This window comes from Dromaius novaehollandiae, chromosome 3 (genome assembly GCF_036370855.1).
Source record: "Dromaius novaehollandiae isolate bDroNov1 chromosome 3, bDroNov1.hap1, whole genome shotgun sequence".
In the NCBI taxonomy this organism is placed as follows: Eukaryota; Metazoa; Chordata; class Aves; order Casuariiformes; family Dromaiidae; genus Dromaius; species Dromaius novaehollandiae.
In genome coordinates this window covers 95,558,360-95,629,498 of record NC_088100.1, presented here as the reverse complement: position 1 = coordinate 95,629,498, position 71,139 = coordinate 95,558,360, and the positions used below count along the sequence as shown (strand labels likewise).

Here is a 71,139-nt window from a genome sequence, read left to right as displayed (position 1 = left end):
CCTAGAGATCTTTAGGTCACCAAAGAAATATTACCTTAGCTAGAAGAAGTAATAGGAATTTTTTTAAGTGCCTATCATTCCAATGGCTTCTGCAATCAGGAAAAGTCAACTGACCTCATAAATATGCTGGGAAAGACAGGATAACTCTGAAGAATTGAACAGAGATCACTACTGCCCCCACCACACTGCTTCCAAACATACTTGCACCAGTTAAATGAAATGTTACCATCAAAAGTTACCAGAGCTGTTCAGTGGCCAATGGGCTGGTTATCAAGTCCTATTTCTACTCTGCCAAAGAAGTTATGCAGCCCCTTTCCACAGACATAGCACTTTAACTGACAGATTTTGCATGCTTCCTTGCAAGTATTAAGTGACAGTATCAATAAGGAGAGCAATAGCTGAACGGGCCTGGGAACCGAATGCTTCTAGGGCCAGTTTGACAAGAGAACTAAAACATACCTAATAAAATGAGAGAGACAGTCTGCTTCCAGTACTGGTTATGGTCATTGAAGCCCCTCAGAAAGCTATATTCCTCCAAAGCTATATTACATACAGTCTGAAGACAAGGCTCTCCTCTACAAAGCTCTGACAGACACCACTGCTTTTTGGATGAGGCAAAGTCAGCTCCCTGCAGCATCCAGTGCTATCTCCAGTGCAGAGCATAGTTAGCTTTATTTCTTCGTGATGCAGAAAGAGAGGTGAGTTCCTGCTGGGTCCTCCTGAGGAAACCCTTAGTGCAGGTTTCAGCTATGACTAGACTCTGCACAAAAGGGGGAACACTTTTTATTAGACACTTTTTATTTAAATAAAGCTCTCCAGAGCAGAACTAATACTATCATTCAAATTGGATACTGAAGACAATCATTACAATCTTTGAGAAGAGATACATGAGCAAATTCACTACAAGAAAACATAAGCAGGATTCAAAGGAAGAGTTTGTCTGGTTATCTGGTAGATAGGTTCATGGACTGAACCATTTGTCCTGTATTTACAGCACAATTTGTCTGCATCAGCTTCAATAAAGTAATCTGACAGTCTCCCCTTACCTGCTCATTCACAAGTCATTGTGCTATGAGGCAAAAATCATCTTGCAAAAACTAAGGAGAGAGAATGCAAAAAGCCACACTGAGTAACTATTATCATCCATTCCAGACTTAAAAAATCTATGAAACTGTAAGGTCAGAGGTTCTGCCTCTTTCTCTGCAGGTGAAAATCAATAAACATTGATCACTCATTTCACAAGGACAGAGCTGCAGTAAAAACCAGCACTCTCCTTCCTTAGCAGTAAAGGGCATCAAGCCCTTTTGTTGCTAACTTCTCTGTGTTTTCACTTCAGAAAGCACTCTCTAGCTCTGATTTAGCCACCCTTTTCTTTTGCTCCTATGAGATCAGGTGTTCAGGGTCAAATGAAATCCCGAACAGGGAACACCTGAATTAACAGGGTCTCCATTTATCAGAGCCACCAGTTGCTCTTCATATCCCTCTAGGAGCAGTAACAGTCTTTACAAAGCAGTTTACAGGAGGACAATAGTGTATTTTTTTCCATAGTACTGGGGGGGTGAGAGGTTCTAGGAACAGGTGAGTCTTGATGTGCTTTTCTTGGCTTGAGCTAAGATGTTACTACAGCAGTTATGAAAGGATGTGCACCTTTAGCTGAAAGGTAGTAGGCTTGTAGGGCCAAAGGCCCTACTTGTGGTTCTTGCTGATGATTCTACTTACAGGTGGACATCTCCTGTATGGTACTGCTACTCAAGCACAAAGCTGCTGCTGTTGCCTTGTAGGCAGGAAATGGATTAAGTATTGAAAATGTGAGATCCCTTGAGATCCTATAAGAGGTGAGTGAGTAACTTAGAAGAAAAGAAACTGAAGGGAGCACAGTAGCAAACTGGAGGAAAAAGTTGGGGGTGGGAGAAAGGCTGAAAACAGCTTGGTGTGAGTCCCTGAGTGAGTATGAGGAAATGGAGCTTATCCAGTCTCTGTGTGACAAGTGTAAGGCCTTAGTTTAGCAAGCTTTTCAGTGCATTCAAATTCAGGACTGAAGGACTCTTTATGAAACAGGTAACATCTGTGCATCCAAAGCAACTTCTAAATCAGCTAATCACTCTGTCAAGTCCAATTTCAATATATCACATCTCAAAGGGACGGTACATTCTGAGTCATGCTGAAAAAAACAAGTCTTCAGGTCACCATGCTGCTTACACCTCTTATGCTCAGAAAGGTCAGACTTTGAGAAGAATGCAGGTGGATGGATGTATAATGTATAAACTCACAAACATAAGCCTAATTATAGTGGCTATGCAACTATACTGTGCCTGATTCTTTGAGCTTCTTCTATTGCCTCTGTTAGGTAATTCTGACAACCCTTTGCTGGTGACTTACTTATGGCATTCCCTAGAAAAGGGAAATCCCTGAAGCTGCCAGTGAGGGCAAATATATTCTAACACCACAACAAAGCAAAGAGGTGGAGAGGTGATGCCTTAAAATTTTGCACATGTAAGCCTGTCTCCACATCCTTTGTGCAACAGGAAACAAAGGTGCTTCCTGTTATATGATTACATTTGTAAAGGAACAACTGTTCAGTTGAGAGCAGTTTTACCTATTTTCAGAAGGGTTTTTGCTGTACTGGGGATCCCCCAAGCTGTTTCAGAGAGCTCTTCAGAGACCCCAGAGAATAAAGTGAGGTGATCCTTCAGAAAATGCGCTAATATAGCAGGATCATGAAGCACTGAAAGTGGAAAACTAGGAGTCTGGATAGCTCTGCTATTTTTCCACTTCTACTACTAATTTCCTGAGTAGCTTTGAGCAATGGAATTGATCTTTGCAAGGTCCGCTTTCTAAAAAACAGTACTCCTGGTACTTCCTTACTATGTGAAGAATGTTGAAATGCTTGGAGAGAAGGGCCCATGCTATGAAAGAGCATCTCCCCTCATTAAACAGAGTGCCCAGGTCAAGTCAAGGGAAGTTGGAGAAGTTCTGTCACTTTACACTAGTTCAGACAGAGCCCTGTAACCTGAGATGCAGATGCATACAACAAATATATATCAAACATTTTTAAGTGTCTTAAGAAATATTTGAAGTTTAAGCTTTACCTCACTAAAATCTACACCAAGGTGCCCATTGAGTAGATCTAGGATGAGTTCATACTTCAAAGTAGCAGACATATAACTCAGTGATGTTACAGCTGCAGCACAATCATGTTCTATGCTAAGCACTGATCATCTAGATTAGGTACATGTGAGTTAAAGCAAGCTCTGTCCTTTCTGTCCATGCACACTGCTTCCCGCAGTGGCAAGAAAGGCATGAGCAGAGCCTCAGGAGGTTGATGTATGCTTTGGAGCAAGGCTTAGGTTCATCTGCACATGACTAGAACCTGGGCCTTGATGGGTTGCTCCCGGGCTCTGCACAGCCGTGGAAACCACCAAAGCAGCTCACACTTTTGCAAGGCAGAGCCCTTTCACACATCAGTGCTACTGTGTGCTGAAAACCTTGGCCGTGCCAAAGCAAAGCATTTATGCATATGCTTAAGTGCTAGGATGCTCCTGCTGTAGTCAGCAAGGGTCTTCATGCAGGAGATTAAAGGCTATCACATACTTAAGAGCTTTGCTGCCTCAGGGACAACAGGTGCCATGCCTTGAGTGCTGGAGGTGTGATCACATGCACAAGTCTAGTACTCATATGGCCATATTCTGCTCTCATTTACACTGATGTAAACCTAGAATAACTTCACTGAAATTAGTGGCATTACTTTAGCTTATATCAGTGTGCAATAGCACCAGAACTTAACTCAGACTGTATTAACTGTCTCTTATTGTGCTCTGCGCTTCTGAGGATGCCTTTGCCAGAATTGCTAAATTTCTGCAGAACTGTCTATTATTTGGGACAACTGAGAGATTTCCATCTCTGTAATATTAATTTATTTGCTTTTATCAGCATTGCCCTGAGGAACCATCTTTCATCCTTGCAATAGAGATATTGATAGGTTCCCTACCATGTATACTGGTTTCCTTTCACTATTTGAACAGAAAACATTTATAGAGCAGATATTACTTTAATCTGGAAAATACACCCCACCAGCCAAGACGCTATTGTTTTCATGGCTTAGCTGAGATGCTCTTGCTCGCTTTTCCCTAGTAACAGTTTTGGCTGTTGAAAGAAACATTGAACCAAAGAGATCTCAGGGCATCTAGTGGTTCACAGGGAAAACTACATCTTCACGCCAGCGGTCTGTGGATGAACTGTCTGCATTAACAAATGGGGAGAAGAGTGTCACCTATTCCAGCCCTGGTTAGCAGCAAGTCTCTGGCTTCAGTCACAAGAGTTCAGCCTCTTAAAAGGCACGTATTAAAAATGAAGTGTTGTGATACGGAAATGCTGCTTACTCCCACAAGAACTGTCCTTCTGAGGATGGAAGTACAGGAGATCAAGTATAGCTGCCATAGTCACGTAGGTACCATTCAAACCCTTATTCATGTCCAACTACTTGCAAATAGCTTGGCTAACAGCGCTGGTTTTGCAGACTATTAAGAACTTCTTGAAGATATTGACTATATGGCCTAAAGCTATACTGCTAGGGGCTTCTTTCTAAGCTCTGCATCTTGCATGCAATTGTTATAATCTCAGTATCCAGAGGCTCCAGCTGAGGCCAGGGCTTTGTTGTGCCAAGCACTGAACAAATATATCATAAAGGAGAGCCCCAGGTCCAAATTAACAGTCTGAAAGAAACTGAGGTGAAAGGAATAGCAATTCATGTGTAGAAACAGACATTTTAGTACAAGGAAATAACACAGGATAGAGATGAGCAGGCAAACAGAAGTGATAATTAGTTTCCATTTATTTATGTCCATCACTTCCCCCAAACGCCTGTCTAGAGTTCCCCATGCTTGAACTGTTACCCTTTGTTTCTCGTTGTACAAGATAAAGTGCAGGTGCTCTGATTTAAATGCTGTGGCTGGGCAAGCAACAAGTACACTTCCTTCTTGATTATAAATTAGATCCATACACACTATAAGAAGTGAAAAGCATTTTATTAAGCTTGCAACTTTGCAGTGTAGCAAAGTTAGAAAGTGGTAGAATGATGGTAGTACACAGAATTTCAGTTCAATTCTCTTGTGTCTCTATTACGGCACACTTCAGTTCCATGATTGCATGCTATTTTTCTCAGCAGCCCCCTGACATATATTGCAGACCTGGGCTGAACTGATCATCAAAATTATGCATGGCAACTAGCAGGGAAGCTGTCAGCTACTGCCAAGATCTACTCTGAATTCAGTAATGCTAGCAAAAATGAGGGGCCTGCAGTTTACCTGACCAAAGTTAGACTTACAGATCAGTGTATATGTACTGTTTTCCAAAAGAGCATTTGTGCGCCAGAATCGCTCTGAATGTAACAGGGAAGGCATATGCCAAATACCTGATCAGCATGCTTATCGGACAGCAGATAGTCTAATACATGAACTTTTTCTGCAGCCCCTTTGCAAATACATCATGCAATGACAGAACATACGTTCCTGTATAAAGCAAGTCAAGGCTAGTATACTTTGGATGCTAGCCACTGGATGAAATGCAGTCAGTTGCTGTTGGCACGGGAATATACTAATGCTGTGCTGTTTGGTGTCTGCCACTGCTAAAGTAAAGAAACCTAAATGATGGTTCTGCTACTAAGTCAAGGATTGGCAAGGAAAATCAAAGATGAATGGGCTGAAAAAGACAGGCACACGTTGGAGTAAAAGTGAGTAGTGATGAGTAGAATTACCCAAGCTGCTTTATTACTAGCAATTAGTAGAACTTCTTCTCTTCAAAGGCCATTTGTTCTTGGAGCAGAGAGATTAGAGAGGTGTTTCTGCTCTGGGGTAATATACAGCAAGGTATCCATGAATTCCCAACCGATCATGGATTTGCATTTCCAGCAGGTAATTTTATCAAATGTTATTCCATTTAAATGGCACTACCAGTAGATTATTCTTCACCATGTTAAAAAAGCAGCATGAGATGTGAGTGACGGAATATAGCTATTTTATTGAGATGACTGAGTCCAGGTTGATGGCAAATGATGATACCACTGATAGCAAATACCTCAGAGAGACAGCAGCACAGAGCAAACCAGAGTGCTTGAATTCATTTCAGAGTGAAAGTATTCTGGTTAGTAGGGATATTTAAAAGGACTGAGAGACATACATCATGACATAGGCCTAAAGCAAAAATGACTGCAACCATGCAGCCTGTACTGATTTGATCACTGGAATTCTACTTGAGGAAGAAAAATAGACTTAAGATAATGTTAGATATTATAAAGAAATACGATTATTCAGAGTTGTTATAACAAATAATATTATTAAGAGGTGCATTTTAATGGTGGATGCACCTGTTAAGATGCCCCTGTTAAGAGTCTGGGTTCCTGCTCCAGGATAGCTAGTGAAAAAAGGCACTGCTCATATTACTAAACAAGGATATGTTCCACGCATACCTGTCCATTCTTATTCAGGGGTTCTCTAATGGAGGGTTGTGCATATACGTAATACAGCAATATTGCCCTCTCCCTGTAACTCCAGCTTGAGGTCTCTGCCAATCGATTTCCAGTAAGTTCAAACAAGAAGCAGCTTCTTTTTATCCGTCAAAGTTGCGCAAAGGAAAAAAGGTCTTCACAATCGTTCAGACAGATTCTCTTTAGAGTCATTTCTTGCTCTCTGCTGGGGATTTTGTTTGTGTGCATGTAGCTTTCTGTTATGAAAACAAATATCTGAAAAAGAAACCCTAAAATGGATCCTTTAGGAGAGGATAATCAACAGTCATTTCTCCATCAAAACTGTTTTCTTGTAAAAGCATAAACTGCATTATGCGTGGCCTTCTGATACTTTCTGCTTCCTCTACAATATATGAAACTGCTCATAATAGCATGAAGAGAATGGGATTGTAAGAGTGAGATCATAAGGTTATTTTACAACTGTACCAGAAAAGATTGTTTAATAAGTCCCCTGCAGCAGAGCCTAGATGGATGCCAGCATTTCTTGTTGTCAGGATAACAGTACTTGATGAAAGGTGAATGTACTGGCTCCAAACTTACCTGCTCCTTGCTCCAGCAGAAGTAAGGCACTCCTATGTCATCCTCTAGAGAAATCAGGGGACCTACCGATAGGTCCCCAAACCGCTCCTTCTCCACAGGCATGCATAGCTTTGGCTCTGGGGCCGATCTTGCTCTTGGGAGGCAACGACGACCATCGACACTGACCATTTTTCACGCCGACGGGCCTTGAGGAGTATCCATGTCCCTACCTATCGCGAGGGCATCACATCCATAGCTATCGATCCCTCACACTACGCAGTCATCCCTCTTGATCTCGAGAGGCTGCGAGGCCGTGCATTTCCATACCTACTTACAGTCATCCATCGCACTAGGTGCCAATAGTCATCGGTAACTGTCGACAGCCATCCCTGCCGAGAGCCATTGATAGCTCTCGCTCGCGACAGCCAGCTGCGCCTTTTGCTCTGGGGCCGCTTTTGCACTTGGGAGCCATCAAAGGGCATCCATATCCATCACGCTCCAGATCGAGCAGCATGGATGCCTGTCCAATTCCAGGCCTATTGATAGGGTCTGTCCTTTTTGCTGCACCTTAATGACATTCAGGAGAGCATCGATGCATAGATTCTGTCCAGTTCTTGTACTGTATAACCTGTCATGCCAAAATCTAACCAGTTCATCCTCTTACTAAAACTTTCCCTCCTTTCCTTCCTTTTTTTAAGACACACAAATTATTGAAAATACAGAAAGGAAGAGGCCTTTGCAGCAGGGCTGAGCATCAGAACTCCTCTGTTTTCTTCTCCGGTTGTGCACTGATTTGCTGTGTTACCTTACAAATAAGGCAATAATCTTTCTATGCCTTGCTTGCTTCTGGTCTGTAAAATGGAGGTCATTAAAAATACCTACCTCATGGGAATGCCTTACACTGTGATACTTAATGGATTAACATTTGTAAAGCTCTTTGAAAGCCTTAGATGTGAGTCTCTATAGAAATTCAAATTACTGTTATCTTGCAGGATAAACAGGCATTTCTCAAGACCAATCCTTCCTCACTCTTGATATATGAAAGAAGATAAAATGTGGGGATTGATACATCAGTATAACTCAGACAACAAAAGGAAGTCTGCTTACTTGATTGTACTTCTAATAATATCATTCTGTTTTCAACATCATCTGCTTATATCTTAGCCTGAGACTAAAAGTCCCAGTGCATATAAGCATAATGTTACCTAGGACCTGACAACACAAATGCATTTATTTTGAAACTCCATGACACGTATTGGAGAAAAGGCGTATTCCAATTAGAATGCAGAACAAATATGCCTTTTTCCTTCATGCAGTGGACAGACTTCATCAGACCTTCTCCCCATGACTACTGAATGATGCTATCTTTCTGAACACAAGTGATGTCCCTTCCGAGCCCCCGATGAATAATACATATGGATTCATTTTTAACTGTGGCTGTTAAGAGTTATACTTTAGCTCTGCCAGTAAGGGCTTGTAGACTTTAAAGATAAGAGATGACAGTTCTAATCCTGTTTTTCTATAAATAAGTAGTTTATGTAACAGCTTTATCTGCTGTACTGTGAATAGGAGTACTCTGACACTATCTGTCCTCAAGCACATACCTGAAACCTCTTAACAGGTCAAATATGCAAACAGTAAAGCCAAAGTCCTCAACGTACATCAGATCAGACAACTCCAAAAAGAGGTAGATACCCCATTGTCAGACCATGCACCAACTTACGCGTTTCTGCTACTTTGGTAATGGTGGGAGGGAAAACCACCCAAACTAAAATTTGGTTGTCCTATATATGTGCCTTGCGGCTCTTGGCAAGAGCACAATTTTGGAATGCAGCTTTTAAGTACAGGAAATTTTTTCATCCTTGTTCTAATTCTTCTGCTACCTTCTTCCCTCCTTACAAAACCAATGCATTTCTGTTCCTAATCCTGCCTAATACAGACAGATGAAGTGAGCCAGATCCTTTTGTTGTTTAAAACAAACATGAGATTCAGCTAAAATGTTATAAGTAATCACAAAACTACTGATAATCTTAAGACAAATAAGATAGTTGTGCTGAAGAGCCTAAAGGAGGCAAAACAGAACAACCTGGGGCTGAGAAAACAACTATGACAAAATCTTCAAAGATTTGGATTTGTTTTCATCATAAAAAAGTGTAAGAGAGCTTTCTAATGAATAAAAGATCTTCCATATATACTGAGGGAAATTGAGAAAAATTGACTTCATTTTTAGCAAAGAGATTTATGTTGAATATAAGGAGGCATGTTCTAGCAGGTAGAACAGAGGGACACTGGACCAGGCTGTCTAGAAGTATGGAATCTCATTCATCAGTAACTTAAAGGAGAGGCTAAACAACCTGAGAATAGTTTCAAGCTTGCTGGTCTTGCATGAGCATTGGAGGTTGGAGTGTACTCTCTCTTAGCCTCCCTTCCAATCCCATAATCCTATTATTTAATGTGCATGCACAGTATTTCCAGTTGTAGTGCATATCTTACTCTCAGCTTGGTTTTTGCCAAGTTTTCACCAAAGAGTTTGTTTTACTAAGCAGGTGAGAATCAATATTGTTACAAGTGAAGGCATGAAACAAACAGACTTTGCTGAGGTCAGTCAACAGTCCATTTTGAGATGTATATATGTGGAACTAAACCATTCTCCTCAAGCCCTCCCTTACCTCTATTACACTATTTTATAGCTTGATCATCTTTTTCCTTGCTTTAACTATTCACTTGCATTTTCTTTACTTATTCAAATATTCATGTGCATTTGCATGTGACTTTATTTTAAAAGCCTTCTATTCTTTTGGAAGATTTCTTGGTTTTGCCTTATTCCATGTTATTTTTGGAAGATATTTCACTACCATGTCAAAGTTGGTGGCTGTTTTCTCAGTTCACTAGTGTGATTTCAGTCATCAATAGAATGATGTTCACAAAAATGCAGGCAGCAAGTATCCCATTTACCAGAGGAAAGTTGCCACCAGGGACAGAATCTAGCCTACTTTGATGATGGCTTCAGAAAGGTCAGTAAGTGTCATGTTTTTGTTTTGTTTGCTTTTCAGAAAGAGCAAATCATCTAGAAGTGTGAAGAAGCTTTCCACTATAGCTTCCCTTCACCATGTAGTATGCTAAAATGAATCATATGGGTTCTTTTCTACTACATTGAGTTGCACAACCTTATGTAGGAGGTGAGACAAGGATACATGTAGTTCAAGATGCCAACAGAGATGCAAGAAACTTCAAGACATACTTAAATTCTTATTTAAATCATTGAAATAGCATACAAATAAAGGACAGTGTTCTTTGAGATTGTCTTTGGGTTTGCTTCAGGATAGATGAGCACTGTCAATGGTGGTTTGGGGATTTTGTGGGGGAGTGTTCTTTTTTTTTTTTTTTTTTTTTTTGAATGATATGCCATGAAATATTTAGCTGTGATCTTGACTTCACTACTGAGGGGGAAAGAACATGCATTCAAGTGTTTTACTAAATAAGGTGCTCTTGTTAATTTATCATACACAAGCAGACTCAAGAGTACAGTGCAAAAAGCAAAATAACTGTATTTTATTGTGGGTGAAATAGACCTGATCTGGAAATATCCTTAAGCATGTGTATAATTTTAAGTGCTCTGGAAAACCCATTGGATTCAGCATTGCAACTTGCATCTTAAAGTTCATTAAATGTCTTCCTGAATCAGTGCCTATAATGGCAAATCTAAGAGATGCTTTCTTTCCTTTTTGCAAATGAGTTCTGTGAATTTTTATGATTCAAATGTATGGGCACATTGAAACCTTTGCAAAACTGTCTTTGAACTTTGCACAATGGTCTCTAACTCACAGTTTTGCAAATAGCTGTGTATTATTTGATAAGCATGCCTATCCTACCATTACAATTTGTGCTAAATCCTACCGATGTCACTGGTGTTACAATGGAGAAGAATCTGGCCCAGGAGGTCAACAAATAGTAGTGCAATGTACTCTGGGCCTCTGATCTGATGAGGAAATGTTAAGTTAATACTCTGGGGTCTTGCTCTGGTTGCATGCTGGTTTTGCACAGGAGTCATTGCATCAGCTTCTTTGAATATGCACCTGATTGACAACAGTTGTACAGTATGTGAAATCAGAATCAACCTTGTTCTTTCTTATTGCGTATTTGGATAAAAAAATAAATGTTTATTGTAAAGAGAAAACGTTGTTAAATTTCAGTCACTTTTAAACAGCAGGATTCAACGACTAACACAAGCCAGATCCTGGTCAAACAGGGCATAAAGCAGCATGAGTTTAACAACACAGTGTTAAAAATGAGTCACGTAATTAACAGAGGCACAGAGCGATTAGTACAAACCAGAATAAATGATACTCAGATAAAAATACTTTATTTCATTCCTTCAACTTATTTTTTCTTTTTAAATTACATGGATTAGGGACACCAGGCTAACAAGTTTCCTCATACAGCCAGTGCTGACCTGAATACTGTGGTGATGGACAACAGCTACATCAAGTATGCAGAGAATGACTCTACAGATACTCATTTAGAGTTGTGCTAGTAGGTAGGAATGCATTTTGGCAGGGAAATTTTCAGTCAGCTGATAGTAATTCCTAGAAAACTCAGAAGTGAAATATATTCTCTACTGTGTACCTTTCTAAGTGTCAGACATTTATCTGAAGGCAAACAATACAGAAATTAGGTAGGCTAGAACAGAAATAAAGAAATACTCCTAACTTACAAATTTCTGCAAGAAACTATAATATGGTGACTTTTCTATTCTACATGAGGGAAGGTAAAACAGCCTATGGATTGCTTTAGTCAGATAACAAGAGTTACAAAATGTACCACAGATGGAACAGAAGAACACAAACCATAACTGTCTACTATGGTGAACAACCACAGAAGAGACTCCAGGACTCAAATAATATTAAGTGCTGCAAGACAAAGATGGAAGATGTGGTGTAGGGTAACGTGCAAACCTCCCGCTGCTGTATGAGTCTAAAGCCATACTGATCAGCCCCCCTGTTTAAGAACAAAATGCCATCAGTAAATGAATGATAATAGGAACACAAACAACTGCTTCTGATAAGCTTATTACAGTCTCCTATGTACCCACAGGAGAATTACAGCAGCAGAGACTGTGACTAGAGGCAGCTGCCAAAATTGGAGGGTAGCAGGAAACAAAACTTCAGAGTTCCATAGGAAATGAGATGAAATGAATTGAACTAGCCCAGCTGAGATAATATAACGGTATATGCATTTGCCACACTTATAAATAAAACATTGACTTATTATTGCACTTCCATAGTGTGCAGATCTTAGGGAATTTAATATAACATGATGCACACGTGGGGGCAGAAGGGAAGGTCATATACAGAAATATGATGCTGGAAATGGCTTTCATGTGGTCTTTAAGGGGGAAAAAAACAAAACCAAGGAGTATTCAAAAACAGATTAATGTTTTTCTCCTTAAAACAAAATTCTAATCAGGGCTTGGGCATATGAAATATGTTGGACTTATAGCACAGTCATTCAAATGATAGTGGATAAAAACATCACTTCATTTATTACTGTTTTTGAAAGATTTCTATGTCTTTTTCAATTTTTATCACCAACTCAATTCATTGGAGCTTGATGTTGTTTTCATTTCGAAATGATGCAAATCTTCCTGATAAACAGAAGAAACCATCCAAATAATGTGAAGTGTCTTGTTTAAAACCCATAAAGGTTTGGGCTGTAAAAGCAAGTTCTCTTTCTTTAACTCCTGCTGTTTTGAAAGGAAAGAGAAACTCAATAGTGTATGTACCAAATGGAGTGGGCGAGTATTTGATGAATAAACAGAATACAATACAGAGTTATCCTGTGGAGTGTCTTTGATGTAAATGGGATCTCAAAGGGCTTTATGAATTTAAACTGGGTGGAAGGATAGGGAAATTAAAAGCCAGGCAAGGAAATTAGGAATTTTTTTCAGCTGACGAGAAGGAAAGATACAGACAAGTTGTCAGCTCTCTGAAAATAGTAGAGAAAGGTCTTGCACTTAGATAGTGGGGAGAAAGCTGAAATGAATAATATACATATAGTCAGAATTTCCTTCCATATATATATATATTTATATATATGTGCACACACACATACACATATATGTATGTATGCATGTGCATATATGTACATGGGTGTCTGTTTACAAAAATGTGTGTAAAGTTCCCAAAAGGTTTCACACAGTTCACCAGAAACCCAGGGTTGTAGCGAAAGGGCAAATACAGAAGATCTGTTTAAGGGACATCACTTCGTAGCCTTTTCGAAGGTGCCAGAGAGGAAGAAGAACAATTGCCACTGCCCTGGAAAACTTCAGAGGAGGCAGGAAAACTGACTGCCATGCAGATTATAAATTATTATCACTTCTTATCCACCCTATCATGCAAGCAACTTCCAGTCATTGGTAGCAGCATGTTTTCGTTGAGGCTACATAGCTTTAAATGCTATATTTGATTTGGTTGGTTTGCGCATCCTACTTCAGAAAGTAACTGCCTTTTGTAGACTTCTATTGGTCTTTTGAAGGACTATCAACACACTAGTGATTCATCTAGGTCTACCTCCTTACCAATCATTCTCTAAAAGTTATTCATTATTTCAGTTGCAAACTAGCAACAAACAGACTGCATTCTTTTCAGGCCCTTATAGCATTGCTTTAGCCAACCCCACAACCAGTAGATGAGGAAAACATTCTGTGTATAAGGAATTAAATGGAATCGAGAACCAAATTCAAGTGTTCTATATGATACTGTTAATCAGTATATCCTTGCTCCAACAACTGTCTGTCCTGGACTTCATGGAAAAACTGGGGTTCTTCTGTCATAGTAGCATTAGCTTGCAGGCATCACCACTAAACTCATCCTATTGCTTCCACCCTCCCTCCATTACTGCTGATTTCAAATATTTGTTGCTGTAGATGAGGGAGGACATGTCAGGCATGACATCATGTGCCATATCCAGATGCTGCCTATTCTTACTGTATTCTTGCATCCAGTAATGCAGTCCGTGGGTTTTTTTCCCTTCCTTTCCTTTGTTTACCTTTTTGTAACAGTTTCTTGGTCATCTTGACAGCTGCCTCTGTGTTGCCAGTAGATAAGATGTGATTCTGTTTATGTTGCAAATTGTACAGTATTCCCACATGATGGATGGACCAAGGCTAGCTACATATGTCGTATGGTGAAGCTTTCACAGTGGGGAAAACAAATCTCTGCCATTTAGTGATATGGTCTGCTCTTGTTTTATTTAAGGGAACTATTTGCCAATTAATGTTTAGATTATTAACTAAAACAATGGTGTATCCCACTTCCTTGTTATGCATCCATCTGTTAGCTCTGAAGCCTTTCTAATACTTGCAGCTATCCCACCCATTTGCCCTGCAGCAAGGAATTGAGTATTGCCTACTCCTATGTTAAAATGCCTCGATGCATGTGGCCAGCTCCACTACAAATGAATAAAAACTCTCCCATGCAATATCAAGCGAAGAGCAGCAAGGAAGTCATTAACTTGGCACATAGCCAGCAAATTCCCCTGATCCTTAAAATGCAACTATAATGTGTGTATGTGTATGTATATCTATAGATGTATACGTATGTGTATGTGCATGTGCATGTGTATACATATATAAAAAAACATAATAACCCCCACAGTCCATTCATTCTTGAGCACCTTGAACTGACCTACTTTGTACTGACAGCTCTACTCTTCCAAACAAATGACTGTGCAAGCCCTGCATTCAATAAAAGACCAGGCATAACCAATGATCCAACCATGTGACTCAACAGCTGGCTGTATGATGATAGTAAAAAAAAAACAGTTCTGCTGAACACCAGAACATCATCCTCTGATGAGTAACAGTGGCTACATTGATACCACAGTGACAAGAGAGGTTTCAAGAGGCTTGGTACTTGCTCTGTTTGCCCTTTCATCAGTCCTGCCAACTCAAAGATGGACACTTGAATAAGTAGGCCTGCAGGAAGCTAGCATACTTCTGAAGAGTGTGCTTAAGGCCATCTTTATGTAGTTACTACAGGAAAGAGAGGCAAGGCAGCCTTAGAGTGGCCTGTAACAGCCAGAAGATGCACATCTAGTGGTACTGCGACATGTGAAGGTCTCTGCTATCACATTCCTTTTCTACACAGACTGAGCAAAAACCATTGGATTTGGCTTTCACCGAATAGCAGCAAGAAGAGGCCACAAGGTACCAAATAATTACACATACCTTGCAAGCGTGATTAGGAGAAGCACTAATAGAAACCTTCCTCTTTCCTATCTTCAGCCTGTCTGCCTCAAGTTCTTTGTGAAAAGGATAATGGAGTTTCTAATGGCATTAGTCATTCTTTTATGTTCAAGGAGTTTTGACTGGTAGAGGCATAAAAATAAACAAGGCACAGCACAGATAAGCAGTAGGTAACAATTTTCCATACAATTGCTCTGTACACATTTTCACTGCAAATGTCACTATAAGAAAGAACTATATAATCAAGGCACAAATAAGGAAAGAGCACAGCATAAACACAACAGCCCTCTTACCGTAAGATTTACAACTTGTACTTATTGAAGTGTAAAGAATGCACTGAACACTAAGCGATGGATCACCTGTGGTAAGATAAATTACATTTCTTCTGATGATACGGTTCAATGGGATGGGGTGACTCAAGAGTAGGGAGGAAGGGAAAAAGTGGAGGGAGAAAGAAGGAACACAGCTCTCAGTCACACAGGAAGAATGAAACACACAAACCAGAGGAATGACAATCTAGCTGAGAAGCTCAGTCACGAGACACTTCTAATGAGGGAAAAGTTCCAGATTTTAATCCCTTCAATGATTTCAGGCCCCTTGAGGAATGTTTTGAACTGAGGGCTCCCACTGCCCTTATGAATACTTTGTTGTTGTGCTTCAACTACTGTGGCTAAAACTTGTCTGTCTTTCAACCTCCCCTATAACTGATCGCTATGTTCTCTGCTGAATTCAATTCTGATCGTGCCTGGTGTGGTCAGGGCATGCCTCAATGAGTTTCAGCACCTCTCCTGTTCCTATCTGAGCTGTTGTGGAGTTTCAGCACAGTGTAGGTACCCACCTGCTCTGCCAGGAAATATGCACAGGAATTTAAGCTTAGACACTAAGGATCCTTCTTGTGACCCAAAATACAGGTGGCATTTTCAGGCAGTATTTGAAGGCACCTGATCTCAATAGCTCCTTAAGACTTCTGGCACTTAATTTCTGGGAAGTTTCCAGTTAGGTGGAAGTCCACTCCGAGTCTGTTAATGCATAACTTGCAAAGGTACTGTGACTACATGAGCTATATAGTAAGCTCTAGAACAACAGAGAAAATGAAACGGACTTCTAGAGAGGTACATGTGGTATCTGGGAAAAGAGACAAGAGAATTAAATTTGAGTTGTATAAGATGTACATACAGCCAGCGCTGTTCTGTTATTTATGATCTATAAAATGCTGTGCCTGTCTTAAAAATGGTGTGATCACCAGAAAGCTAGGTAATCTGGAAACAATGTGATTAATTAAATCATACAACAGAAACACAAACTCAGAGACAGGCAAGGGCCCACCTACTACACCAACATTATGTTTCCAAGGGAACAGGGGAGGACAGAGATGCACCTCATCACAGCCATATTTAATCTAAATCCTAAAGCTGCATTCCTTTGAATGAAAGAACCATGAACAGAGACATTTCATCCAGGGTAGAAAGGGAGAGAGTTATTGAATAGTTGTAAGAGGAGAGACTGAGTCTTCCTCTGGGGGTACCCTCTTTCCTCAGTAAATACAGAGAGAAATTAGGTGTCCAGCCAAAATTGGCCTTCCAGCTTCTGGCTGGCTAAAATGAAATGAGATGAACCGTATCACATAATTCAACCGACCTCTTGCCTTCTATTAATAGGGTTGCTTCTCTTCAGATTTTGTTATTAAGTTCGAGCTGGTGAGCCATACAGTTCCAATGCTCTGTCAAATGCATTCATGTAATGATGATCCATTTGTGCTCAGTGTCATTTAAACTGTGCTATGTAGTAATGTAGGAATTGTAAGTAGACCTCAGAATTTAAATTGTTAGGGAGCACAGAAAAGATCTAACTAAAACAGTCCCATGAACCTAGGAGCAGTACCAAAATACTCGGGATATCAAACCTTATAAATGTACATAGCTTGATGTTTTCCCCACCTACATACAATTTCTGTGGGAGTTTCATGACAAAATTCTTGCTAGTTAGGCCCTTTTCTCCTATTTTGGAGGAACCAAGCGTGTTGAAGAAAAATAACTGGTAGAACTGGATAACTATTAAGGGTAAAGAGTAAGATTTGAACCTACTATCCAGGAGGGAGTCATGGGAGCATGTACTTTCATGCACACAGCAAGCTAAAGTATACAGTGTTAACAAAAATCATCAGCATATGTAATATTTTCCAGGATTTTATGTTGCTCAGCTCCAGTTTGAGCAAGATGATCTGCCATCTGTCTTCTGCATATCTTATTTCATGTGTAGCACTCGTGCAAAAATTTCATGAAGAGCTCATATAAAGTTCTCAGGAAATGTCTCTTCCTCTCTCATGGAAAATCACCATGACTGCATCAATTCTGCTTCTCCATAGGAGAGTCTTACAACAGCTTCTATTTAATGTGGAGGGGTGTAATAGAACAGGAAATAATTCTGAAGTGGCTACTATTCTTGCAGTGTTAGATATGGTGAAACAGATTATCCGAAGCAGTTTCTGACTCAGATCACATCCTGTTTTTGTATCACATCAACTGTAGGATGGAAGTCCTCCTAAAGCATCACAAATTTTGTTGAGATTGCATAAGCCTATGGCACCACCTAGCTGTAAACACTTGTTTTTTCATTTCTGAAACATCTTTTTATTCAGCTCTTGCAATATATTTAGCTAGTGCAAAGCACAGAAAGGTGGGTTAAGCAGTTGCTACATATCTACTTACGGTCTAACCTATGGTTTTCTGAACGTGTTCCAGGTCTTCTGCACGTACTAGCTTCTCTCACAGATCTCTTATAGCATGACTCGTGAGTGCTTAGTTATGTGCACTGACTTTGTTGTGAGAACTCAGCTGTCTAAGGCTCACTTCTAACTACAATACTGCTCATCTGAGTCAAACACCTTACTGATACTTCTTCCTTCTGAATAGGAAAACATGCTAAAGTTATTTGTTTGTTAAATAACAAAACTGTGTTATCATTCCAAACAGAAAAAAAGAATTAAAAATCTAAAGCCAAACATGAAAAAATATAGAGAGTTTAGAGTAGGGATTACCACTGCATTAAAAAAAAAAAAAGGTGACAAATAAGCATACCAAACCATGATGTTTTGCAGTGATTGAAACCACTTGTTTCTTTGTATGAAATTTGACCAAGAGTTTCAACTTCCCAGAAAGGGGTAAGAAATATCAGCCTGCCCAAATGCTCTCTTTCTTTCCGCAACTTCGCAAAAACATGAAAATTTTGTTTGTTTAAAAACAAAAGCTCTGTATTTTTCAAGTTTAAATGAAAAAGTAAAACCTGAAAGAGTTCTTTTAATAGGGGGTCAAAGAAACATTCTGACAACTTAAAATGGTGTTTGTATAATTTCTTTAAACAGATATTATTTCTTTGCTAAGTTAAACCAATATTCCCTCCTTTTCTTTTCTGGAGTATTTCTTATAGCCGTCAAAAAAATCAAATAACCTGATATTCAGCCAATTTCACAAAGCAGACTGGAGACACATCAAGATATATTAATACTTTCATTGCTTTTGAAATGTTTCCCAGAAACCTGGCATAAAAGAAGTCAAACTTGACATTTTCAAAATGGATCTTTTATGAACTCAGTGCCCTTGGATATACTTACAGTCAGAGAAGATGCCTGAGTGGTAATAGAAAGGTCTTCAGGAGTGAGTGATCATTATATCAGAGAATAATACTATATTTGGTGGAAGAATAGAGAGTTGGTGTGTTGCTTTGTCAATGTTCCTCTTTGGCAGAGTTCAGAAAAACCCTTCAAGATACAGTACATACTTCAGAGTATATAGAATTGTTCAGGGGCTTTCTTTTTCTTAAAGATGTCATTTTAGACATGTTGACTTCTTTGTCTCTTTGCAGTATTAATGCAGGATGCACTTTTGCCATTGCACAAAAATACTTGGGGAGACTTATAAACAGTAGGGACTTCTTTCTGTATCATTATCAGAGGTGCTGCAGAAAATTTGAAATGAAAGCTTGAACACAGTTGGGACTGTGATTTCTCAGCATGTAGCTAGCTCCTTCACACACGTCCTCTGCTTGGTGCTTCAGAAGATTTATTTTGGGCATTTTGGAAGCTGAGGGAAGAAAAAAGAGGAGGAAAAGAGATCATAATACTAGCACCTTAAATCTCATGCTCCAGACCTCAAAGAAGACTAGCATAATCATGAGGAAAGGTGCACCCTTTCTCCCAAGCAGGTCTATTATTAGCAACTAGCCAAGCAGTGAACAAGAGAGTTTTAAGTAAGATTAAGCACACCAAGAGGCTGTTGTTGCACTATAGTAAGGTTAGCTGTTTGAACCACACAGATGTGGCTCTATCTCACATTTCGTCAACTCCACTGACTTTGAAATTTAGATTCTGTTTTCCAAGTTGCATTTATTGCAAGATACACAGTCTTTTTCAAAGCTTAGTGAAGCTATCGCATTCTCCTTCCCAATGTATAAGTGCATCCTGACAGTTCTGGTCCTCCCAGCCCTGCTGCTGAAGTTTCCCTGAAATGAAATGAGAAAACATTTAGACAAGTCATGAACTTTATCAGACCTTCACAAAGGTTTTGGATGAAGTTCAGGGCAAAGGTTTGGGACACAATTCACTCTTAATGGTAATTTGACTCACACTTCCAGAGTAAACAAGTGAGAGTAGCTTCTAATAGGCAAAAAAAGAGCTATTGCAAAACTTTCATGATTATGGACAAATACAAAATAATTTCCTGGATTATTATTCATCATTCATAGTTCTTCTGCCTAACTCTCCTTTCTGCTGCTTATCAAAGAATCTGCATATAGCACTTTTGCTTCCTACCCATTATACACTACAACCAAGCAGGCCATGGACACTCAGAAGGCACCAAGAAATTTTCTTACTTGTCTTGTATCCATTCGTTCTGATACAAGTCTCTTCTAGTGCCAGCACAGCTGTCTGTGGACAACATGATGAAATGAATTGCAGAGTTAAAACAACCTTGCAGTAAGAAATGTCCTCGGATTTAAGGGACCTTTATGATACTTCTCACATAAATCAGAGTAAACTTTAGCATAGTTCTCTGAACAAAGAGCTACAGCCAAGCTATACTGAAAGGGTTAGCATCACATGGGGGATTTAAACACTTATCATGTAATGAAGGTACCTGAAAAGGTATTTAGGTGTTTATGGTATTCAGGCCTCCATTTCCATACACACTGCTCCCCATGGTCAAGCACATACACATGTGCTTCTGCTATATGACTGGAGACTGCTGTGTGGTTCTAACATGACTTCTCATCTCACAAGAAACACAGAAATAGAATTCACAAAATAGTAATCTATATGCCCATCTTACTTGCAGGGTCTCATTCAGTAAGCCTGATCCAATGATGCCTACCTTTCCTCAAATGAAAATCTGGGAAGAGGGGAAATATGGTAGATTTACATGGCTCACATCCACTCAATCCAGTAGTCAGGTCCTAATATAGTTCTACATGAAATAAAACTTTGTTATACGTGAACTTCATGCATTGGGCAGCTGCTTGCTGCCTACTGCACAGCTTAATTATTAAATATTTATTAGAGTGAGAAATGGCAGTCATGTTCCCAGAGGAACTATATAGAAATTAGGAAAAAAATTACTAAAATAGTAGTTTGTCCTAGATGTTCTTTGGTCCAATGAACAAGAGAATTTTTTTCACCAATCCCTAAATGAATAAGGGTTGCTGCTGTTTAGATTTGGTTTTAGTCCTAAAGAGAGTTTTACAAAAGAATTCAATAACTGGATTCACTGACCATTAGTGAATTCATTTAAAATTAAATTCCTTAGTTATTTAGTTTAAAAGGACAAACTTTGAGAGAGAAGAGAAACTTGCTGCAGCACAGGAATGTAAAATACTGAAAAGGAATATAATTTCTTCCCAATCTAAAAAAGCAGGCATAGATTTACTCAGAGAATAAGGATAGCTATGACTGCCTTTTTGTACCTGCTGCTGCAGTATGACATAGTAGTTTCCGATATGTTTGGGCAGCCTTTATTTAGATCATAGTTCCATTTGGGCTGGTAAAATCCCATCTGGTATTTATATCCTCATCAAGGCGAAGAAACTTTATGGAAGAGCTTTGAAGCTAACATTCACTTCCACAAGAGTATTGGAAATGAGAATGGGTGTGAGAGAAGAAGCCTCAATCAGAAAAAAAGTTATGCTTTGGAGATCTGAAAGCATAAGTACAAACGTAGTTGGAAAACATCAGTCTGTGTCAGAGCTTGCAGAGGATATTAAAATAAATGCCAAATGTTGCTTAGCTATGGAAGAGGAAACTAATAAATGAAAGAAATTGTGCCACTATATATGGAGATGGCATGGGAATAAAGATAACTGATGTATAAGCAAACAGTAAATAATACCTTGGTCCATGTTCTACATACACATTCTTATTGCAAGTGCCAGAACGGCAAGTCTGCTAATACAAATGAGTGCATAGAAAAGGAAAGTACACATTCAACACAGAAACAACTGACCCAAGTCTGGCGGCAGGGTTCTCTAACCAGTTATGCCATCTAGTATTGAATGATTCCATGTGACTTGAGAATAGGATGTTAAATTTTCTTTTTAAGAAATGGGTGATGGGTTGATTCAGGCAGCCTCAGGTCTATTAGTTTTACCTCAGCTGCATGCAAGACTTTATTCTTTCCTCCACAATTTTGTCTAATGGTATAAAGGTACCTAGAAAACAGAAGAAAACATATCCTGAACTTCACAAATTAAATTGTGCAGACTAATTGAATAGCTTCTTTGGTAAGATATACACTTTCGCAGAGAAAATAAATCATACAAAATCTTAGTTTAAGAAAAATGGTGCTGGATGAAAAATGATTAAGATGAAGAGATAAGGATTAGTTAATAACAATGTAACAATCTAAAAAGGATGAATAATATCATGCTGAAAGGTTAGAAATAAATGATTAGTGGAGCTCTTCAAGATATGTCTTGGGATTTTTCTTATCAAATATTTTCACTAATGAAGCTGATAGGCTGATGAAATTTGCTGCATACACTTCACAGCCATTAGCAAATCAGAGGAGGTGTTGAATATAAGGCAGGTAGAACTGGATTACCATGAGGCCCAGAGTAATAGAAATGCAATTATATTAAATAGCTCAAAACAGAAAGTCATGCACTTACAGCATAAATTATTGCTATTTCCTTAGCAATGAAATGACAGAAGATCCTGTATGTACTGGTTAACCATCAGCTTTCTGCTACTACCCGTAGGATAGTCTCCAACAGGACGAATGTACCTTGGGATCACGTCAGAAAGAGATTTCAAACAGCAAGGAAAGATTGTACTGAGGAAAGATTAATTTTATTATATAAGGCAGAGTTCAGAGTTAAGCGGCTGTAAGGATGTATCCTTGAATATACCTCTAGCTAGCCAGTTAAAGGAAAGGATTTTCTTCTTTCTTAATAGTGGAAAGATGCAAATGGAGGATTGCGTCACATGCTAAAGTGATCAACATATGTGCCATGTCTATTGGCACTGGGCATTTGTAGCATTGCTCTGTAGCTGAAGGCATCCACGAATGGCTTTGCCAAAAAGCAGGAACACTCACAGGGCTCACTGCACCCAAAGAATAAGAAGAAACAGCTCTAGTTGGCCAATAGCAAAATGAATTACGGTAGAACAAGCTCAGAGAAAGACTTTCTATTTCTCTGTTCATACTAATAACACATCTGATAAGAGCAGTCTAGAAGAGGTGTTTCTTTTTCATCTAGTCAGAGGACGGATACTCATGAATGCAAAGCAGGGGAGAGATGTATATAAGACAGAGGCCAATTTGCACATAAACTAATGAGTAAGGTTTTTTAGGTGAAAACTTAGAAGGTTTATAACCATCAGAGCCCTGAGTTTCTAAATCAGCTTTCCAGCAACAGTAAAGGTGCAGGTTTGTGATGTGGCCCTCTGCAACAGCAAGGGACTGACCTTGATGACCTCCTAAATCCTTCCCAGCCCCACTAAGTTCCATAAGAAAAATTTCCAGCCAGCTTTTCCCCACCAGCCCCTTTCCTTTCTCCAGTGACATGTACACCTGTGATTATTGGAGGTTAAAGCAATCTGAAAAGGAGACAAAGAGGTGCTAACAGGCAGTGAGATAGAATTGCAAAACTCTAACAAGCAACTTGGAGTCTCTTGGGAAGATGAGCAGAGTCTGAAATGCTGGTGGTTCTTTTTTTGGTTTCACCTCTGTTGGATTATTTCTGGTTTTAGAATTAACTTTTGCATATTTGCCTTCTCCAGACTCACAGTCTGCATGTGAGCTGAATAAAGTCTTTGTAAACTTCCTCAAGACCAACTTAATATCCTAATCATGAATAAATTAGGAGGGCTAGGGGCATATCCTTTCTATTAATCCAAGGACCAAAAATTTTCTTCATTTTAGCTGGAGCAAAATTGGATCAAAGGGCTCAATACTCTGTAGCCTTTTTCACTCATGCAGTCATTTACCAGTGCAAGATGATTGCAAATTATTTTGCAAGGCAGAAGCCAATGATGAAACAACTGCTTGGATTATATTTTCAACTTTAAGAAAGGACTCTCTGTTCCCCCTCAAACATCAATTGTATTCACAGAAAGCATGAGTTGTTAAATAGTTTAGTCCTTCTGAAGTAGCAGGTGAGTTGGTTGCTGAATTGCTGTTTTCCAAGGACAGCATGCTCTGCTGAAAATTTTTCTGAAGTCTAACTGTCTTATGGGAAATATCTGAGGAAAAGTTTAGTGTTATTTTGGTATATTTTGTATATTTTTTTGCAAATATAAAAAAAAGGAAATATATGGGGAGAAGAAACTACAAACACTCACCACATCTAAAGCGACAATATGGAAATGAACAGACGAAATACACTCTCGAAAGGCACTCAAGATTACAGACCAAAAATGACAAATTAGAATGGCCCAGAGACTATAATGTTTCATTTAATACTACAGATACGTTTTGTTCCAAGAAAGTAAAACAGATTTAATTTGGTTTTGTTTTTTCTTGCATATTAATCATCTTAAAGAGAATGCTTTAACATGGCTATGTTCTAGATTATAATTTTCTATGCTTGTCAAATGTTTAGACAGAACAAAATACATCAAAGTTTCCAGAACATTTCTTTGCTAAGAATTTCCTTTCTGTGACCCACTACTAGTTAATGATTTACAGAAAGTGGAGCCACTCCTGCTGGGTGGAAATAGAGACGAAGGACTCATTAGGTCCTGCAGCATTTGGTGTCATTCATTTTTGTTGCTTCTGTCTCTTACCCACCTCCCTGGCCCTGCATTCTGTTCCCTGCTCTGGACACAGGCAAGTTTTGCTGTTAGAACACAGAAGCACTAGGACACCTTGCCTCTGTGACAGAAAAAGGGATTTTGCATCACAGTGCTGTGACAGTTTCACTGTAACATTACTTCTTCATCACCCCTAAGTGCTAAATAAATGAAACAATGGCATAGTTAACAAGTGGGCAGATGATGCAGCTGCACTGTGCCAGGGGCTGGAGGATCCCAGCTACCAGACTACAATGATGGGAGAAGGCAGAACCAAGCACTGGCAGTAAAGATAAAGAAGGGTTCTTATTTCAAGTCCTTAATAAGGGCTTCTATTTGGTCTGTGTGACAGCTATCTCATCACTCCTTCCAAAACTGAGACAGTAGTGCACAATAAACACAGTGCAGATTCCAGTGCTGGCAGTAAAGTGGTAGCTCCAGAAACAGAACAATTTCATCAGCGCTCTGCTGCACCCACACAAATTATCCTTGCCAGGATGCAGACACTGTGGCATTATGTCTGTGCTTCTCCTGATCTGAGCTGGTACCTCTGCAGAGCCAGGCAATGTACCGTGCAATTGCATCTGCTCCATTTGCTTAAGCAGGGTCCTGGCCCCACTGCATTGTGCAGTAAAGACAGTGTGTCCAGCATGAAAAGAGCAGAGTTACTCTGTGGAAACCTTGCTGTAACACAAGCTTTTTAAGGCAGGTCTTCTTAAGCAATAAGATTTGTAAACTGAAAAAAGGAGTTTCTCTGAACCATCAACAGATGAGGCACAGAGCTGCTTTTATATTTGACTGAAAGTCACCTCTAAATCAAAACTCATTACTGGAGAAGGGATGTGAACTATTTCCTATTACCCACAGCTTTGCCAAAGAGCAAAGCAAAAAAGCATACAATGAAGCTCATATAAGTGAGTAAAGGTAAAATAAATTAGGTTAATATAATTAAATAAATGTGAAGATTTAATCAGACTGATTAAATCAATGTTCCTTACAAAATGAGGGGAGAAAGGAACCAGGAAGGAAGCTATTTTGTTTAGTTACCAGACCTCATTGCTATAGAGAATTATGAATGGCTATTGGGATTGGTGTACAGTCAGATTCTAGCCAAACAGGTACAGGGAGAGTCAAATCATTTCCAGATTGGAATTAATGTTGAAAGTTCAGCTTCTGAAATTACAAGTAGTGAGGTGATAGGCAGCCCCTTTTCCTAGAGGCAAGTGTTACACACAACGGAAAAATATAGTTCAAAGAGACATCACTTATTCACACGACAACAGCAGGACATCTCAGGACGATCACAGGACCTAATCTATAAAATACATGAACATCTGATGTTTCAGACAGCAAGGTTTCTAACAAAGGCTGTCCTTGTGATATCTGCAGCATTTTTCTCTAAGTGTCAGTATCTACTGCTCACAAATAAATGTTTCTCTCACTGCCCCGACCCCAGATGCAGAGCAGGCAAATGGTAGGGCTGGAATTTAAATGGAAGGAATTAGGGAAAAGGAGGCTAGAAAAAGAGTTGGACAGTAGGACAGGCAGGCAGAAGCTGAGAGAGGAATATAAGAGAATGGAAGAGATGAGCAGGCCAATAAACATGGAGAAGGGCATGTGTGTACAGTAATGAATTAAGTGTGTATAGTAATGAATTAAGACTGAGCAGAGAGGGATACCAGAACTAGGACTGTTTCCTTACGTACTTGATTTTGCAACTGTAACATAGGGATGGGCTGTGGAGGGGAAAACTCTAAAATGGGAAGGGGAAGGGGAAGATGCATTTTTGCAGCTGACTGTTGACTCCCCACAGCAGACATTTGAAACTACAAAGCAGTAACTCCATCTAGTAAGTCAGTTAGATGTCCTTCGGTACCTTTGGATCAATGGTCTTCTTTCCCCTTTTCTCTTCTTGACGTAAGTAATACCACTATTTTTCACAAGTTACCATGTTGGACTGCAGAGAGAGCTACAATTACATGGAAGAAACAATGTCTTGTTAAAGTACTCTGGAATCTTATGGAACAATTACACAGTTTAATTGAAAAGCTGCAAAATCCTTATAGAAATTTCAGGTTTCTCAGGTTTTATAGGTGTTTGGCTCCAGGCTTCTTGACTGTAGGAGTCAGTTTCAGCTGGATCTGAAATCTAAGGTGAATACTAAAATCAGGTATCTTAGTTTCCCTCCTCTGCTATGTCCTCGTTTCACCCTTCTTTCTCTCTCCATTTTCTGTCATGCTGCATTTAACAAAAAGGTCAGCCTTCCACATGGGTAGCACAAAAGAGTGCTGTGTATGGAGATGAAGGACTTTCACAACAGCAAGATGCAGGTTTACAGGTCATAGCTGCCAAACATTGTTGGATGCCTTTTGGAACAGGAATATTTGATCAAGATAAAGTTATTTTTCTCAGTCAGAGGAACATTTACAACTGCTGCATGTTTTCTGCTTACAGCAGAGCTGTTGTCATGAGGCAACTCTCCACTGACCAAGATAGAAAGAGCTTTCCAATGAACAAGGACCCATGACTCCAGTGAATCTTCATTCAGGTCACAGAGTTTACATCAGACCAGCCTTTTCCACTTTTGATTTTATAATTTATTTTAACCTTATACCCACAGGGTTTTAACTTGAAATAACTGGGTAAGGAGATCAGATTTCCAAGGCTGGGCTCCTAATGAACACATCCCTAGCCACAAGGAAATACAAGGCCAAGGGAGGGCTCTAAATGCACTCTTCCTGTGAAATAAATAACCCATTCTCACATCTCCACAACAGAGTATTTCAGAGACTCAGTGGTTAGCCAGTCACAAGGTCTGGGCAATTACCACCACAGTGAATGAAAGCTTTAAAAAAGCAGCTACTGTAGAAAATAAAGCCTATGACCTCTCATATTTAGTGGGCATAGTTGTCATAACTTTTGAAACCTCTGCCCTCATGGCTTCTCTGAGGTTAGACTGGGCGTCATTGTTCAGATAGCTAGTTCTCAAGGGCTTGATTTTCTGTAACCTTATAGATTATTTGTAATCATTGATGTCAAGGGGAGTGAAAGGGAATGGGAGTACAGAATTCTCTTCTCCTATGAAGACAGACTAAACAAGGCACAATAAGGTAATGATCCCCTGACTGAAAACTCAAAGAAAGCTTTTCCAAGGCATCGTCATGTATTCTCGTGTAAAAACACAGCTTAGAAACTGGCAATAGCAAAAGCACTGGGAAGAGATCAGACCAAGGAGTGAACCTGTTAACAGCTCCTTCCTGTCTTTCTCTTACAAGATGATAGCCAAAGATGTGAGAGAAGGAAATATTCAGTGAGACTTGGCTTGCTTAATCACAGTTACTTATTGTGATTTGCAAGAACTGAACAGAACTGTAGTGCCTACGGGATCTGAAGTGACAGAGAAATATCTGTGAAATGCTAAATCTGGAAGTGACCTATGGTATCTGCAAAAATACAGTCTTTGATATAAACATCTACAAAACAAAAATGCCAACAGCCCACAAAAAAGCCCTAATGCTTTTATTTTTTTGTTCCTTTTTTTGCCTTGCAACTTTCTAACTTGGATACAAATTAACTTTCTCAGAGTGCTTTTTGGTATAGTTTCACTTACCTTGAGGGGATGCTTTAACAGACTGGAAGTTGATTTGTTTCACTGAAACAAGCAAAGAAATAAGCAAAAATGAAATCCCCTCCCGGGTAGTTTAAGATGCCAGCTGTAAATGTTATCATAGTGTTGTGAAAGTTTCAGCATAGGTATACTTTAGAGGCTACACAAAATTTAATCCATTTCCAAGCTGTATTTTAATACAGTCATACACTTTCAGCACAAAAAAAATCTCGAAGAACTATGCTCTTAATTATTGTTATGATGGGATATGAGGAAGGGGTTTTGTTGTTACTGAGCCTTCTTGCTTCAAAGCAAATGATGTGGGAGATACCCATTATATTTATAAGAATTCTTTTGCTAATATTTCAGTACAAAGCCATTTGGATTTTACTCCATCAGGCCATTTGGAGTTTAATTCTGCCTTTTGAAGTCCTGTACTTTTCCCCTAGAGTGAGGGAAGGGGAAATTTTTCTCTTAGAGTAGATGAAGATTAAGAACTGGAACTGCACTTCCAGGGAAAAGGGAGATCATGATCTGTGTTATGTCCAAAATATCACTGTATCATCAGGTCTGAGAATCAGCACCTTGACCCACTGCCATGTGCCTCGAGTGTCTGTTGTGTCAATACGTAACATACCACCACGTACCTCCAAAATGTAGTTAACTTCAACTCTGTAAATTAGGTAGGATTTTCTTAAAATGGGAAAGGAGGAATGGGAGTTACTCATAGGAGAGTGAAGAGGAAAAATGGCACTGGGAGTCCAGGGCATTTGAGGGAAGGTGAAAAGAAGTGTTTTCTAACACCTGGTTCCTCCTTTTGCCATCTCCTTGAATTCTGTCAGATACAAAAAAATGTAAGCATGCTAACAGATTAACCCCAAGCCTAGAACTAGGGCTACCCAGGGTAAAACAAGCCTACCCAAAGTTAAGCTGAGACAGTGTATGACTATCTAAACTTTTCTTTGGGCATGTCTGTGCCACCTTCATGTGGTGCAGTTGTTCTGTATCACTGTGTTCATTCTGTTTACAGTTCTCATCATTTAAACATGACAAGCATCCAGTTAGACCAGCAAAGCTGTTGTGGTCAAGCCACAAATGGCCTGTTTATCATGAACCTTGTCCAAAGAACGGAACTGTGCAATTTTGCTCCAGGTAAACAAAAAATCAGCCGTTGTCCTTCATGGAGATTTTAGTTACAAAATAGGAGGCTTAAAAGTGCAGCTATTCCTCAACTATGACATGCTGAAGGTATGATGATGTTATTCCATGTAAAGGAAGGAAACCAACAGAGAAAGGAATGGTTCTACTTAAACAAAGAGGTCAAGCTCATAGAAAAACTTTTTCCACATTTTTCTTTTGTTTTGTTCTTTCTTTCTATTCCTCCTTCCCCTTATTTTCCTTTTCTACTGTATTTCACCCTCTTTTTTATGCATTGCTTAATTCCCTTTCTGCAGTGTAGTTAGGTAAAAAATATTGAAAATTAAAAGTAGACTTAGCTGTAACACTTAGAATCAGTTGGATTCCTTGGTGTTCTACAGCCCATGTACCCTTGATACTGCATTCTCAATCAAACAGAGAATACCAAAATTTTCATCATTATGAGTTTAGTAGCACTAAACTAACATTTTTTCCTTTTCTCATTGTTGTGAGCAGAAAAAACAGAAGACATCACAGAAAATAAAGTGAAAGTAGAGGGGCAATAAGATGAGAGAGGAGAGGGCTGCTCGAGCACAGAGAAGATGAGGGATAGGAGAAGATGGGGTTGACACCTGTTTTCTGACCAGTCTGGTTGGTTTCATTCCAGTGAGTTTGAGACCAATTTGACTAAACTGGCTGGTTTTGTTCTGACTTCCTCTGCATTTGTTGGAGTTAATCTACATGAACACATTAGTGAGCACTTATCTAGAAAATCCGTAATGGGTGAGAGGCTGTTGTTTCTGTGGCAAACCTGGCATGGTTACATTACGAAATCCCTATTTGTAACTACCACCTCTGTGTGTTCACTTGACATATACTTTTTAATTCTGTGGGAGCAGTATGACCTAGAGAACTGCGGATGTTATTTTGTGCCAGCTACTACAAAGAAACACCAGTAAGGCTCTCATGTCTCTTTCTAATGAGGAAAGCACACTATAACTACAAAAGTCTCTGCTGTGGCAGCTCCATAGGATTTCTCAAGCATAGATAAGAACAATTATGCAGTGGTGTGCTTTGAAATGAAAAATGCTGTGAAGCTCATGAACAACAGTGAGACATCCTATGCCAGTCATTCATATTTCATATAGGCCCTCAAGTTTAACAGTGAATCTCTATCCTAGCAGTTTCTTTAAAGGATTCCCTACATTGCTCACTAGTAACAAGTGCAAAGAGGGATGATGTTCTGCTCTTGCAAGAAACAGACCAAACAATCAGTGTCTTTTCAAATTCTAACAGTTATTTCCTGCTGGATTTGTAGGAAGCTGGACATGGAGGCTTTGCCTGGACTATGCACTCCTGCAGTCATTTCCAACTGCAGTCCCAACACAATCCCTGGCTACGTTCTAACCCCACATAAAGACAGTATCATGTTTTGCACTTTGCCCCGGTTTCTGTTCAGGCATGTAGCCCAAAGTTTCAGAGAGGAGTTGAGAACCTCTCTAAGAGAAGCCCAGTTTGGACAATGAGGCAATCAGGATTCACTCTGACAGACCCATACAGCTCACGTGCTGTGCACTCGCCTGAGACTTTTTTTATTACTATTGTTTCTTTGTTAACAAATCTTCAGACTTTGGTCAGTGCTAATTTGAAATAATGCATAGCACCAGACATAGTCCAGCACTCTATATTTTTGTGTTGTTCTGGGATAGGTTCACAGAAGACACTAGTACGTGGACTTTGTCCTTCAATTGCTCATGTGGATTTAATGCTTTTTGGCCAGCACACTGATTTATATGAATGGCACAGTGCAGAGTGCATGGTCTTGAAAAGCTAGTTAATCTTTGAAATTGCAACAGTGTTGAATGAGCCCCATAAGGGGTTAAGTGGGAATTCAGCAAAAACTTAAAACAAATAAACAGCAAAATAAGCACAGGTAATCTAGGCTCCATGTAAGTCAGAAAGGAAAGCAGGAGTGGGAAGGGGAGGGGAAACTGCATTCTTTAGAATTCGGGCTACAGAATTACTCTATGCCATAGATAAGTGAAAGTCTGCATAATGTCTGGAAGATAACTGAAAGCCTAGTGGCAAGAGATTCTGTGTATGAAATTGCTGTGGGCAATTGTCTTGAGCTTCACTAAAGTGACTGTGCTCTCTGCAGGTAGATGAGGATAGGTATTGTTTTGCCATGATAGAATATCACATGTAACTTTGGCTACAATGCAAGGGCATGATACTGCACAGTATCTTGGCCTAAATATACAAATCTCAAACCTTTAATTCTTTACCAAATACTAGCTCTTTGGACAGCTGCTGAGAGAAGCAAAGAAAATAAACCTCCATCTGCTGTCTCAGGTGTGCAAAAATATATACTCTTTGTGACGTATGACTTGACTGTATCGCAGTAATAGCATCATCTCTTATGTAGATGCTATTATCTCTTATGCCATTACATTTATTTTACATTTTTGTCTACTCCTAGGGAAGTGCTTCTGTCAACCAACAACAGCTACTTTTGATAGTAGTAGTTGCCTTTGGAGGGATAAGACCTGATTTTATGCTGGTTTAATAAAATATGCCTATATATGTATATTCTGATAAAACTGGAGAAATGTAAGGCTTCAGCTGTGCAAAGGCATTCAATTTCTTAACTTTCCTAACATGCTCAGCCCCATCATATTCAATAGGATTACAGAGGTAAGTAGAGTTTAATAGAGGCTTTAATTCCTTCAGAATCAGGACTAAAATAATTACAGAAACAATCCCTTCACTGTAGGGTAAGAACACTTAATGGAGAAAGATATTAGAGTCTGTGGTTTTTTTACTACTGATTAAGCAAGTTATAATTTGTTTCTCTTCCTGAGTTTGTAATGAATTTTGATCTTTGAATACTTTATATTTTATTAAACTTTTTTTTACAGTTGAAATGTTCCTTTAATTGAACGATTACTGTGTTTAATATGAAGCTAAAATCCTTTCTGTATTTCAGCCTTCATTATCACTTGCTGTTGGATTCAGGAAATCCTTTAATTACTAGCTATTTGTGTTCTGCAGAGAGAAGTGATGCTTCATAAAACTAATACAAATGTAACCATCCAGCTTACTTCTGCATCTTTTGAAAATAGTAACTAAAAACAATATTTTGCTTTGCTATATGCTCTACTGTTTTGATCTGCATGTATGTTACCTCGATGTCAAACTGATGGGAAGTGTTTCAGAATAGATGTTTAGCCACATCACAAGCCCTTCGAGTCCATCACATTTCTTCTCAAATGGCTTCAGCTTAAAAAAAAAAAAGCAAGCAAGCAGTGGTGCATTAAACCTTGAAGTCTTTCTGTTAGTTTCTATCCAGCCTAAAGACTGAATAAAGTCTAAAGACTGAAGACTGAATTTGACAGAAGAAAATGTTTAACTGCGGAGCAAGGATTAAAGTAAAATCTGGCTCAGATCTGAATCTGTATACAAGGGCATACAATCATGTCTTGAAATATTAGCTGACACAAATGATTACAAGGCCCAGCTACTCGTATGGGCTACTACATGAATAAGTACTTCATAGCTCAAATACTGAACCGTTAGGACTTTGGTTACCGAAAGCAGCATTTCTCATTGACATCTCAGCAGAGAATTACTGTTTTTTGCAAACATGAGTTGCAAATGTGAATACCTGGGACACAGTTGTCTGGTAATTGGTAAATCTGGTAATGAAGTGACTTAAGCTGGAAGGGTTATCAAAGAACCAGCATGGACTAACTGTATGAATATATAAAGATGTGAGTTTGACTCTTAACAGCTACAGCAACACAACAATTGAAAAGGTCATAGAGTAAGAGCAATAAAAGTCACTTAGGGAAGCACATGTCTTTTAGAAGAGTAACCAACATAGCTGGGAGAAGGGGAACAAGGCAAACTTTGGGGCACTCAAACCCTCCTTCAGATCTGACAGAACCAGTGGATCCAAATTCAGACCAGCTGAGTTTAACTTGGCTATGCAAGCCCAAGAGTTGCAGGGAGCAGGCAGGCGGTACCTACCATCCCAAGGATGCAGACGTTGGCCAAGGATTGGCGGTCATGAGGTCGCCATCCCAGGGGGTCTAGAGGGAAAGGTCGAGGACCACTGCCTTCCCTGGGAAGCACTGAGAGTGCAGGCAACAGCAGAAAAGGCCGGAGGAACACAAATATTGTTTTCGTATGTCCCATAAAAGAGGAATATTTAGTTCCTGTGCCCCTCTTTTGACAACATTCACAGATCTACCTTGCGACTCGGGACTGAGGCCGCTGAGGCGGTCACTGTTTCCACCACAAACGTCCTCCAGCAGATGCAGGGAGGTTTCAGGTGCCCTGCCCACGGCTGCCGGGACTCGCAGCAGCACCCAGCGGCCGCGTCCTCTCCTCGGCGCCTCTCCCCGAGGGCACCGGGGCGCCCAGGCCTCGGGGCCGCGCGGCGTCTTACGGCAAGGAGGCCGTTTCCGCAGGTTGCGCCCTTGCCGCGGCGGGACACCAGGCTCGCGGGAGCTGCGCGCGGGCGCCGGCTGGGCCAGGCGGACTACAACTCCCAGCGTGCCGCGCCGCACCTGCGGCCGCTCTGATTGGCTGTCGCCTCCGCTCCCCCCCCCCGCGTGACGGAGCGGGGCCGGCGGCGCCGCCGGAGCCCCCCGCGTGCTGCGCGCCGCCGAGGCCCCATGGCGGCGGTGGCGGTGTGGGGGCGGCGCGGTGCCCCCGCGCTCCTGCGGGGGGCGCTGGGAGCTGCGGCGGGCCGCGCCTGCACGACCGGGGCGCCCGTGAGGGCTCCCTCCGCAGCGGCTCAGGTGAGGCGGGGACAGGGGTGCCGAGGGCTCCCATTACAACGCGGAGCTGCAGGGGGAGGTGGGCGCGGGGCCGAGGGGCGGCCGTTAACGGCTGCGAGCCGCTGCCGGGGGGAGGGGGCTGGGACTGTGCGGCCTCTGCCCCTCGGGCCGCAGCCCCACCGCCCCCCTCCCCGACCTTCAGCCGGGTCGCAGAGAGCGCTCCTCCGTGCATCGCAGTTTTGGGGGTGGGGAGATGGGTTTTGGGGGGGTTCCGAGCGTGTCGCAGTCCGTGGGCTGCCCAGGAGGCAGGCAGGGGGCCGGGAGCGGGCTGGGGGCGGAGGGAAATGAGGATAAGAGTTGGTTCGCTGTGGTGCGCACGCAGTCGTCTTCTGATCGGGAGTTACCTGTGAAGTGACCTTTCGGTAGCGTTAGGGTGCGAGGTCATGGGAGAGCGGATCTCTTCCCCGCGTGACTTGGAGGTGGCCCTGTGGGTAGTGGTCTGTAGTCAGAGGTAATGCTTTGAATTTGAAATCGCAGACTTGTGTTTTGCAACTGAAATTAACAGAATAGAAATTATGAAAGCCTGCGTTTAACAAGCCCGGCTTCGTTTGGTAGGTTTTTCTGGGGGAAAGTTTGGATTTGAGAATTCCTATACAGTAATTGTCTGTAATATAGTAATACTTTAACTGGAATCTAGCAGGATGCCAGTGAAGCTGCATGTTCTGCTGCTTTGTCCAAGCCCAGAGTATGAAAACAGGGTTAACTGATTTATATAAAAATGAATTAATTGTATGAATCCTGGGAGTAGGCAACAAAACTTAATATGGAGTAATGTGTAATTCTGAAATTTCACCCTTATATTTAGAACCAAATAAAGTAAGCACACAGTCTCATTTATTGAACCAGTTCTGCATGCTCTCCTAGACAAAGCAGAGATTACACAGTGGCATTTGATCTGCAGAAGTCAAAGTTAATGGTAGTTTTAGGGAGATTAAAGGATATGTTCCAAGTGTTCCTGTGAGCTATTTGTCCAGCTATTTGCATGAAATAAACAACAGTGTTGTCCAGATCTGGCTTCTCCTAGTTTAGCTTTAGGTATCTCAAATGAATTCACTCTCTTAGTGTCAAAATGCGAGAGAAAAAGCTCCACAGAAAGGCACAGATTCTATAATTGCCTGAAGGAAATAGGGCATGACATGTGGAGTAATCCCAGCTGACACATGATTTATTGATTTACTCATGATTGCATGGCTGGCTTTAACAAGCAGAAAATAAACTAAAGGTACTAGTGACAGTTTTTGGTCACCAAATTGAATGCATTCACTACCATTTATTTATGTGCAGACAGATTTTGTACATTTCTTTATTGAATGCTTACTTGCCTCAGTTATCTAGAAAGCTTACTGAATTTCTTTTGTCTTTTTCTAAACTGTATATTTTTTAATAAATTCTGATCAGAATTACTTTGTATTACTTCCTGTAAGTTGAGTAGCTCTAATATGCAATGAGGAATACATTTGAAAGAGGTTGATTACAGTGTCCAGCTCTGAACCATCTTGACTCCGTTTAGGGGAGAAGGTGACAGTGGTTGAAATTACAAGATGGGAATTACAATACTGAGCATGGCCCAGTAGCTGTGACAAGTGCTCTGGAGCACTTGCTGAAATCCTGCCGGGCCTGAGAAGCAAGCTAATGCAAAAGCAAAGACAGTGCAAACTTAGTAACTATAATGCTGTATGTAGCCTTTGCTCCTGTTCTCTATCTTGCCTGGGACTCGCCCGTGGAGAGAAGGAGTTAGTGGTGTTCCAGCCACAGGGGATGCTGAAATGTTGTTTCAGATGACTTGAATATTCAAACATCCAGACATTCAAAACAGTTCTGAATACTGTTTGACTGGCTTCAGGACTGGATCTGAAAATATTCATGGGTTCTGTTTACTTTCATGAGCTTGCATTGAGGTGGGGGATGGAAAGGGAAGAGGAGAGAAATAGATTCTCATTCTGTATTTCAGCCCCTTTTAAAATGGCCTGCAACTCCCTTAAATTTCTAAGGCAGCTGTAGATAAAAGGACTCTAATGCAGGAGCTTCAGAAGACAACCAAAAGACTGCATCGAGGGCCCCTCTTGTAAGTCTTTAGGTTAGATTCAAAAGAGGTCAATGCAGCTGCTGTATTGATATTGTGTGGTGAGGGGGAGCGTATTATGACCGTTTTAGCATGTTCTCACACACTTTTTTTAGATAGTGGGAGAGTGTGAGCACTCATGCTATCCATTCTATATGCTGCATTCACCATCCTCAGTAAAGTTTTCTATGAATGTGTGGTAAATTACTCCTCCCAGCAGAAAAATTTAATAGTTTTTGTTCATGTTTTTGATGTCTGTTAAGTCTTCATAATATTCTCTCTACAAAATATACAGTGAAAATGGATGTGTTTTTGGATGTGAAATGCTACTGACCAGCTAACCAGACTGAGCAAATCTGAGGCTGTGAAAATGTAGGTAATTCTTGAAGGTGAAAACAGATATACCTGGGAAGCTAAGTACACATTCTTTACAAATAAAACAAGAAACCTAATCGGATTATTTTTGAACTGGTTAGTCCACGTGTTTGAGTCTCTTTAGATCTTGGCTTTTAAGATACTGATGTCAGTCTTGGAGATGTGACTTTCACATTGCATGGGGTAGAGTCCTAACGTCAGGTAGCAACAGGCACTCTGAGAGTATCAAGTGTCTTCATGCTTTTTTAGTTATGTACAAACATTTCTTGACTAATTCACAGTTAACAAAGGAAAATCTGGTGCCAGTCTGTCATCTTGCATACATGATGATACCTGCCCAAATGATATTCTTGAATTAACAAATGTTATATAGGATTAAGTTTTTCTGCTACAAAACTGTATTTTCCAGTACAGTAGGAAAGTATCATTTGTACTTTTTTATTGTAAGCTAGAGATTTTCGGGCAAAAACCAGTATTTTGAAACAGAGAAGGAAGATTAGAGGACTTTTAAGTTAGTGAGGCTTGAGAGCAGTAGTATTAAGGAAATGAGCATCTCTCTTTTTCCTCTTGCAAGACTTATCATTTCTAGTAAAGGGCTTTGGCATCCTGGGAGAAAGTTTTATTTCAGCCTCTTCCAGCTGTTTGTTAATAGATCATGTAACTCTTGAACATAACCTACTGAAATTTTCTGCGGCCTCAGTTAAGTCTTTGCTATAGGGATAAAGAAAAGAGCCCAATTTGTCTAAAAGGGTCTAATATGAACCTTATTCTTGGTCAGTTATGTCAGAAGCTCTCCTTGTCCTAGAGCTCCATTTTGTGGGGAGCTGCTCAGAGTCCATGAGCAGCACTTTCTCTGCCAGAAAACCAGAACTGTAGCATTCTGGTTAAGGTCTGTGATTGTGCTGCAGCTACAGGACCCTCAGAAAAAACACTTGTCTTGAACTTCCCAGCTCAGATCTCCTTCTGGCACTTAACCTACCTAGACCCATTTCAGCCCCTGGGGTTGTCTGGTTTCCAGGCTGAACAAGGACACTGTGGCACCACTTCCCTACAGACCAAGGTATTAAGAGTGAGGCATGAAGCAGGAGAGCTTTTGCTGAGTTGCCTCCATGATGCTGAGACAGCAGCATTAGGCACTACTGTGAGGGCACAGCGCTGGCGCACAGACTCAACCAAGGTTGCCGGAGCTGAAAGAGCCACCGGGATTTGGCAGCAGGAGCAGCCCTAATGCTGTTATAAGTGGGTAGGTTGTGGTGGTCCCTGAGGCCCATTTGCAAGCATTAGTGTTTCCAAGTGCACAGGTATCAGTGGGGGTGAGGTGAAGGAGAAGGGCTAGAGCAAGTGTAGTACTCTGTTTTCAGCTCGATAAATAGGTAGGAGCTGCATTCTCTTCCCCTTGTGTTTAACTTAGGCTTTCCAGTACCTGTCAGTTTGTGGTGTTCCTGATGGTTATTAATACTTCTGGTGACAGCTTCCAATTTTGCTGCATTGTTAGAAGAGTTCTTCTGGAAATTGCAGATGAATTGACAGGTCTGAAGGGTTGATGGCTTGCCAAAATATAGCTGCTGGGTGCAGTCACCTAAGCTCTCGTTCTTTCAGTACTAGTATAGAAGACAGGATTGACAGCCCAGAGAGTGAAATTATTTTTTCACAGATCAGATGCAGCACACTCAGTGACAGGGCCTACTTCTCCTATTAGCAGAAGTGTCCCCTGTCAACTATGGGCAGAGGGGAGTGGGGGCTTGGGCATTAAAGACATCCCTTTGGGGTGAAAAACAATTGTGCTGCTGGGCATTGATCTGTTAAAATACCAACAACCACCTCTCTTTTCCAACTGCATGGAACTGAATACCCCTTTCCCTGCACCTTGGGAACTGCAGTGGGCAACTCTAGCTTTCTCCCTACCCTGATAGCTCATACACAAGCTGCAAGTGACTTAGGTCCAATCTCAACCTATTCTTCCCCTTTAGAACATCATGCCTACACAACATCTCAAAGTGTGCTTCATCCTTGCCCTGAGCTGCCGGGAAAGCAGCTGAATTTCCACTTCTGACCCTTGGCCTTCCCTGGGGAATTTGATAGAAATATGAGTCAGTTCTGGGTGCAGGTGGCAGGTTTGGTAATACAGGGTCCGTTCCCACTGGAGCTCAGCCTGAATACTGCTGAACTCATCTTGTGTGTCTCCTAATTTCTCCCTGCTGGCACCAAACTGGACAGAAACTGAACGAACAACTTAGAAATTCCATCTTTAGTTACTCATTCCTTCCAGACAAACCCATCTCTGTATACAAGAAGCTGATGGAAGGAAGTTCTAGATGCTCTGGAGAATTCCTGCCCCCCCCCCCCCCCAATCCAAACACTCATGAATTTTCAGCAAGAGAGAAAAAAACATTCCCAAAAGAAACTTGAAAGTTTACTGACACCAGCTGCCTGTTGAGTGCCTGTTCTTATGTACTGCTTTTTGACGATAAACCTCAGAGTAATTAATGGGGGCCACTATTATTCCTCAAGTAAGACCCCTTTAGTTTGTCTGTCTGTAAAAGTCACCCGGCAGGTAGATGGCAGAGCCAGGAATAAAGTTCTTGTCTCCTGTGTCACAGTTGGTGGTGGCTCCTTCAGGGTTCAGGGGCTGAAGTGGTCCAGTCTGGGTCAGACTGGCATGTTGAATGTAGTTGTTGTCTTCAGTTACTAGGGAAACAGTAGTTAACATAGCTGGGTATATACCTTTTCCGTACCGAGACTATTTCTAACTTTTTTTCCTCTCTTGACTTTGAAAGCTTTTAACTTCTCTTCCTGAAATTGCATAAAGATTTTGAGATGATAATGAGAGTATTAAGACTGATAAGTAGATCACACTTTGATCCACTAGCAGAGCATATATCAAAGAGAAAAGCAGCATAAGTACTTCAGTTTCTTAGTTGTAAGTGTGCCTCTAGCACTAGCAATGTTTTGTTAACCAACCAGCTGTGCTTCTAAGGAAGGAGAGCAATGTGCGTGTGGGTTAATCATATTTAAATAGTAAGTTAAAAGAGCCTAAGTTTTGGAAACAGGAAATTACTGTAAGCAAATTACTGTCCTTGAAAAGAAAGTTTTGGCATCTATTACATAAAATCATTAAAATATCCTTCTTGCTTCCCTTCTGTCAGCAAAGGACAACTGTTCCAGTTCTTTTCATCCCTGTAATGCACACTCTAAAATGGAGAGGCAGGAGGTTCATATCATTATTCTTAAAGTGGCACTGGTAAGGAAGCCTGGTCCTATAGGTGCAGGAATAAGTAACTGAGAAAGAAACAGAAGTGGAGTGCTGCTACATGAAGGGCTAAAATAACCTAAATAAACATGAGAGTGCTTTCCCTCTCAAATATGAACACCTGTCTAAAATAATGGGAAGGAGAAGACTGGAAATCAAGACTGGCTGAAAATGCAGTGTAGTTTTCAAAAAATAATTTCATGTTAAGATTTTAGAGATTTAGTGTGTTCAGGATTGAGTTTTCTAGTAGGGGGAGAAGCAGAAGTGAGGTCTGTATGTTTAACTGGACTTTTCTACTTAAACCTTATTGTAGTCTAAGGAATTCTCGCAGTAAGTCCAGCTGAACCAGCTTTTCTAACGAAGTTAGCTCCCTTCTGATTCCCTAGTGAAAATAAAGCTGTACAGAGCTTACAGACAATCCACAGGCACTCAGGTAGCAGTGTTTTCTGATGGGAATGAAAAAATAGATGATTTGTTCTGCCTGTGCATGTTTGTCAGAAAAGATTCAGGTGTAAGAATTTGTACAAGTGTAAGTGCAAGCAGAGCTGTAGATTGATCAGCTTTCACAACTGTTGTCACTGACACCTTTGATACAAGGATGGAAGGCCAGGCCTGTGGAGTCTGGTGTTGTGGCGGTTGAAAAACAGAAACTGGAAGGGATTTCTTTCTTCCTGCAGAGAAGTGACTACTTTGAAACTAGTACTGCTGTTTTATCAGGGTTAAATAGATGCTTTCTGAGCATTGAAGTCGACCACTCTGTAACTCCTTTATATTCTGTAACCCCTGCATTGCCTGGATTGTTTTGAGAGAGCTACTTATCTAACCACAAAGCCATTCGGATCAAGAAGTGAAGTAGATCGTTCAGAGGCTGGTAGGGAGATCATGCTGCCAAGAAAGGCTGCTCCTGCTTAGCAGCTGTGGTGTTCACACAGCTGGAATCAAAATTTTGTTTGCTGCTGATGGCTGAAGTTGGGCCTCTCCCCAGATACCCTTTGCTGTCTTGGCTGATCTGTTTGCTGAAGGTTTCCTCCCTCTGTTTTCTGTCCCTCCTGTGTCTCTCTTTAAAGTGCTGTCATAAAAAAATATTTTGAGGAAAGATACTCGGGTTATTTAACATTGTAGATGGCTATTTCTAAATACTGTGCTGGATGAACTCCTATGGCTACTGCTGGTGATGACCAGAGCCAGGGAGATGATGGTCACAGCTATGTGTGTTTCTGCCAAGTGCCTTGGCATCATCCCATATGTGCTAATTTTAGTATTTCTGGAGCTCTCTCAGGTCTGTTACTCCAGATGGAAATTGTGAGTTTTGCTCAGTAAGTGTGAATACTGGTTAATGTGTAGTTTTGTCCATCTTCTCATTCTACATCTTAGATTTATGTCAAAACTTTATTTAATCCTTTATCTACTGCAAGTCTATCATGACTAGCCAGAATGATTTTGACTGCAGGCGCAATTCTGAAGCAAATTCCCCCCCACACACACTTCTTTAACTTGGTAAATACCATTGTATCTAGAAATGGTTTTGTATGTACTGTTTCACTGGATATGAAGTTCACTGTACTTGCAGAAATCCTTTAGCTTTCCTCCAGCTTTCTTAGCTGGTTGATAAGTGTCTGCATATGGTTAAATAACAAGGACACAGTGGAGGTAGCTAATTTATTTTGCTCCTGTTTTTTCTGTTTCATTTTGTGATGCAGCTGATGCCTGTCAGAATTATTAAATTGGTCTCCTGTAAAATGTTAATGTAACTATGATTTAATAGACAAAACCAGACCGTATTTGGTGGGGTTTGGATGATGGTGCTTGTGGGTGTTTGTATGTGGTGCCTAAACCAAGCATCAACCATCTGATTAAAAGTATGTTGGTGAATTTTTGCTTTTCTGCAATGTTGTGATAAGAGTTGGTTCAGTTTACTGCATGTTTCACTTCAGATATTGAAACTTTTTCCAGAAGTAGCTGAGTGGTTTCAGCTGTGCAGTACAGATATAGAAAATAGAGTTAGCATAGTAACTTGGAGGTCGACCTAATGGCAGAAGTGGGAGTCCCTGCACTTAGACCTTGCTATAACCAGCATTGTTCCAGTGTTGACTTCAGTGATGTTTTAAAGATGTTGAGTATAAACTTTAACTGTATTCTTCTGCAGTAGCAGCTAGTAATTTGGGATATTTAATTTGATACCTAAAGTGGTTCTTTAGGTGGTTTAAGAGGTTCTGGAGGGCAGATATTCAGAGCTTCCTGGAAATGGTGCCCCTCTAAAAGATGTTACACTGGGTTTTAAGAAAACAAAAATTCTAAATAGAAATCGTGTTTAAGAATCAGTTAATAACAGTTAATAGGGGCACTGTTAAAATTCCAGATCTTTTTATATGGGCTTGAACAGTTGGAATGTTTTGGAACAGAAGTTTCTCTTCCAGTCCCACTGCACCCTATATATCTGCCATGTTGTTTTCTGAGACAAGATTTCTAGCAGTATTTGGTTGTACAGCTTTGGGCAAGAAAACCTTGCTGGAAATTGTCTTAACATATATTATGAAACATACTGTCCGTGGCAGAAATTTGTTCTTATATTGACAGAATGCTATATCTTGAACATGAAACTTCAGAGGGAGACAAGCAGAGATGTAGAGTTTCATCAGCTTTCAGTTCTTGCTCTAAACTTCAGCACCCTCATGTATAGTTTCAGTTGTCTGAAGGCTGTAGTGAGGCCATGGGGGTTCTTGGATCATTGATCCTAGGAAGCTGAGATGCATATTTGAAACAGAAGTGTGTTTCATGCTCTACACAAGAAATCTGAAGTAGATGTGGCAAAGTGGCTTTATCTTAAAATGCAGAGGGCAAATACGTAGTACAGTTCCATGGAATGAAGTAAGGTGTGAAAATTAAGCACTAAGTGGTCAGTGTGGGCCATAAAGAGAAGCTATGGGTTTTTTTTTTCCATTGTTGCTGTGGGAAAATGAGATCGTAAATATCTGTTGAGTTTAGAGTTAATATTTATACAGCAAGCTGATACTGAAGATAGCTATTCAAATATTTCACACTTTCTTTTTTTCCTCTCAGGAATTGCCAAGCTCAGGAAAAGGACATTTCCTCCTGGAACCTGCTGCTCCCTTCTCTGCCTTTTTGACAGACAGCTTTGGGCGTCAGCACAACTACTTGCGAATTTCTTTGACTGAGAAATGCAACCTTAGATGTAAGTGTCTGTTTTCTTTCTTGCCCAAAGCTCTTATGCAGAAGCAGATAGAAGCATGTTGTGCAAAGAATTGAGTTAAGGTCCTTCTTGTGTTGGTCCTGTGCTGTGTTTCTTGTGTTGTGGAAGTAGTGATAAAGATACTTAGAGACTGATGTTCAGCTGAACTGCCAGTGGGGTGGGGAAGCTGGGGGAAGAGGAGGGGTCTGCCAGAGACTGATGAGATCAGAGGTCTTGTGTCAGAATTGGTGGGGTTTGGATGACAGTGCTTGTGGATGTTTGTATGCCACTGCCTAAAATATGTGATAAGCTCAAGAGCTCACACCCAGGCAGGTTCTCTGCATTTGCACAGTTGTGTCTGCAAAGTTTAGGGCTGGCAATGTTCCCATGCTTGCCAGGTCAGTTTGGTGTCTGTGTTTGAGTTCAGGTTAGATAGCAGTAAGGTTAGCCTTTCCTCCCAAGTGTGGATCCATTGTAATTTTGAGATTCATCAAATCAGTATTGTTTTTCTTATGAAGGAAGCCAGCACATTGTTACTAGATTGCTTATTAATGTGATGTATGATCTATCTGCATTTCAGCAAGGCAGAGTCATTGACACTCACTGAAGGCAGTTGTACTTGGTGCATTTTGTCTGTCAGTGTTAGATTCAGTTTTACTGATTCTTTCTTGCCATGTATTTCTGGATTGTTTGTTTCAGGTCAGTACTGCATGCCAGAGGAAGGTGTTCAGCTGACCCCTAAATCAGAGCTACTAACTGCTCAGGAGATAATCACCCTAGCCAGGCTGTTTGTGAAGGAGGGTGTAGAGAAGATCCGACTGACAGGAGGCGAGCCACTCATCCGGCCCGATGTGGTTGATATTGTGGGTAGGTTGCAAACAAATAAACTGTGTTTCAAAGTGACTGTGTATTGATTCACGAACAATGCCTGTAACTCTCTATTGGTTTAGTCCAACAACCTGAAGAATAATTGTATGCAAAATAACAGTACTTTCTCCCAGTATTGTGTAAGATATTATAAATATACATATAAATGTAAGATAGTTCCCTCCAGAAAACTCTCAGTTCTGCTCTCCTACTTGGGTGGAACTTCTGTCACTTCATACTGCAAGAGTTAAACTTAACATTGTCTTTATATTCAGCATCTAGTAGAATAGCTTGCAGTAACACAGCCTTGAAGTGAAAAATCAGGGATTGATGGGACCAAGTCCTCATTGGGAAGGAACAGGTGATACTCACAAGCTAGAGGACAAAAGAGGTACTTTTTTTGGTAACAGGTGTCACCTGCTCATCTGTGTTTAGTCATGAATCCAGAATCATGAATGCCCATGCTTTTACAATTAATGATGAAGACTATAATTTCAATGGGAAGTAAATTACTGACTAATTATTTGAAGCCTATCTCCTTTTAATTGGCATGTATTGATTGATTGTGCCAGTTTTGTCTTGAGCCAGCTGCTTTTTTCTCCCCTCTCCAAAGTCTTGTATGTTACGGATATTACAACAACTTGGTGTAGTGGCAATGTGTTAGACAGGGCTATGTAGGCAGGAATTTAGTAGCTACCTATTAATATAGTAAGCTGTGCTGTGGAAAACAGTTGGTCTCTGCTCCAATTCTGTATTGTTCAGGAATTAGAAGAATTTTGGGTCTTTTCTAATGGAAACAGTAGAACAGTCTAGTGTATAGAGCTGACCTGCTTCTAGCTGGAAGAAGAATAGCTGGAGTGCGCTGTCTTGCGTTCTGCTTGAACCTTTGTTATGAGGAGTCCTGAAACTGTACTAATTTCCTATTTTGGAAGTCTGGAATACCATTCTGTAGGATATTTTGCCCACGCATGGAAGGCTATTTATATTTACGATGAGATAACTATGTGCCTTTCAAGTAACCTGGTGCTTGTGTTTCTCTCAAGAAGGCATTCCCTATGTCTAGTAATAAAAGATGTAATTATTTTTAGCTGGCTTTTGCCAGACAGAAGGGGAGTAGATCTATAAAATAGGTTGTGTTTTTAAAAAATAGTAAAGCTTTTTAAGCTTGGTATATAGTGAATAAAAATGAATCGAAATCAACAATGTCACCAGTTCAGTGCAGAATTTTTCTTTCCTAGTTTACATACCTTTTTGATTTGTCAGTGGTAGCTGGTTGCTTTTTAAACCCAAATGCTGTCCGCTGTGATGTTTTGAGTATAGGTTGAAGTAGCCAGTTCACTGCGAAATGAGGTCTTACATTGCTGCAATCCTGAAGTAGTTGTGGAAGGACAGAAGCTTGTTTTGTATGTTTTATTGTAGTGATATAATTCTCAAATGCTTGTTTTTGTGGCTAAAGGAGGGAGAGGGATCTTTTTGAACAACTGGACTTTCATTATTCTTCTTGTATTCTTGCTCACAGCTGAACTTTGGCACGTTCAAAATGGTCATTTTAATGACCCGAGAGAGTAGTCATCTTGGGATCAAGGCGATGGATGTTGAGATGATTGTCCTGTTACATTAGCTCATTGTGTCCTGAAGTTGTATTAGCCTGTCTGTAATAGGCATATATATATATATATATATATATATGTATGGGTTTTTATATATCTATATATCATTATCTATGATCTTCATAGCACAAGGTCATTAAGAAACTATTCCAGAAGTGGATATCTCAGACTCTGAAGATTTCTGCTTCGTAATAGTACTTCTGGAAAGAAAACACTTATCTTGTAAACTGAGGTCATTGCAGTGTACTGACAGCAACCAACAAAAATTTGTTTCATCCTGTACCCCAATGTTGAGAGCTGTGTTTATCTAGGAGGACCTTTCCTGGCAATACATTCTTTACATGAGCTGTAGCCTTAGGCCAAAAACTATTTTTGTATTCTGTACTTTCTGCTTCTTGGGCAAGAACTGAAGAAGCAAAAATGGTGTTGATTCAGGAGCAGGAGAATTATGGGAATTGTGACTCCTTCAATGAGCTAGTGTAAAAAAAAAGCTTGGCTTAAGTAGGAAGAAACCAAGATACATTCAAAAGTTCCGCTTGATTTCTCTGTTAATGTGATTCCATTAATATATTTGTATTCAGTATTTGCACTGAAACATGAGCTGCAGTGGATTAAAGGGATACTGTTCTACTGTAATCTGAAAAGCCTATATGTGATTGCATAGCTGGAAGAAGTTGCTGTGCTTGATCTCAGATTCTTGACAATAAAGGTTTTGACTTCTTCAGGGTTTCTGAAACAACCTGGGATAGAAAAGTTAATAGCACCTGGTTTACAAGCTCATATTTCATAACTACTAGTGCTTGGTCTATTAGTTCCTTATTTAGTGTCAATTTACCCTTGTGGGCACTGTGGGATTACTTTGTTTAGTTTAATATCTGCTTCCTCTTTGAAATATGTTTCCATTGTTAAGATGTCATTTCCCTGGTCAGATCTTAGTGACTTCAACAAGCCTGCTGACAAGGTCAGTGTATAGTGTTTTGGCACATATATATATTTGCGGGTTTTCATGACTCTGTGATCTAGATTTCTGTTTTCATGGGGTGCAAGAGTTACAAAATATTCTACACCATTACTTATACATTGCAATACATGAATTGTTTCTCCTGGAGATTCATTGGAAACTGTTACTATTTGCCCTAAATGAGTGCCTCCATCCTAACTCCAGTCTCATGGCTATTTTTAAGGAGCATGGTGAACTCTGATGTTGTTTTAAAATAGTTTAGCTAGCAAATAGTGTTAGGAGGTAACATTTTTGAAAGACTGTGGTCTTCATTTATTTAATATTATGCAGGAGAATGTTTCTCTAATTAGCGCAACATCAGCTCTATAATTCCAGACCAAATAAGAAACAAAATCCAGTAATGGTACAGAGGTAATAGAGCCAAAAAGTTTATAGAAGCTGGCTGCAATACCTCACTTGCTGAATAAGGTAGAGGTTTAAGTTGGGTTTGTTTTCAGCAAATTTTTCTCTTACCCGTAAGTTGTCTATGAAATACCAATAAAGCTCATGAATATTAATGATAGAGATATTATTACTATGACATTTTCCTACTACTTTGAGAGAAGAAAAAGTTTGAGTCAATGAACATATGTAATTTGAAGCTACTGTAGAGGAGACCAGGTTGATTAATATCTATTTACTCAGAGGTCTGCTGCAGTTGTTTAGATTATTTTGAATCTTTTTTTTTAATGCATACACATACATAAACTGTGACTCAGCAGCTAACACTTGCTGAAAACTAAATCATGTCCTGGTGACTGCTGAAAACATATATTTGAGACTTTTCTGAAGCAGTTGATAATGGAATATAGAGTCCATCTCCTCTGGGATATTCCAAGTTTAAATTAGCACTGGACTTTAACTGTGTGATAGCTGTTTATTGTCTTCTGAGAGACAGAGATTTGTACAGGAATGGACTGACAAAATCATTTTTCTTTTTTTTGCAAGGGGGAGCCTTTTTCATAGGAACATACAAGTTTCAGGAGCAAAGTGGTGCAGGGCAGATTTGTTAATTCTTATATGAGGAGGTAGAGTTTCCTTTCTAGCCTCAAGTAGGAGAAATACAAGTGAGGAAACTATTGAAAAAGTATGTGAAGAAATGCAGCAACTTTAGGGAGACGCTTCTGATCCTAAAGGAAAAGTAAATGTAAAAGTGTTTACTTGTTTGTCTGAGCCTGACTGTTAGTCTCTTCCTTCATGCTATTGAATTACAGCATGCATTCTGTTTCCTATTTTACTTGATAGCTTTTATCAGTTGCCTTCACTTGTGCTGATTGTTGCTAAAGCAGTGACTGAAGATAAGCAAACAGACTTTATACAGGACAAGGTGTATTACAAAATTATGAAATCTTTTTAATCTCTTTTGAATTTAGAGGTCAATGAGCCAAAAAAAACAAGGGACTACAAATGTTCTATTACTTAGCTTGCGCAAGTAAGGCAGAGTGTACTAACTGGTCCTCCTTAACTTGCTGGTGTTTAGTATTAAGTCTCCAGCTCCAATTTCTCATAGTTGGGTTCTGTCCAGCTGTTGTTACAGATGGTTCCCTGTATTAGTGAATTTCCAGTGCTTTGTTGTGCATCTCATCCTGTTATCTGAGGAAGAAAAAACATTGATCAGAGCTGCTGTCTGCGCTAATTGACCTAATCAGCTGGTGCCATTTCTTTCTTAAATAAAAGTGGTGTTCCTGTGCATTTCCCCCAACTGCTGGCTGCAGCATGTATTCCCTGCTCTCAAAAAGGCTAGGCTGCTAGTGGTAGCTACTGTTAAAATAGTTTTTGGCAAACTTGAGCCCAGTTGTACTTAGCCTCTAGGAAAAGGTTATTCCTGGTTTGTGGGGAGGGTTTTGAGAAGTGAGTAGAAGAATGCTAGAAAAATTCATCTCTTAGTAAAAACCTTTTCTTTTGTTATAGTCTCAGGTTTCACATACCTTTACAGGGCTCTTAAGTCGTGTTACAAATTGCTGCTGTTGTAAGCTTCAGCATCTTTGGTGTGATCATGTTTGTTCCATTCCTGAGTCCTTGGCTGAACTTGGGGTGAGTATCTTGAGAATAGCTGGGAAAGGAGATAAAGCAGAAGTGAATCACTTACCAACATGAAGGTTGGTAACTATGAGAGACTATGAGATACTTGTACTGTAACTCAAGCCATCTCAAGGGTAAGGGTTCTTAAGATATTTCTTAACTAATTAGGGTGCAGGCTGTGAAAAAAGAAAGAAGGGAAAATCAGAGAGAGTGACTACTGTGGTTCTGCTTCTTGCAAGTGGTTTATGGTGTGTTTGGTTTTTTTGTTTGTTTGTTTGTTTTTTGCTGTTTGTTGTAGTGGTAGCTAGAGGTTTGAAAGCCTGCCCTCTGGAAATCTAGTATGGTGAGAATTTCTGCATTTGGCTTATGAGGAGGCAGCTGTCTTCTAAATTTTAACCTCATGATAGTAATCATTTCTTATGTGGTTTTCTTTTGTTAGCCATTTCTGAGTGTCTTTCATTAGCCCTCCTCAATTGGCTGGGGTACTAATGTGGATGGTGGAAAGATTTCAATTGTCAAGCAGAAGTGCTTTTGTTTCCTGCAAGTTGTTGCCTCAGATTGTCTGTATGGCTCTGAAATGTGGATCTTTTTCTGTCTAGCCAGGAGTATATGTGGTAGTTCTTTCAGTGTTTAAAATCAGTCCTGCTGACAGCTGCCTCTGGGTTAAAACTGTTCTTTTCTAAAGCACAGCAGGATTAATGTTGCTACATAAATGGAGGTGGTTCAGGTGTCAGGTGCAGAAGTGATGGCTAGCTGCTTATTATTATTACAGAATATAGGATTCGGTTTGCCAAGCCAGATTGAGCAAAGAAGGGAAGTCAAGCTACATAGAATCAGAGGCCTTCTTCCAACAGCAAAGTAGGTATTTACTCTAATAAATGGGGACCAAAATTAGTGTGTATTTTCAATGTTGTTCATAACCACTTTTGCATGCAACAAGCTACTGTCTTCTGTATCTCTTGAAATGGATTCGTGCTGAAACATGGCTCTTAAACCAGTACAGCTGGAAAGAGGTTGAAACTCTGAAGTGTCCATGTTTTTCTCACATCTTCAACGACTTTTTTTTTGTTTCACAAACCTTCTTCTGGGTTTTCTGTGTAACTTACAGTGGAATTCCTTCCTCTAAAGTATTCTTTTTTTTTTCCTTTCCTAGGTCAACTGTACAAGCTAGAAGGGCTGAAAACCATTGCTGTCACGACCAATGGGATCAACTTAGCCAGGCTACTTCCCCGGCTGAAGGAGGCAGGAGTGAATGCCATCAACATTAGCTTGGATACTTTGGTCCCAGCTAAATTTGAGTTCATTGTCCGGAGGAAAGGTACAGGCTTGTGTTCCAAGGCAACTTTGTTAATACTTGTAGTAATGTTGTGAGTTGTTTGGTATCTTTCATTTTCGTGCTCAGTTGTTATGGGGGAGAAATGAATAGCTATCCTTTTGAGGCTGGGAAAAGCGATCCATACTAGCATGTTTGATAGGGAACCCTTTCCTTCCATCTACGATCCTTAGGCAGGTAGAAACCTTTAGTCAGAACTGGTGGAGCAGAGTCTATGGCACTGTGACTTACAGTTTCCAGTAACTGACTGAGTACTGGTTAGTCATGGAAATCAAGAGGACCTTCCAAATCTTGTGCAGGTCTCATGCTGCTGCTCTTTAAGTGTTGAAGAACAGTATTCCCACTAAAGCAGATGAGGACTTACATGCCACAAAAACTGAACTTTTTATCATCAATAGCAGCAGTTTCTGGAAGTCATGGTGGGACACCAGCAATGGTCTCACCTGTGATTAGCCGTTTTCTCTATCCCCATTACTTTTTCAAAGGAAGAAACAAAAACTATGCCTGAGCTCATTTGAGGACGGGTGCTAATCTTGTAACTTCTCTGATGAGCTAGTAATTTCAAAGTTTCAAAAATGCTTGGAGGTGCCTAGTGTTACAGGTTTTTATTTAAATGAATCTTAAAGCTCAGCATGAAGTTCAACACAAATGTTTGTGATTCCTTCCAACCTAAAACTGATTTGATCTTGCATGATTGTATTTCTGTCCAGTAATGCAGCTTTGACAGTCTGTGAACATCTGATTTAGACAAAACCTCTAGGTAGCCGCTAGATGGTGCAACAATGTCAGCTAAATCTATGGCAAGGGATTTAGAAATCTGGGATGCGATGAGAAGTAATTTCAACATTTGAATCACTCTTCTATCAAATCAAAGTTCTGCTGACAGGTGCAGAAAGATGTTCTTGTCGTCTTTGTCTCTGGGAGTACTTCTTCAGGTTTCTAAGTCATGGTGCAGAAATCTGTCCCTGTCAGAAATAAATCTGACTCAAGCACTACCCTTCTAGCTTAGGCTATTGCATTAATGGGTTGTGTCGTGGCACAACTGGCTTGCAGAGAAGTATCTGGGAGTATGAAATCACAAGTAGGTGTTGACTGTGCTCTCTCCTTCTGCTCTCTGCATCTGAAGATTAGCTGGTTTGTGACATTCACTGAAAACAAGTTCCTCCTTCACTACTGAAGGGAAAAACTTGATCCTGTAGCTTCCTGAATTATATGGCCACAGCTCTGCATATCTGATTGGAAGCTGTTAGGAATGTGCTGCTTATAAACTACATCTCACTAAAAGTTGTTGGAGAATTTATATAAATGTTCTCCTTTTTTTTTCCCCCCTCTTCCCTTAAAGAAAAAAAGGTCTTTAACCACAAAGAGGGAAACTGTCTGGCCAAATAGCGTAGAGAATGAAGAGGAAAGTTCCTGTGACTCCTAATATTTTTTGAAGAGGAGAATAAAGCCTCCAGATCTTTTTTCTTGTTAATAGAGATCAGGTGAAAACAATAGTATCAGGTGAAAACAATAATTCAGTGTGGTTTTTTTCTTAAGGGCTGGAATAATGTAAAAATACTTTTTATTGTTTTTGAGGTTTTTTATTTAATAGGAGATTTCAGAGTATGGAATGAGCATAGAATGAAGTGCCTGCCCTACTGTGCTATCATGTCTCGTGTGGCAGTTCCAGAGGCAACAAGATATAGCTGTATTAAGGTGAGAGGGATTCCAGGTCTAGACTCCTACAGGCTGATGACTTCTATGGAGGGCAAAGGTGGCGTCTGATTATGGAGCTAACCAGGAACTCAGGAAACTTGGAATCAATTTTTCTGCTCCTCTGGGGACTAGTTCTAGGATTTTAGGAAAAGCTGGGAGGGAATTTTGTATCTTTAATGCAGATTACAGAAGGCCTGCTTTTCTTCCCAAAGGTTCGGGGATAAGGTAAAGACTGTCAGATAACTTTGTTTCTATGAAATATCTGATTAACCTAAAAATATGAAATGCGGTTATGAATTTTCATTTATTCTGTAAAAAAAATTTTTATTTTAAATAATTACCCTGCCCTCAAAATATTTTAAGTAGAAACAAGCCCACAGTTGTTGTTACCAAAATAGCTTTTTTTTTTTTTTTTTTTTTTTTTTTTTTTTTTTTTGGTAGAAATTTTTGAATAGTCATTCTAATCAGCACTTTCATGTTAGTGTGGCAGGAAAGAAAAGGCAGAACTGGGAATGACATTGATTTAGACCATTGCAAGCTGTAATCTTCCTCATACCACTCCAGCCGGCTGAGCCCAAGCATGTGAATATTCAAACATGCCAAGTTTTCAATCTCCTGCTTGTTCGTCTTTGCTTGCTGGCCTATTGAGTCAGTGTCACCTTTCTGAAGTTGCACACGAGGTCTTCTGAGCTGTCGCTGAGCTTTCTGATCCCTTTTGTGGCTCTGGGATGTCCTTACAGCAGTGTATTATCTCTCTTCCCACATTCAGTCTGCAAATTTGCTTAATTGAATTGAAAGCTACCACTGATGCCACAATACCTGCCAAGCAAATAGTGATGAAGGAGCACAGTGACAAGTTACAACTTTAAGCAGTTGTTTTCAACAGTTAGTTTACTGTTCCCTCCTTGCTTTTCACCTCTTTTTTGCAGCCAGCCTAGCATTAGGGCCTGTTCATAAAACAGCATCTTCTATTTACCTCTGTCCCTCTTTGATAATACCTGCTCTTTACCAGTCAGAAAGCAGTTACCTGAAAGCTTTGTCTCTTTCCTTTATTCTGATTTTGAGCATAACAATATTCTGTGCATGCTTAATATCGGGTGAGCAAGCTATAGTTTGCTTGCAGTAAACACCTATAGATTAACAAAGGCATGATCCCTTCGCCAGAGAATTTCAGTTTCCAGTAGAGAAGAGACAGGGAAAGGAGGGTGACAGACCTACACAGAGTAACATAAATAGGAACAACATGGAGAAAGTCAGCACAAACTTCTAGAAGATGTTGCCCTTTTCCTAGTATGTGTAAAGTACTTATACTCTGGGACTATAGCTGTGGGAGTAGAACCTCAGTCTCATGCATTATTTGGTCTCTCATACCTGAGTTTAGGGTGCAGAAAAGGAAAAGCACTTAGTGCTGTGTTTGTGAATGTCTCTTCTACCCTTTCAGGTACTAGACTAACAGCTGTGCATAGCCACTTAACAGAAATTTGTACCCAGTGATCAGTAGCTTTCTGTCTCAATCTTCCTACTATCACCTTGTTTCTGCTGCAACCAGTGAGTCTGGCAGGGAAGGAACAATATGTCAAACCTAAAACTGGTATCTTGATGAAAGGTCTTGACTTTGTTGAAAGTTGACAGAAGGTGTGGTTTGAATGAGAAAGGAATTGAGTGTTTTTTTTTTTTTTTTAAGGCCTTTGGAATCATAAAATTGCATTGCTGCTTTTTTTTAATCTTCCAAATTTAGGAGGTACATGTATGGGTGAAGGCATTTGCCCTAAATCAACTGTATCTCTTTGTCTGGGAGCAGTTGACAAGTATAGCCCACACTTAAGTAGGGTAGGGAGGAACAGTTCATTCCTTGAAGACACTGCAGTTTCTGATATATTTTATTTCTTTTCAAGGGTGAAAGGTCAACTGAATTGCTTTCCTAAATGCTCTTCCTCTCAGCCTCCCCCACCTTGTGCTCACCAAATCTACATGTTTAAAGTAGTGATGAAGATCCTGTAAAATGCTGTCTCTGATCTTCAAACCAAAGGGGCTTGGGGAAGCCAACTAAGTCTGTAGCTAGGGATGAACACAGAATTGAGGGGCTTTTTTTTTTCCCCCTCTAAGCCCTCCCCCTGACTTTCCATGTTAAATTCACTTAGCAGCATTTTAAGTGTTTGATTTACAACAATGAGATTCTGCAGTTTTAACAGACACGTGCTATTATTATCAAGTAAACGTTAATTTAGTATTCTTTCTTCATTGCATCTGGAGGTAATTCACAAACGTTTGCCACTCCCTTTAATAAGAAGGACATAACAGAAGGCAAAGCTGAAGTAAGGGAAGTGGATAGTCATATGCTAACGATACATGGATGCCTAAAGCTGCAGAAAAGCATCCCAATATTTTTGACTACCTAAATGCCAGTTAAAAAGCCAAATCTTAGTAACTTGACCACAGTCACAATGGCAGCCTGTAGGAGAGGGGTAGAACTGAAGTTTCGTTACTTGCAGCTCTGTGGCCTGTCTACTGAATAAGATTCTTTTTATTTCTCGTTATTTTTGTCTAGTATTTAATGACCTCCTTTTGCATTCTGTTTTTAAACAAGAAAAGTAAAATTTTATTCCCCTTATTTTAGGCTTTCACAAGGTAATGGAAGGAATCTACAAAGCCACGGAACTAGGATATCGTCCCGTTAAGGTAAAGCCAGTTATTGTTTACTCTGGAACTGTTGTGTTTTACCATAACTTGTGATAAAAGATACAACTCACCCCATGAGGAATTTATTATTTTTTTCTCTTCTGTCAATAATTGTTGGTAAGACTTAAGAAAAGTTTTAGTCAATCGAAGGTCACATCAAGAGGTAATGGGAGAAATGAGTATTATCTCCGCGTGCAGCTGAAGATGTGGGTTCACACTGCAGCAAAGCCTATTGATTGCCTAGCTCCAGGCATGGTCCTGCTCTCTGCTTGCCTGTTCCCACCCCGTCTCTTGAGCTACCACTTGTCTGACCTGTCTGTGAACTTGGCCAAGGGAGTTAACAGCCAGAAAACTACACTGCAGAAAGACATTAATAATTTTCTCCTGGTTTATCTCCTTGAACCACTCACAGCAGAGTCTAATGAGTGTCAGTGCAAGGGAGAGGTAAAGGGATTTCCCCTTTGAGGGTGCAGGTAGATCAGCTTAGCTATAATATTGAAACTTCACCCTAACTCAGCTGTTTATAGTTCTAAGCTACAGCTGTGTTTCCTTGCAGTTTCTCCAGTGTTTTGGAAGATCAATTATGTGTAAGTGGTTTAGACTGCAGAATTATGGGAAACATTTGAAATGAAACTATGTTTTAGGCTTTCCTGAAAAATCTTAAGAATCATGATGCGCTATGCTTAGGATATACAAGTCTGGCTTCCTAACAGGGAGTGTTTTAACAAATTCACGGCTGTCTCTTGTTCTTCGGATAAAAGCAGAGAGGACCCAAGGCTCCAGATGTAAATACAGCTTATAATGAAAGTGCAGAAAGCTCATTTTTTTAACTTCTTTTTGGAGGCAGGCATAGCTAGTCATCCTTCAGCCTGTGACTGTGGAGTGCTGTATCAGCACTTCTGGTTTAGGGCATTTGCCTGTGATCTGCCAAAGTAGATCACATTGCAGAAGGTATCCTCCCTGTACTTTTACAGAAGTGGTAAAATGTAGCACTGGGGAGTGGAGTTATCATTTCAGGCAGTAAAACTGCCATACCTTAGATGGGTAAGATGATGCCTTTGTTACCTTGCTTTTTTTAGTCTTCTGTTTAGCAAGGCAGTTGGGTTGGATGCAAAAACTGAAAGGTGAGTGTGACAGAAATGATCATCTGCACCATTTCAGACCTGTCAACTTCTCTAATCATCTTTTCTTTCAAAATAAAATGTTCTTTCCATCTGCCTTGCCTTCTCTGAGGACTATGAAACCCTGTGCAGGAGGTAAGAGAGTCATACTCTGCTCACTAATTTCAGGTGACTGCTTTTCCTTCAGGTAAACTGCGTGGTGATGCGAGGCTTCAATGAGGACGAACTGCTGGGCTTTGTGGATTTCACAAAAGATCTGCCCCTTGATGTGAGGTTCATAGAGTACATGCCCTTTGATGGTAAGCAGTCCTGTTTTGAAATTCTTCATGGAGTTTGGGGTGCCTTGGACATAGGTAAATTATCTGGTGGTTGTGTATTTCACTCTTTGGGCTTGTTTCCTGAAGCTTTGGTGAGCTCCTGAAAAACTGCCTCAGGTTTCATGTTAAAAGTTTTGGTTTGGTTTGGTTTTTGCAGTTCATCTGTCTTCCCTGGATATGTTGGAGAAGGATTAGTTACAGGATTAGTTGGGTTTGGGACACCTATAGGGACAACTGCGATTTGTGGGGAATGGAAAGGTGGTTCTTTTGTCATCAATAAAATAAAATCCACAGTCTAAAGTTATGCTAATTTTGTTAATTCCAGGCAATAAATGGAACTTCAAGAAGATGGTGAGCTACAAAGAAATGCTTGATACAATTAAACAGCGATGGCCTGAGTTGGAAAAATTGCCCTGTGAAGCCTCCAGCACAGCCAAGGTAAGGGCAGACAAAGAACATGTGAAATGTGCCCCCATTCTTCCCCCTTCCACTGCCCAAAATCCCCCAAGTATGCGAAGTTCAGCATTTTATATTTGACAAGTGAAAAATGCAAGGCATAATAATTTTGGGATTTTGGTCAAGCTGCCTACATGTGGTTTGACTCTTATTAAACCCTGGTCATAATCTTTACCTGTAGAAACACTGTGTGTTTACTGGATGGATTTGTTAGATATAAGGAGTAGAAAGTTCATATGCTTTATTTGCAGCTTTTGAAACTATTTGACAGTCTGTGTGTAAGCATCTATGACTCATGCAGATAAACAAGCCTGATGAAACAGTTGTTTGGTGAACTAACAGTATAAAAGTGTATCAGAACACACTTTCTTCTCAGTAGTAGTGTGGTTAAAGATTAGCTAAAGCAAAAGCAAATAACGTGGCTTTTCTCTTGAGAGACTGGCAAATTGAGAGGGAGTGTTGTGGGTTTTGTGTAATGTAGATACAACAACCCATTGTAATTCGAATGGAACCAAGTAGCTATGTTTCATTTAGGCACTGAGCAGCAGATGCATCAAAACATAAACTTTCACCTACTCGCATCATTCTCTTGATTCACCCCAAGTCTAGAGAAGGCAGGCCTTGGATTTTGTGACTGACCCTTGGGAAGAGGAAGCCTAAGTTCTCTTCTTCAGACCAGATTTGATAAAAGCCTGAAATAGGTTGAGCTTTTAAAACAAAGAGGCTATATCCTAGTGTCTCCTTTTTTCTCCTCTGTGTTTCTATAGAGTTATAAGGTGCCACATTTTCAAGGACAAATCAGTTTTATCACCTCAATGTCAGAGCACTTCTGTGGATCCTGCAACCGGCTGAGGATAACAGCAGATGGAAACCTAAAGGTTAGTAGTTAAACATGAATCTTTCTCCTTTCACACTGCTAAAGCAGCATTGAAATTCTTCCCTTAAAAGTACCTGTGATGTAAGGTAGGATGGAAAGACGTATAATTATTACTAGCTCACTCCAGCATATTTATCTTTTGGTTTCTTGCTGTACAAATTCTTGCTCAAGCTTGTTGGGCTGCTAGGGAGATGTTACATCTTTTTTTTTTTTTTTTTTTTTTTTTTTTTTGATTTCTCTGTTTTGTTAACATAGTTAACTTGAATTGTAAAATGTTGGTTGCAAGATCAGTAAATATAAACATTTATTTTAATCTTTGATTCAAAATCATCTTAAACATGTGACAAGCAGATGATTTCCCGTAAAAGAGATCCAAGCAGCTGTGAGGGCTTGGCTTTTGTGTTCCACAAGGATCCTGTCCTGTTTCACCAAACATCTTCCTGCACTCTTCTTCAAGGGCAGCTTGTACATTTGCTCAACGGCTGTAGAAGGGAGAGGGAGCACTGTTTCCTGCCACGTTGAAACTGGCAGTTTTTGGAAGCAAAATTAAAGTTTTCAATTAAAAATTGGCACTTATATGTTGTCACCTGATATTGACAACAGCTGTGCTGCTCTCTAATGTCAGATGACCCAGGCAGCCTGAAGGCCCAATGAGCTTAGGTTACATAAACTTCCCAAGCTGTGTGTGTACATATATGGAGAAAGAGGTGAAGAAAAAAAATCTTCCATAAACATTTTTTTTCAATAGGCTAGACCTCTTCAAAACTGTTCACATATTTTTAAAAGATGACATACAGTAATAACAGAGCTGGACCTTAACTGTACAACACTGAACAACAGAGCCCTAAAAGTAGAGTTAGAAAGATGAAGAAGGTTGATCAGGAGGAATGGAATGATGAAGTCTGCAAAGAGAGCAGGAAAAAGTGATCAGCTACCCTATAAACTGAAGCCAAACTATAAGAGTTGATTGTCAAAGAATTCTTCTGTTGCATAGTATTTGCATGCAGAGGGACATTTGCCAAAGTGGAATCTGCTCAGTTAGAGGAGGAAAAATTAGTAAAATCTGGTGAAACTTCACTTCCTAATTTTGGTGGGTTTATGTTAGTAGATTTTCCCTTTTGAGGAATCAGGCTTGTGCAGGCAAGCACAATTGTGAAATGTAGCCATGCTGTTCTGCATGGTACTGTTCTAGCTTCCTGTCAAGTTTTTTCTGTTTTTTTTTTTTTTTTTTTTTTTTTTTTTTTTTTAACTTAGTAGCTCATTCCAACCAAATATAATGGAAGGCTTTAGATATCTTGGAGGTGATAACTTGAATGCATGAAATTAACACTTTTCTGTTCTATTTTCATCTTAAAATAATTAAGTTGTCTCTGACGAGCTCAAAAAGCTAATAATAGACTACCTAACCCCTGCAGAAGAGTCTCTTAAGCAACCGATAAGTGATGTTAAGGGAGTGGTGATTCTGTTTTTAAATTCCCTGTTAAATTGCCCTTTTTTCTTTTTGCCTTCTGCTGCTTATAGGGTATAATCCGTTGGTTCAAGACAATTATTGAGCAAAAGGGGTTTCCTACAAGCTACAGAAAACACATCTGTACTGCTCTGCTTAAAAACAACCACTCTAAATAAAAGCTGAATCCTTGAAATAAGTTACAGTTTTGCACTGGGATCAGTGTGTGCCTGTGTTCAGGAACTGCTCAGCACCTGAAAACTTAATCCAGGAAAAGGGTATGGTTACTGGCTTTAATAGTCGTACCCATGGTTTCTTGCAACAACATGAGATTACTGCAAGGGAACAGTAGTTTACCAGTAGTACTCAACTCCTGTAGTAGAGTATCCTGCTGACTTGCCTGCATAAACCTTCTAATCTCCCTGTGTTTATCCTGGCGGAATTGAATGACATATATGGTAGCCTAGTAAACCACCTATCCCTTGTTCTCCAGTGTCCAGTTACCGTCAGTGTTACTAGTGTTGAAGCGAATGTGTTTGTTCTATGGGTTCAGTGCATGCTGTTCTTAGCCACAAATAATCATCTGGGTATGCTGTCCTCTACAGCTGACTTTGGAGAGCTGGGTTGACTGTCTTTGCTCGCTTACCAGCCAGGACACCAGCATTATGACAGCATCATATTGTCACCTTCAGAGACTGACAGAGCTGCTGGTGTCTGTGCAGTCATAAAAGGGTGTTATCCATGCAACTGAATGGGAACTTGCTACTTCACAGAAACATCTGTCCTAATCATTGACCCAAGCCTTGTGCATTACGGAAGGATCATTTCCTCTCTTATTTTTCCTCATTTCTCCTCCTTTATTTCCTCTGGCTTGGCTGCAGGTGTGCCTTTTTGGAAATTCAGAAGTGTCCTTGAGAGATCACCTACGGTTGGGTGCCTCAGAGGAAGAGTTGGTTCAAATTATTGGAGCAGCAGTGGGCAGAAAAAAGAAACAGCATGCTGGTATGTTTGTTGTACCTGAAAAAGAAAGGCAGTGACTAGGACAATGTCCTTCTCCTGCAGAGAAGAAAAAGGTTCTTGAATGAAGCTGCATTCACTGAGGAAAGGATTTTCTCATCTGAGGGAAGACTGTATTATCTGGTAGAAAGTCAGTGACAGACCAGTCATACAGCTACTACAAAGTTTGAATGCCAGTTTTGAGTCTCCTGATCTTCCACATGAGCTGGAATCCAGGCTATGTCTTTCAGTTTTCTTTTGACTTTTTGTCTTCAAAGAGGTGCAAATACCACTGCTTGTGATCACAACAAAAAGCTGTAAAGCTAGGCAGAAATTGATAGAGTTGTGCTGGATCCCATTTTTCTTAAAATTAGTTTGCTGTAAAATGAGAAATAAAACTAAATTGAGCTGTCAGTCCAACTACTGCATTGTCAGTCCAACTACTGCATTATCATGTTTCTGGAAGTGACAGGCTAATGACACAAGGTCTGTGATGATGCAGTTACATCCTCAAGCTAGATTAGTCTTATCTTAATTTATATAGCTGTAAACTGTATTTCAGTCAGATCTGAACCTAACCACCTTTTGGTAATCTGTCTGAAGCTAGGAATACTGACCTCTTGTACATGAACTGGCTCCATCAGCAAGGAATGGTCACTTTTACATTAAAAATATGCTTTGGCTCTTTTGTTCTCTTACGGATTCTGCCAGATTACTAACAGTTGTTTTTGCCCTTTTTTGGTTATGCATAAAACAGATTTAAGGAAGCTCATCAGTCTGTACGTAGACTCATTTTCAAGGTGCATTGCTCTGACCCAGATAAAACAGTGCTTTTTAAAGCTAGGAATTCAGCTGGAGGTTTGGGGCTTCTGGGTGGTGGTGGTGGTGTGTTTTTTCTTACAAACCATTCATTTCTTTCTTTTGGGTGTTTGGTTTTTTTCTGATTTGGAAGGGTGGAGAGGGGAAGTGTTTCTCCCTCTAGTAAAACCATTTTGCCATCAACAGCATTTACCTGACATTTTCTTTCTTCTTCTAACTTGTTAATCCCAATATTGTCCTTGGGGCCTTCTGTGATTGGTGGTCTTTGAACTGGAAGAGTTAACAGCTTATCCATAGAATTAGTACAGTTGAATGCTATTGTCAGGAAATAAGATAGTCCCAAGTTATTTGAATACTGTAATAGGTAGACTGTAATTCAAATCATGAAAAGCTTTCTGGGAAAAGACTTTACAGGGTGATCGTTCCATAGCAGCTGGATACTTGCAGACTATGGTGGCTATGTTTTGAAATAATATTATCATGCTAGATTTCTCCTCTCCCCCACTCCATTCCCCTGATTTTTCTTGAGCTTTGGTTTTCCTAGCACAAAGGTTGCACTGTGAAGAGCAGAAAACTAAGTATGTAAACCAGATGCATGACTTAAAATCTAAAAAGCTAGGATTTTTATGTGTTCCTTATTTTATTTCTAGGCATGTTTAACATTTCCCAGATGAAAAACCGGCCAATGATCCTGATTGGTGGGTGACAATTCAGTACGTAATACACATACCATGATTTTGTTTGGTTTATATCTTTGGGGAAGCAGAGTGGGCTGGGCTTTTAGTTCTGACTTGTATATGGTTCTAGTTTTGGTTAGGAAGAGAAATGAGTTATGGTTAAAATTATGCTGAAATGGAAAAGGAGGAAAAGTTTATTGCCCCTGCCAAGCCTTATTCCATCTTCTAATGGACAGCACTTTGGGGGGTTTTGTTTTTGTTTTCTAATTTTGAGAAGTGCCTTAAATTTTTCAAAAGAATCACTAACTTTCCTGTCTCCTCCTTTGGACTTAAGAAGAACAGTAGAATAATTAATAGAGAAGTTTGGGGTGAGTTTTATGAAATAGAACTGGGCTGTAATATTGACCAAATTGCAGAATAAACATAGAGGATGAAGGACTCCCTTTTATTCCTTGGTCAAGGAATTCAGCTTTGATTCCTGCATATGCTTTATGTTATATAGGACCCGTGGTCTGATGGAAATTCAAACTTTTTCACCTTCTTGCTTCTTTAAAATCTGGAACATGGAGGTTCATTCTTTTGAAATGTCCTGTTAATGCTGCATAACAATTAAAACTGTAGTATCTGACCAGCCCTATGGACAAGAGCCTTTCTCCTTGTTGGGCCTATTTGAAGATGTCTTTTCAAACTCCACTTTCTGCTTGAAGCTCTGTCCGTGAGTGATGTGGCACTGCTGGGGTTCTGTTACTGATTTTCTCACATATCCTTCAGTGTGTTTTTTACCTCCTCTGTAGATTTCCCTATTTCAGAATATAGCTATCTTCCCAAATACTTCTCTCTTAAAGAAGACTGAAGAAATGCTTGTAAAGGCACTGTGAGATCCTTAGTTGGAAGTAGTTCTGCTGTTTCTTGTTAATGTCAAAAAAATGCATCAAGGGTAGAAGAGATGAACATTATATTCATACCCAAACTCTCATCCTCCCACTGAAACTCAGGAGTAGGTTAGTCACTGTGCAGCTTAAAACACAGCTTTTAAAACAGGTACTCAAAGGAAAGGTAACATTCACTAATTTGCATGTCTCTGCTGCAGGTGATGTAATAATTGCTATTTTTTAAACCACAAATATAGTGCTTTTTTGTTTTCTTTATTGGAAAATAGAGTCTTCAGAGGACTTTTAATACAGTTGCTGTTTTTACTGGGAATACTTTTCACTTGATGTTCCTCCTTAAAGGTCTGTCTTTTTCCATGTTGGGATTAAAAGTGAACGGCTTCGATGGCCCAAGCTTATCTAGCTCAGTTTGCTTTTTGTGTTTGGCCACTGCTGCATTGTGTTCCAGGAAAAGAGGAACCATTGTTTAAAATATGTGCTCTCTTGTTAAGAAAGGAAGATTTTCTGGTTTTTAAAGGTGAAAAATAAACTATATTAAACTCCTGATGTAGGTCCCAGTCCGCTGTCATCTTTTGAGATGCCTTTGAAAGAATCCCCAGACACTGAAGTTAGCATTCATAACAATGTTTGGATGTGCACAGATTAGATCCATCCAACTTCCTTTGGAAAAGTGCTCCAGCATGCTCTGATGCACAGTAAGAGAGGCAGCCTGTCCAGGTTTTCCCCAGCTGTTCCATGTCCCTTGGAGACCAACTGCAGGCAGTCTCTGCATCAAGGGTGCAGACAACCACAACTGGAGATGAACAGAGAACAGCCCACTGTGACACGTGGGGAATCACTGGGGGATTTCCTAATTGTGTTTTTAATTACTTACACAATTCAAGTAATGCTGGCATGCAGATAGTTGGGGAAGGGGGAATTCATTTAATGAAACTTAATGAATGCAATGGAAATCATTAATCTGTTCTGCTACTCCCAGTAAGCCAAACTGCAATGGAAATCATTAATCTGTTCTGCTATCCCATAAGCCTAACCTAGCTTCTTCCCTGCAATGCTGTTGTCTGATCCTTTATTGTAATATGATATGTCTCCTATTGCCTTTAATCGAAATATTCTTTTTGGCAGAGTGTTCTCTTCACAGGTTCAGTTCAAGTATGGGAGGTTCCTCCTTAATTTAACTGTCTTCTGCCTCCTTTTTTCACGTGAAATTGTGCTAGTTGGAATCTAACACAGTTAACTTTGAGGCTCAATAATAGGGTACAAGGAGATACCATTTTTCAGATAGTTTCAGTTGTGTTATAGGTACTGTTGTAGAAAAACATTATCCATTAGTTTTGTGTGCATGAGCAATATAGGTGAAGAGAGAGATGACTAGGTGAGACTTGTTTTTTTCAAGTTCTTAGGACAGGTTAATACTGTAAGAGCTGTTTTGTGTACATTCCTGTCTGTTGTTTTATTTTTACTTCCCATATCTCTTAAGCTCACTAAAAACAGTAGTTCTCTTCCAAACTCCCACCCATTTGTGTCTATTCTGTGGAACTAAGTACTTGTCTGCGTTTGTCTCCAGGAGAGACTAGACACTCTGCAGGGGTTTAACTTAAACTTTAAAGCTAATCAAGAAAACCAAAAGAACAGAGCACTTTTGAATTCTTGGCTTTTTAAAAGAAGATTCAGGTTAGCCCTTGCTGTACAAGGGAGGAGGGAAAGAAAAAGTAATAAGCACAAGTTTCTGTGCTCTTCTAAAGCAGAGTAGTGTTGCACTCACATTTTTGTCTACTTAGTCCCATTTCTTGTTTTTCTAGACAGTGCTGGCTCAGAGCTGAGAGTAATCACATTAATGGTAAACTTGGAAGAATCTTAGTGTATAGATCATCAGCTGTAGATCTGAAAGGGTCTTTGCCTGAACGTAAATTATTGCAGTGATAAAAACCTATGGTGCATTAAGCTTCAGTAACCTGCACTTCTGTCAAACAGATGGTTGGAGGGTGCTGCATAACTGAGAAGGATACCAAGCACATCAGTCTCTTGCTATAGCAGAGGCTGGGACTTGAGAGGGAAGAGGGTTTTTGTTTTTTGTTTTTAAAACAGCAACAACACCCATGCACTGTCCACAGTGTGTCTGTTGTTACGATGTAGACAGTCCAAGGAAATACCTGCAGGTCTGGGCAGTGGGGGTGACACAGCAAGGTGCAGAATGGCCTGGAAGCTGTTTTGATTCACCAGTGAGCAGTCTGAAAATTTGTAAGGGAGTTCACCCCAATACCAAAGCTACCAAAGGAGACTACTGAGCAAAACCTAACTAACTACCAAGTTTCTCAAAGTAGAGCAATGAGAACAGGAGCTCTAGAAGAGGAGGAAAATGCTTATCAATGGGGCTCTTAAAGTAGGGCTTAGACACTTACTCTGTACCGTTTCCTCTTTACTTACAAAACAAATCACTTCTATGTGAAAAAGGCTCCTTCTGTCTTGATACTTGGCATTAAGCCCTGTAGAAATGCCAAAACCAAGGGATTAAATGGTGAAGGGCAGGAGGGTTTGCTACCTCTGTGCCAGCTGGGAGCTCTGCCAGCTCAGCTTGGAACTTACTTCTGAGTGGATTTAAAATCTATCTGTCAATGAGGGGAGTGTGATTTTTCCAGTCCTTAAACTTCAGCTGTCATTAACATGGTAAGAGCTGGCAGTAATTAGTGAGGCTCCCATCACAGAGCAACGCTATGAGCTTGTGGACAGATGGTGCCTCTTGTCTGTGCTCTCCTCAAGTGCTGGCATGACCTTTCCCTGCAGGAGAAGAAAGCACAAAGTGCAACTGCATATGCTGGAAGGAAGGTGTTTGGAAAGGAGTAGTTCAGAGTAGTTGAGAGAAGACCTTCCTTTTAACCCTGCCAGGGTCTCTAAAGCAGACTAATCCTGGGACAGTGTCAATGGGATGCTGAGATGCTGTGACTTGTTTTTCTTCAGAACTAGTGTTCCTGTAAGCTTACTTGGATGTTGTTTCTCAGTAAGTGTTGATACTTTTTGAAGGAAAGTTGTTGCCTCTTGTCTGTAACCTTCCCATGAGTGTTTCAAGTTCTGGGGTTTGTACTAACAAACCAGAAAACGTGGAGTTAGAATGAGAGAGAGGAGAACTTGAGGAAAAAAGTGGGTTTTTGCAGGCTTCTTGAGGTTCTTTTAATACAAAAAGTCCCAAGCAGTGCTCTGGCAGGGTTCTCATCTGTTACTGACTTAGCTTACCCTTCCAGTTAATAAGGTATATCATCATCTTATTTTCTCTTCTCTTTCAGAGGCTACACTGATGTCATCCCCACAGTGCCAAGATGCTCTGCAGAATCCCCCAAGTTCAAAACAGTGGGGTGACATATTTAATCATTGGCTGAATTTGAGACCAAGTTTATCCAAACAGACAGGAAAAGCATTAGAGAAAAATAAGCTTAGAGGACAGCTCATCCTGCCAGTATCTCACCCAGAGCAACCGTGGCACATGATGACAGGAATTCTGCAAACTCAGCTCAGAGACAGCTGTGTCTTCCAAAAGAACTGGAGCTCCAGGTTTGACACAAAGTGCCTTAAGATAGAGACTCCTCCTGTTGGCCAAGTTTCTGTGGACTCTCATTCCAAAGAGACGAGGCCAGGATCTGAATTCTGCAGCAGGAGTTCTGGGTCTTGCACCAAGATACCTCGTGCCTCTGATAGCTTGACTCACACAGATGAGGAAGGACGGGCCACAATGGTAGATGTTGGAGGGAAGCCAGATTCCAGAAGAACTGCTGTCGCTGGTGCTGTGGTCCGCCTGGGTGAGAAAGCATTTGGGATGGTGAGGCAGAACCAGGTGAAGAAAGGAGATGTGCTGGCAGTCGCCCAGATTGCAGGAATTCAAGGAGCAAAGCTGACCAGCCAGTTGATCCCACTGTGTCACAACATCCCCCTCAACCATGTTGAGGTGTCTCTGAGCCTGGATGAGGCTAGACACGCAGTGGTGATTCGCAGCTCCTGTCAGACTTGGGGGAGAACAGGTGTGGAGATGGAAGCACTAACAGCTGCCAGCCTGGCTGCTCTGACTGTGTATGACATGTGCAAAGCAGTCACTCATGATATTGTGGTTGAAGAGGTGAAGTTGCTTAGTAAGACAGGTGGGCAGAGGGGAGACTTTTTAAGGGTCTAGCTCAAACCCAGACACCCCTAGACCTCCTCAGGTGGCCACATGCAGCCTCTTTATGGAAAAGCTTTTGCTCAGCTCTGTTAGGCTTGGAGACCTCAACAAATGTACACTACAACAACCATGTAACTCCACTTCTACCTTACCCTGTCACCTTACTGCTGGGTGAACAGTGGAGCCACCTGCTAACTACATCTGTTTTTTAGAGGACAGACTTCTCCACTCAGCCAATGGCTTCATTTCAGTGTCCTCACCATGAGCTTGAGCAGAGACTCTGTTATGCCACAAAGATTATTTTTTCTTCTTGCTGTGAAGTATTCACAGCTGCTGTCATCACACCATGCAACTGTGAGCTCTGGAAATGAAGCTACTGCTGAAAGCACAGTTATTTGGCAACTATTTTTAAGTCAAGGATTAGGACTTCAGAATTGTCTTTTCCCCCTCCCCCTCCTGAAGGTTGAATTTAGATGGTGACAGAGAAGAAAACAGCTCAGGGACCTTACCATACACCGGAGATTATAATTTTGGAACAGTCAGGGTCAGTTCCTCTCCCTTTGCATTGTTACTGTTTCTCTTGTCCGCAAGTTGGACAACCGATATTCGCATATTGGTTTTGAAAAAAAAAAAAAAAAAAAAGGCAGCTGCCCAGCCTTCTGCCTTGAAGCATGACGTAGAACAGAAGGTTTCTGATGTTGGAAGAATTATTTTGCTGATCCAAAAGATACCTTTTACAATGTTAGAAGCGTGTTCCAAGATTTTGCCCTTAGTGCTCAAATACATTGAGGACCTGTGTCTGCATGCTGAAGAGTCCAGTTATGCCAGGCAATGAAGCCAGTGTCAGTTCTCCCTGAGTTCAGAATATACATTGCATGAAGCCCCAAAAGACTCCACTTCTTTAATTCTACAGGCCAGCTCCTCGTAACCAGCCGCATTTAAGGTGCCAGGAGCAATGTTCCTATGACTTTTAATAACTTTGGTAATTGACTACCCTAGATTAATTACTCAGCATTGTTTTATTAATACTGATGGAGCCTTTAAATATTAGTTTAAATTCTCTGACTAAACAATGTTGTCAGCTTTGGTTTACTTGTTTTCCAGTGCTTATGGCTATTGTGAAATTTCACATATTTCAAGGTGCTGCCTTTCAATACGCACAGAGTTGAAGACAGCTCTAACAACTTTAAACAGGCTATTGAAAAAGCCCTAAACTTTGCATATAGCCGCTTCCCATCAAATAAGCTGCAGTTACTCTGAGCAGCAGTAAAGCACATACCAACACTGTCATACATCCTGATCATTTAAAGTAAGCACAGCTCTATGTTGAAGAGGTAATAGTTTTTTCTGTAAATATATTTACTTACGCTTTACAACTCTTACACGCTCATTACCACAAAAAGCACTAAAAATGGCACTTTTTCCATTGCAGGTGAATTAATTTGTTTCTTTATTTATTGGTACTATGAGATAAGGCATACACAGCAATGCACAACTAGCAGCTACTTCTGAGTCTGCTCAGCAGCAGATATGGGGAAGGAGTCAAGAAAGATTGATACTAGAGAGATGCTCAGCTCCATGAATATTTGTATGTCTGTATTCAGTGTTCGACTCCTAATTCCCTTGATGTCACATAAGCCAGAGATTACTTGTGAATTCTCCAAGGTTTGTTGGCACCAAGCCTAGCAAACAGCTGCAGGGCCTTGCTCCTGGGAGTCCTAACCCATGCCTCTTTCCTAAGAGGCTGCCTAACTTCTGTGCTGCCTGAAGTGGAAAAAGAGAGAACAATACAGAGCACTGTATTTCTACTGCAGCAGAGGTGCAGTTGTCCTCTAGTTAATGCAGAGGGAGGAAGCCTGACCTGGCTTCAGCCTAATGAATGAGAGAGACAATAAAAGAGTAGCTGGAGGAAAGACTGGACCTCAGCCTCTCCTATCACTGCCTTGGAAAAAAACACATGGCTCCCAGGTTGGCCTTTGCAGGAGAGGCCTTCCTGTGAGAGGCTTCTGAATGGTGACTGTAATGCCACATGAAGGTGAAGTGGTGCCATCGTTTGCTGAAGTGTCAGCCACAGCGAACTCCTTCCTGGCCACATTATGTGCTCTCACGCCTTCCCCACCACGGTACCAGCCTCAAGCATCCCAGCTGGACTGTGCAAATAGCAGACACCGTGTCCATCTGTGGAGGTGCTGCACTGTTAGCTACAAAAGCTTCCCTAGCTCAGAATGGGAACAAATGGCCTGGGAAAGGAAGCATCTGCCTAGCACTGTGCTACCTGCGAAGTTATGTGACTTACACAAGCACTTAGCTTCCCCCTGCAACCATGCACAGATACCCTGCCCTCCCTGCCTTCATCCAGTCACTAGGTAGTTTTCAAAACTAAGAAGAAACTAGACATAGTAATAATCAAATGATGCTTTGGGGCACATGATTCTTCAAGAAGTTTGTTGTCAGCTCATACAGAGGACTTCAGATCATACAAGGGACTACAGTGCATACGCATGACTGACACGCACATCTTACAGATGCAAACTGCTGCTGATTTTGGGACCACAGCACAAAGCTTTACATCCTCTTTGTGGGAGCTGCTTCCTAACTTGGAACTAGGATTTTGAAGATTTAACCAAAACGAATGGCCTACAGCACTGAGCCTACCACATCCTTCCCTTGAAGGATGCCATAAGGGCATGAGTGACACCACTAGCACTGTACACAACTGGCATGCAAAGTCAATGTTGCAGAGCATGGTGGCCCTCACAATGCAAGCACAATTTATCTCTTGCCTGCTGGAAACTCTTAATTGTCCCAGCTAATTCCCTGTTTGTGTTTTATTGTCTGTTCACTGCTAATCCAGCCTGTGTCTTTTGTGGCAGGCCTTCGTGACCACATCCTGCGGCCAGTTACCACTCCCTTAGGCTGCCCTGGAAAAAACTTGGATGTAGAATATTAAAGGTGAAGCCAGCAGGAGCTAGTCATTAATACTCTTAAGGATATTAAATCCGTATCAAAGAGACTAATGCTTTCAGAAATTGCCGGGGTGGGGGAGGGGGGGGAAGGAGGAGGAAGGGAAGTGAGAAACAGAGGGGAGACATGATTTGAAATACCTTAAAAAGAGACCTCTCTTTCAGAATGGAAATCACTCAAAACCAGACTCTAAAAGCAGCACCAGCAGAGCATTAGAAGGGGGAAAGACATTTTCAGCTATTCTAAACCACTGATGACCTGCAGTAATTCTACTTAAGTCGCTGAGGTTACTCAGCTTTACATGGGATTTGACTGAACAGGATCTGGCCCTTCATTCCACCCCTTCCTTGGCCATTAGCTAGTTTGCAGCTCCTGCTGGCTGGCTCAGCAACACTTATGCAGGCATGTAACAGCTTAAAAATGGCGGTAACAGCGTGTGTGCTTTGGCCAGGACGTAGGATTGCTAATTAGTTAAATGGAAACACAGTTTACTTCCCTCCACTTACTACAGCCTTGTTCCAAGAGAAGCTTAGCATTTCAGTGAACATAAAAATGGTTGGAGGAGTTGCTGTTTGCAGTGGGCTGATGGACTAAGGTTTCATTTTTTTCCGAGACTTCAGGTTAAAGCCTTGACTTAGGTCTCAAATGCAAGTGGATCTGAGGAGCACTGCAAAGCAATGACCATGGCAGACAAACCCCTGACATGTCTGGCACACTCCCTGTAAAGGCACAGGGTGGAGCAGCTGACTCCTTTCTCACAAGTTGGGCCTGAAGGGCTGAATGGCCCCTGTCATAATAAGAGCGGATTTTCATTTTGGTCACAATAAGCTTATACAACAGTAGCTGAGAACAAATCCAGCTAGCTCTACCTTCCTCTGGCCCTCTGTGCTGCCAGGGCCATGTTTAGAAAGCTTTCAGCTTAGCATCTCTATTTTTGTGCTCATCCTCTTTGCTCCTTTGAGGAACAGAGAGTACCCAAAATAACAGTGGCGAAGCGCAGTTAGAGTACAAATTCACTGCAGGGCCAGATGCCCTGAGACACTGCTGAGCCTTGCTCCGAAAAGAGCTGCAGGACAAAAACGGACATTGCTCAGCTTCCCAGGCACAACCTGCCAGCAAGAGTGGCATCGCCATCAGGCAAGTTGCCTAATGTCTGCGGCTCTCCTAGGTGCCACCAGCACCACACTTGCTCTGTAGAGCTGTTGTTACAAAGCTTTCTTTACTGCTTAAGCATTACTCCCAGTGTAAGCCCAAATTAGCAACAGTATTACAGAGACCTTCGCCTCAGCAATAGCTTTTCCTGAACCAGGTGGCAGAAAGTTAGAGAAGCAGACACAGCAATAGAGCTTTTCCTCAAATGCTGGACAGCCTGCTCAAAACCAGAAGCAACTCTCTGTACTACTAAGCTATTCCTGCATAGATTTAGTCTTAAAAATAAGTGCAACAAACTCCCTTCCATACCCATGGATACTTCCAGGATGCACAGCTGAAAGGATGCAAGGCCAGCAAAAGCAAAGTTTCTGGTTCCAGTGCCCAGGGGAGCATGGCTGTAATACATGTACAAGTGACAGGAGGTAGGGAGAGGAAGAGGAGGAGGCAGCAAAAAAAAAGAGCAGGCAACTCTAAAGCTGTGTTAGCATTATCCTTGGAAAAAAAGCATATGTCATCAGCTATATAGCTGCTCCATTAATAGTGCCCTAGGCCCGTTACCAAACAGTGCAAGCTGTGGCATAGCTCCATCAGCATCAGCAGATGCTGATGTTACACCAGCAGATGTTACACCAGGCAAAGACCTGGCAGGTAGCATCTGCTTCTGTGGGCCTGGGAGAGTGGGATTTCAGCCACACAGCTCTGACCTTCCACTACTGCCGCTTTCTGGGTCCTTAAGGAACGCCCGTTTAATTAGTGGGGTCATTTCAGCACTCAAGTCTCCCTATGTGAGAAGTTCCAGCTAAGCTGGAATTACTGTTGTCTGGAGGCAGTGAGTGGGACTGCGTCCTCCCTCCCTCCACCTGCCTCCCCAGCTGCCACCCACAGTCTCCACCCTACGCAGAGCTGTGCTTCTCCACCCTGGGTCTGATGCTGAATGGAAATGTTTTAGCTCTGTGTGGCTCATTTGGCTTCTGCAGATCAACTCTTGGGGCCATCCTCTGCCCAAATCCAAGAAGTAAGTACAGCTGAGGGAAGGGA

General features: G+C 40.6%; 2 protein-coding genes and 1 long non-coding RNA gene across 6 annotated transcripts; 1 reads left to right on the top strand and 2 right to left on the bottom strand.

The window, feature by feature from the left end:
* Nucleotides 1-11,378: 11,378 nt before the first annotated feature.
* On the bottom strand, nt 11,379-33,989 carry LOC135327989 (uncharacterized). Its single transcript, XM_064510179.1, has 7 exons — nt 33,969-33,989; nt 33,561-33,879; nt 33,338-33,441; nt 32,493-32,587; nt 21,920-21,980; nt 20,154-20,208; nt 11,379-19,781 (listed from the first exon to the last, which is right to left on the bottom strand). Exons 1-7 carry the CDS (start codon nt 33,987-33,989, stop codon nt 19,690-19,692), a joined length of 747 nt encoding a protein of 248 aa, XP_064366249.1. The 3' UTR covers nt 11,379-19,689.
* Nucleotides 33,922-68,949, top strand: MOCS1 (molybdenum cofactor synthesis 1). 4 transcript variants are annotated; one of them, XM_026121193.2, is made up of 11 exons: nt 33,922-34,113; nt 42,900-43,032; nt 43,729-43,896; nt 49,682-49,846; nt 54,177-54,238; nt 55,547-55,658; nt 56,002-56,114; nt 56,900-57,010; nt 59,338-59,458; nt 60,922-60,969; nt 65,120-68,949. In XM_026121193.2, exons 1-11 carry the CDS (start codon nt 33,988-33,990, stop codon nt 65,995-65,997), a joined length of 2,037 nt encoding a protein of 678 aa, XP_025976978.2. In that variant the 5' UTR covers nt 33,922-33,987; the 3' UTR covers nt 65,998-68,949. The 4 variants fall into 4 exon arrangements, with proteins under 4 accessions (XP_025976978.2, XP_064365612.1, XP_064365610.1 ...); XM_064509542.1 differs by having other exon boundaries at nt 60,922-60,984; nt 65,120-65,259; XM_064509541.1 differs by lacking the exon at nt 33,922-34,113 and adding an exon at nt 41,933-41,951.
* On the bottom strand, nt 47,839-48,775 carry LOC135327714 (uncharacterized). The gene is made up of 2 exons (XR_010388103.1): nt 48,435-48,775; nt 47,839-48,099 (listed from the first exon to the last, which is right to left on the bottom strand). It is a non-coding gene; the product is annotated as an uncharacterized LOC135327714 (long non-coding RNA).
* Nucleotides 68,950-71,139: the final 2,190 nt, after the last annotated feature.

What these genes read in the sequence shown, in the direction of transcription:
- MOCS1 (XM_026121193.2), top strand. Translation starts at nt 33,988, where the DNA reads ATGGCGGCGGTGGCGGTGTGGGGGCGGCGCGGTGCCCCCGCGCTCCTG. An exon ending in CTCCCTCCGCAGCGGCTCAG is followed by an intron (nt 34,114 to 42,899) that starts GTGAGGCGGGGA and finishes TTTTCCTCTCAG; the next exon opens with GAATTGCCAAGCTCAGGAAA. An exon ending in AAAAAAGAAACAGCATGCTG is followed by an intron (nt 59,459 to 60,921) that starts GTATGTTTGTTG and finishes TTTTATTTCTAG; the next exon opens with GCATGTTTAACATTTCCCAG.
- LOC135327989 (XM_064510179.1), bottom strand. Translation starts at nt 33,989, where the DNA reads ATGGGGCCTCGGCGGCGCGCA. An exon ending in TGGGGCCTCGGCGGCGCGCA is followed by an intron (nt 33,880 to 33,968) that starts GCACGCGGGGGG and finishes GAGCGGCCGCAG; the next exon opens with GTGCGGCGCGGCACGCTGGG. An exon ending in CCTCAGTCCCGAGTCGCAAG is followed by an intron (nt 33,442 to 33,560) that starts GTAGATCTGTGA and finishes CTGCACTCTCAG; the next exon opens with TGCTTCCCAGGGAAGGCAGT.